Source organism: Triturus cristatus, chromosome 5_2 (genome assembly GCF_964204655.1).
Source record: "Triturus cristatus chromosome 5_2, aTriCri1.1, whole genome shotgun sequence".
Classification (NCBI taxonomy): domain Eukaryota; kingdom Metazoa; phylum Chordata; class Amphibia; order Caudata; family Salamandridae; genus Triturus; species Triturus cristatus.
The window spans coordinates 935,300,342-935,372,430 of record NC_140588.1 but is presented as its reverse complement, the minus strand read 5'-3'; the positions used below and the strand labels follow the sequence as shown (position 1 = coordinate 935,372,430).

The window sequence follows — 72,089 nt, the reverse complement described above, 5'->3', positions numbered from 1 at the left end:
TTAGCTCAGTGGCCCGGTGGATGACTGATAACTGCCTACAATTGAATGCCAAAAAAACTGAGGTTCTCATTGTTGGCAGGCAGAGTCATCTTTGGGGCGATCATTGGTGGCCGTCTGAGCTTGGCCCAACTCCTCTTCCTGTCACCGAGGTAAAAAATCTAGGGGTTTGGCTGGATTCAAAACTTAGTTTTGTCTCCCACACGAAGAAAACCCTTGCCATGTGTTTTGGGACTCTTCGTAGACTTAGACCCATTCTCAAATTTTTTGATGCTCCAACCAGACAGCTTATTGTACAAGCCACAATCTTGTCTAGGTTGGATTATGCGAGTTCTCTTTTGCTGGGAGCCAATGTGGCCGAACTTTCCAGACTCCAACGTGTTCAAAACGCTCTGGTTGGTTTGCCGAGATTTTGTTCGGCCAAAAAAACTATCCATAAACTTCATTAGCTCCCCGTTGTTCAGAGGATTCAGTTCAAATCTCTTTGTCTTTCGTTTAAAATCTTGAAGCATTCTTCTCCCCAGATATTGGATCATTTTATTTTACCGTATGTACCTCCACGGTCTCTAAGATCTTCAGGGCTTCACCTGGTCACAGTTCCGCGTTTTAAGAGGGCCAGAGCCGGTGGCCGCTCTTTTAGAGTACTTGCTGCTAGGCTATGGAACTCTCTTCCTGTTCATATCCGTGCCATTGATGAACTGATAGTCTTCAGGAAGGCCATCAAAACCTTCCTCTTTCCTTTGGACTTGTAAGAGCTGTTATGGCCGTGTTCCCTGATACTGCTTGTTGTCCGGTTTCTTTTGTCCATTATAGCGCTGGGACGCCCCTTTGCTGGGGCAGCTGTGCGCTCTACAAATCCGGATAACATAACAAAAGCCTGCAGGGAAATGTGTTTCAATTAGCTGTTGTTTTACCAGAATAGACCATTGCAATCTTGCACAATGTAAACAGGGTTCAGGGTACATGACAACCAGGGCTACCTTAAGAGGATGCCACCAACATAACAGAATTTGATAGATTACTTTGAGGCCAATTACGTTTTTGCAGTGACCTATCTGTATTTCATAGGTGTCCATGCATTTTGGTACCCACATTTGCATCTCTCTGCAAGGGCAAAGTCATCATTGAAACTGATTATCCAATGCAAAACATGCATTAGTCAGTTTGTTCAAACTCTGCAGCAAATGTTGTTGCAAATTTGCCCCTGCACACTTGCAATCTATATAATTCAGAAATTAAATGCAATCTATACGTTTCTGCTTATTGTCATGAGTTTGCTTGATTTCTATGCACCAAAATCAGAGATAATTACCCTCTGTTTTGTCCAGTCAACTTCTAAACTTCTTTGTTTTGATCTCAATAGTTTCATCAGTTTGTGTGAGATTTGGTGTTTAACGGTTAAGCGTTCTGCAGTACTAAGACATGCTTTTCATGTTCCCTCTGCTCAACTCCGACGCTCCAGTGACTCTTAACTCCCTTATGCACTGAGAAGAAATGATAAAGTAATAACATAAATATTTATCAATAATTTTAGCGCGCTTCTTAATCAAAATAGAAATGCACTTTATTAAGTAGAACGAAGAAGGTGAATTTTTCGATCAATGAAATCAACTGGCCTGCTTTCGGGCTGGAGCGCGCGCGCGCACAAGACTAATGAGAACTGCTTCGGTATGAACAGCATCAGTCCGATGGCATCTCCCCTTTCCTGCTATTGGCATATTTTTTATAAATAGTCCTAGAAGATCACGGAATAGGCATATTTCTGCGAGGCGCATATTGTATCATGTAAACTGCTTCCCATTAGAAAATCCTTTTTACTGTTTCACAATAAAATCTGCTTCACTAGCAAGCAATTAAAGCCGCGCTAGATTGCTGCCTTACAGATTTAGTTAATTGGAAAACTAAGGACTAATTTGATATGATAGGAAATGTTGCATCGTGGTTTGACACAATGGAAAATTACAGATCACAAGCGGCTATTTAGCCTAATGTTGTGTTGGCTTCTCCAGAGCACTTTCATTATTACCCACTAAGCATAAAGTCAATCAGGTTTTTTTTTTTCTGTTTTCGGAAATTAAGGACACGTGCGTGCAATGGTCTCCAACAAAAAGAACATGTCTAGAATACGTGCAAAGTGTTTATATGCAGTATTTATATCAGCTTTTCAATGAATGGTTTTAGAGGCATTTGCTTCGAAGTAAAACATAAAACTTTAATGAAGGTGCGCCTTGCCAAAAACAAATAAAAGTTCTCTATTGTAAGAAAAAATAGGCTTTTTCAAAATCGAAAATAATATTCAACGGAGTATGGGGCATATCAACAACAACCGGCGATAATTATCGCTCAGCGCTCTTAGTGTGAGGATAATTATCGCCGGCTAGCGTGAGTTTTTATCGCTGAGATAGCGTGCTATTAGCAACGCTTATCTCACTAGCGATAAAAATCTACACGCTAACAGGCTAACGTGAGATTATCGCTGGAAACCCAGCGATAATCACACGTTACCTTGTTGATAGGGACAGGTAAACTTAGCCATGATATCCTCCTTCCATAGGATATCATGGCTAAGTCTGAAAATTAGCAGACGTAAAAAAGCAGCGTTAACCGCGGTTAGCGCTGCTTTTTTGTCTCTAACAGGGTTAGCGACATTCTTGATAATAGGAGAAATGTCGCTTAGCGACATTTCTCCTATTATTTTACTCTGGAACGCCCCCTTTGCATCTCATTAGAGATGCAAGGGGAAGCCTAGAGTAAAAGGGTGCTAACATGCAAATTTGCGTGTTAGCACCCTGTTGTTGATAGGGCGCTAGTTTTATCTCTGCTTTTTTGGCTTTTAAAGCCAAAAAAGCAGAGATAAAGCCCTTGTTGATATGCCCCCTAGTGTGAATGCAATGTTCACAAATCTGTCCCTTTGCTTAAATCAGAATTTCTTTTAGTAATAGCGATACAAAAATGAGTTGGGTGGGCGTCCAATGCTTGTGCTTAGCTTGTCCATTGACTTAGAAAGGAGGATAACCATGAGTTCTGTAAATCGATGGGTATGTTATGAGAGATGTGATTGGTTGTTTAAGAGCTCGAATACATATGTTTTCCATCATCTTGAATTCGCAAGTTTGTTGAGAGTGACGAAATTCGGCATCAAGAAAATACATTTCAGCAACTGAACCGATGGCACCCTGAGACAATCTCTGCTAGAGATTAGTTTGGAACAGTAGTCAGGGGCATGGAAAAAGTGTTTTGCACAAAGCAGAAAAAGAATTTAAAGCACTGTGAAATGGTGGCTATTTCAAAACGGTTATCTCCTTGCACCATATAACATTTTGAATCAACAACACCCCTTTTGAACTCAAGTAACTGGCAGGTTTATCGAAGCCTGCAGACAAATGGAGTACAGCATCTGAGAAACTACAAGAAAACCCTTTTAAAGACACGTGGGTATATATAGTTAACTTTGCCGCAGCGTCACTTTTTTGAGGCTGCAGCTGTTTTTTTTAGCACCATATTTACAAAGTGAGGCTACTAGTTACTTTTCCAATGCAAGTGCCTGTTTTTTTAATGGCAGTTTCGCTAGCGGCATTTTTCTGTAATGATATGCAAGGTAGGAGTTGCCTTGGAAAAACCATTGTAAAATGGACGCTGCCATCTGCACAAGGATTTTCGGAAAATGCTCTACTTTTGAAAAAACAGGTGCAGAGTCTCATTAGCATTAGGTTTTTACCGCTAAGGAAAAGCTGGTCTTAAAAACGAAGCAAAACAGACCCAAATCAATTAGGTAAGCTCGATTGAGCCATGGATCTACTGCTATTGCAGCTCAGAGCACCAAAGAGACCGCCACCAGCAGCACAACAGAGGCAGCGCAGGAGAAGGGAGCACACATACCACCAGAACATAACCTTCATTGACCTCAAGGAGGAAGAGGTCATTGCCCATTACAGGCTCAGGAGGGAGTACATTGTCCGCCTCCTGCACCAGATTGCGACAAGGTTGCAGCCAACATCGCAGCACTGCACCAACATCCCACCGCAGGCCAACCTACTGGCTGTCCTGCACATTCTGGGGCCTGAAACATTCCTATTCACAATAGCAAGAGAGGCAGGAGTATCCCAGGCATCCTTCTCCAGGTTTCTCCCCACTGTCCTGAACATGATCATAAGCCTCATGCTCCAATACTTCTACTTCCCCAACAAATCGCAACAACAACAGGAGAAAAAGAAAGGCTTTTATGCCATTGTAGGATTCCCACATGTGTTGGGGGCAATGGACTGCACACATATGTAACTTGTGCCTCCAGCGGCAACATCATACATCTACTGCAACATGAAGCACACCAATTCTATGAACATGCAGGCAATCATGGACCAGATGGGCCTCTTCATCACCGTAATTGCAAAGTGGCCTGGCAGTGGTCATGACTCATTCATCTTCAAGAATTCCGCCATCAATGAGCACTTCCTGAATGGGACCTATGGGAATGGCCAACTGGTTGGTAAGTACACCTCAAGCACATAACAGACCACATTCTAGTCAATTATGTAGGAATGCGTTGCCATATCAGTATTGGTATGAATGAGACAGTGCATTCGTAATTGGTGTGGGCCTATATACTTGTGCTTTACTACATGGCATATGCGCAACACATTTCCCACAAGTCGCAAATGTCAAGACTGCTACACCACTCTGGGCCACATCTATATAATCACATGTTTCTTTGTCATGTTCAATTACTATGTGTCCTGCATTCCGCATGACACCTAAAAGGAGGGAATTGAACAGATTGTATGTTATTGGTGCTGGAATGTGTCCCTTAAAGCATGACATCATGTGAGGACACTAAGCTGACTCACGTGCATCATGGTGCAAGGGGGGGTGGTGTTGGCACTAGTCACTATCATGTGATGATGCAAATGTGGATGAACCGTGGATGCCTCCCATAATAGCCAATGGTCAACTTGGTCCTGACTCCTAGAGAGAGACAACAGAAAGGTAGTTATAAGTGCATTTATTTTCATGGGCATATGTTGAAGGGGACCACAGGTAAAGTTCATTGGACATCAACCTCAAAGGATGTTAAGGGCCAGCGATGTCCAGAGAGAGTGCATGTGGGGAGCATGTCATGGGACATGTTGAGGAGAGAAGTGCTTTAGTCAGGAAGATAACCACAATGCCATTAGGGAGGATAGGCCACATCGACAGTCCACAAATGATCAAGGTTAACAGTGCAATGTCAAAATGAGGAAAGTGACAGCAGATGTTCCCTGGCATATTAATCAGCACAGGGCTAAGGAAAAACTATGTATATGGCACAAATGCATGCTACCGCAGACTTCTTCATTGGAAAGAGGTACCGTCCACATCTTCCTCCTCTGATGTGTGGGGTGTCTCCTGTGAGAGTGGTGTTGTAGATGGGGCAGCAGAGGGAGGCACACACACATCAGGGGCAGAAGATGTGGATCCTGTGCTGGTAGCAGCATTCCTCTGTGCCAACACATGAAGCAGCACAGCAGCTAGAAGGATCTGCTCGTTTTGCAACACAGCACCAACATCACGTAGGGAGGCAGCCATGGCAGCAAAGTGAGAGTCCTGCTTCTGCTCCATGTACTCTAACATGGTTTGGATTGCCCCAGCTGCTTAGTCACCTTGCTGGTGCCACTTTGGCAGAGCAGTTCTTGATGCCTCTGCCTCATGATACCAGCGATGTCAGCCAGGGACTGTTGTAGGCCACGGTGCGGAGAGTAGGTGCCTCTGATGAGAACTGTAGGACTTGGCCCTTTTTGGCCAAAGTCCCTAAACGTTTTGCTTTCCCCCTAGACTTTTTCTGACATAGTGTTGCCAACTTAGATGCTTTGGACATTTTGCCACTGCTAAACAGTGTCAACGTGTAAGTGTTCCCTGTATAAAGTAATGGTAATTGGTTGTCCATGATTGGAATGTTTGCCTTACTAAGTAAAGTCCCTAGTAAAGCACACTATGGTGCCAATTACGATCCTGTAAAAACCGGGTACGAATCGTCGGACGGAGCATATTCTCCGTCCGACGCGTACCCGGTCGTACAAATATACAAAAATGGAATTACAATTCGCACGGAAACCCCATTTCCGTACGAATCGTACAAAACCCCGACCGACGAAAATAAACACACAAATGTGATCCGGGAAAGCGCCGACGTGACGTCGGGACACACGCAGCCTGCCATACACGAACCAGGAATCACGATTCGCACCGACGTCATCCCACACGGTGAATATTTTCTGGCAGCCAAAAACTGCCGGGAAATCAGGACGACGCGAACAAGGAGTACCTGTACGTGACGGACAGACATGGACCCGAACCTACGTGTCATCCCGGCCCTCACAGCAGTCGACCTCCTCTACAGGTTCGGACGCAGACGCCGCAGAAGGTCAGAACAACAAAGGGAGGGGGGAAAGGGGGGGGCAGGACCAGGGGCAGGCCACAAAACCCCCACCAAAGTCACACAGCACACATGCCCTGGACATACCTGACTCCCAGGCCCTGGTCACTACGAGGGGGTGGGGGCATGTCCAGCAAAGCCAGCGTCCGCCACAACGGAAGTGCTTGACGACGCGAACCGGCAACACAACAATACAGGTACGTCCCGTACCCACGCCTTAAGAGCGTGGGTACGAGTCGTACCCCACCCACACCTACGTCATCCCAACAATGGAGGGACAGCTGTACCCACGTGGCAAAGGCCTGGGTACGGCCAGCACAAGCATCACATAGTGTGGGGACGCATATGTACGGACCGTACCTCCACCCCCGTATGCATGGAGCGTACCCCCAACCGCAACAGTGTAAGTACGACCCGTACCCTCACCCACGTACGTATGGAGCGTACCCCCACCCCAACAGTGTAAGTACAACCCCTACCCTCACCCGCGTACGTACGGAGCGTACCCCCACCCCAACAGTGTAAGTATGACCCGTACCCTCACCCGCGGACGTATGGAGCGTACCCCCACCCCAACCGTGTATGTACGACACGTACCCCCACCCGCGGACGTATGGACCGTACCCCCACCCCAACAGTGTAAGTACGACCCGTACCCTCACCCGCGTATCTATGGAGTGTACCCCCACCCCAACAGTGTAAGTACGACCCGTACCCTCACCCGCAGACGTATGGAGCGTACCCCCACCCCAACAGTGTAAGTACGACCCGTACCCTCACCCGAACCATGTATGTACGACCCGTACCGTTGGCGGCAGCATTGGAGACAGGGGCAGGAGGTGCGGTGCCTGGCAGGAAGGAGACATGTGGTGACCGGGCACATTGGGAGCGGACACAAGCAAGTGGGAGGCGGCTGATGGCAATGGAGGGGGCGGGGTGCGATGTTGTGCCGCTGTCAGCTGGTGGTGCAGCCTCCGCCCACTCGGAGAGATCATCCTCGGACCCGTCAGCTTCATATTCTGTCGTCCCAGTGGACAGGTCCTCGGCCTCACTCTCCTCCGCCTCTGTACCACTCAATGTGCCAGCCACAATGTCAACGCTGGCACTGGTGCTCGGTCCCTCCACTCCGTCTGTGCTCATGTCTCCCTCCGTGTCCCCCGACGATGCTGTGGGCAAGGTGAAGAGACAGCAATTAATCACACACCTGTATACATATGTCACATGAGTCCAATCTACATAGGTTACAGTGCATAGCCTGAAAAGAAAGATCAGTAACATCTACAAAACAAGGTACAGATGTAGGGCATGCAACGCACAGTTGGTTGACCCACCATGCCACTGAAAATCCATGGAGAGCATGACACAATAGCAAATGACATGAAATGGAGTTTGACATAGGAGCCAGGCCCTGGGGACAATCCAGCACTGCATCTGCACCACACAGCGGTGCCGAAAATAGGGATGAGGAGGGGCCATATCCATGAACTTGAGGCACATGCTGCATAGGTAATACTGAAAACATGCCCACCATGACTGGCTTACTGTACCTTGAGTGTATGTCCAGACAAACATCACACACTGGCCAGACCTAGCAAGGAGAATACTGGTTTTGACATGTAGGCTTGGCCCGCACCAACCACCCCCTACATGAGACAATTTGTTGAGACACAGGTGGCACTTACATCTCTTAGTCTGGGTGAAATACACAGGGGCTGCATCAATGCAAGATTGGACGCCAAATACCCAAGGTGCGCCTGTCCAAATAATCATGTACAAATGCCCATCATCAGGTGATTGTAACAAGACACACAGGCACTGGCCACTGTGAGTATGAACAAGGAAAATCAGGTCAGGCTGTACAGTGGACACTTGAACTACGTTTCACGTCAATATACATGGTGCCAGGGGACAATGGCACAGAGCACAACCTATGCTGTGGACACTGAGAGTATCCACGTTTTGTGATGACACACATGACACCTAGGACTAACTCCCATGTCTGGACTCAGCATCAGTGCCAACTGACATGGAACCCACATGTACTGAACTGGACAGGGCACAGGCAAGGTCCCAAAACCTGTTAGACACCACCCCCACACATGATGCTACAGGCATAGTTCACGTGGAGAAAGCGCCAGCCTACATTACCTTGTGAAGGAGTGACTACACACAGACCAGGGAACACATTGCAAGGAGAGGAAGGGAGGCAGGAGAGCACAGCTATACTGTGGGTAACTGGATCTGCACAGCACCTTTAAACCCTGGCAGTGTATCCATGCAACTGTGCACTTACAAATGCTGGTGACACACAACAAACACACATGTACCTACCCCCTTCCTGCTGCTGCTTCTCCTGTAAGCGCCTCTCCAAGTCTGGAAATACCACCGGCAGCACACGCTTGTGGATGTGGGTTAGTCGGCGGCGCCCGCGGTTCTTATGGGTCTCAGGTGAGTCCCCCAGCAGGACCCGTGCGATCCTCCGCGTCCAGCACCGCATATCCTGCCAGCGTTTCCTCACCTGGGACTGGCGCCGCTTGCAACCATCCGCACTCCTCACGGCACTGACGGCGGTCAGCCATATCAGGCGCCTACCTGTGAGGATGAACAAGTGACACTACATCAATACACCAGGCACATGTCACAGAGAGACATGTTAGAACAAATGTGCTGTTTACAACAAGGCATAGTATGCATCCAACGCATTGCACCTTTGTCATAGGGACATGATCCTCTGGGGAAGGGCAAAAGCAGTACGTGCCATTGAAAGTACACAGGTGGAATGAGGGCAACGACACAATCAATGATCCAGGCTCACACTGTGCATCACAAGCTACACCAGGATAATGTGCAGCACCTCTAAGCAGTCACATGCCACAGGCCACTGACGCTACCGCAGCAGAGTACACAGACACACACAGGCACAGGACATTCACCTGCCATTGCCAAATGCAGCTACAAACCTCACTCTGCACATGTGCCACTAGACGGGGGGAGGCTCACAGGTGTGGGGCTGGCTCTGCACATCAGACACACAGCACTGCTCCCTGCTCACATCACATGGCCAGGGTATATCCATCCCTCATGCAGCCTGGGTGCCACACTCCACATATGCACCCACCCACAGGACAGGGGACTTACACACACACCGATGTCCAGGGTACGAACACATCATGTGGACACTCTCAGCACAGGTACACAGAACTAACACACATCTGTGGGTACAGTCACCTGTCACACTGGGCTGACCACATAATCACATGAGGACTGTAGAGGCTACATTCCCAGGAGGACAAGACAGGCAGAATGTGGCATGCATCATGCAGTGATTGTCACAGTAAACACAATGCAAGTGAGGACGGCAGACATGCACCACAGCATGCTCTGGCTGGGAGACATCAGGCATCCCCCCCGTGGACTCCCCCTACAGTACATTGCATGTGTGTCACACCTGGACACAATGCCAGAAGTCACAGTCACAAAAAAGGGACACAGTCTGTGCTAGTGGACCCTGCACTCACCTGATACCCTGGTTGCCCATACAGCAGGGGGTACTGTGGGAGGATCACATCCAGCAATGCCAGGTTCTCCTCCAGGGTGAAAGGCTGTGACCACTCCACAGACCTTGACATGGTTCCAGGGAATCAGTAGCAGCAGCTGGGTCGTCGAATACAAAGATGTGCAGGCAAGTGCTCCCTCATGGGGCCTGGCTGCCTTATATCTGCCTTGCTGGCCTGTTTCATGCACAGGAGTACAGAGTGATTGGTCACTCACATTTGCATCCTATGTTTCCTCCAATCCCTTCAAACCTAGCACAGTCAGTGGGTTCTTATTGTGTATTTTTCCTCAGCATGATGTCAACTCCAGAACCACATTGCAACAAAGTAGATTCTTTCAAACTGACTACTGCTGTGCACCTGCTTAAAAAAATTCAAACTTTAAACTTGGTCTCCATGACAACCAGCATGCATGTAGGCCTTTATACTTGTCCCTCATGTGTCCCCTATGTAATTTGGAGCTTCACACACAGGTACGGTGCGTCCCGGGGCCCTAGGGCACCCCAAATTCATATCAACGGCCCGTACAGGCGTGTGTACGGTCCGTACCACTATGAGTACGCATACGCGACAACACCCATAGTGACAGTGAGCGCACATGCGTGTGTACGGTCCGTACCACTATGGGTGTTGTCGCGTATGCATACTCATAGTGATAGTGAGCGTACAGGCGTGTGTACGGTCCGTCTCACTATGGGTGTTGTCGCGTATGCGTACTCATAGTGGTACGGACCGTACACACGCCTGTATGCTCACTATCACTATGAGTACGCATACGCGACAACACCCATAGTGAGACGGACCGTACACACGCCTGTACGCTCACTATCACTATGGGTGTGCTCGCGTATGCGTACCCATTGTGATACGGACCGTACACACGCCTGTACGCTCACTATCACTATGGGTGTGCTCGCGTATGCATACCCATAGTGATACGGACCGTCCATACGCGTGTACGCTCACTATCACTATGGGTGTGCTCGCGTATGCGTACCCATAGTGATACGGACCGTACACACACGTGTATGCTCACTATCACTATGGGTGTGCTCGCGTATGCGTACCCATAGTGATACGGACCGTACATACGCGTGTACGCTCACTATCACTATGGGTGTGCTCGCGTATGCGTACTCATAGTGATACGGACCATACACACGCGTGTACGCTCACTATCACTATGGGTAGGCCTATGGCAGCACTCCCATAGTGATAGGGAACGTACACACGCCCTCTGAGCGAATGTACGGTGCCTTTCACACATAACAGTGGTGACAGGCAGCACACAGGAATAGAGCTGACATACTTGTCCATGGATGGACATCAAGGCATTGTCTGTGCAGTACTACATGTGTGGGGAACAGGTGTGAAAGGCTGTGATGTGGCACATTACTCCTGAGTTGTGAAGGCAATAGATGTATGATGAGATGTGTACAGATGTTATGTGTGACGGTGCACTATGTGCCAGACATGCCCTTCACTCCTTTGACATGTGTGCATGTCGTACAGCACACTTGAGATGAGCATCACTGGCATGGCACAGTCAACAACACACGCAAGTGTCCCCTGATGCCCGCTACAGGGGTTACCACACCAGACATGTCACTACCCACTGTGCACAATGTGACTATGTCATGTATGTGTGGGGGGTTCTCATTAGCTTGATGTTGGAGCTCCCTCAAAAGCCTCAGCTGTTGCAGCAACCAACGTGTGTCTGTGTGTAGATGGACATGGCACACTGTTCCGCACACCAGGCCACATGTGGTATCGGATGTGAGGTGGGTATGTATGCATGGGACATGGAGTAGCGGAACGAGGACATGTCTGCATCCTCTCTATAAATGTGTGGTGAGTCATTACATGTACACCTTCATGGCAAGGTGTGTGGGCTGTCCTAGTGTAATGTCATGTGACCTGTGGCTCAAGTGTTCCGCTACCTGTCTCTGCAATCGACATCCTACTACTGCTGATGTGTGGATGTATGTCACTCCTGTGTTGGGTCTGGCTGTTCACTTACACTGGGACACAGCTTATCCCATGCCATGGCATGTGGAGGTTCCCAATCTCCGTGTGTAGCTGGGTCTTGGTAGGAGTGTCACCTGGCAGCCATACGTGTCCAGGGCATGTGGCACATACCTGACTCCGTATGTTGCATATGTGTATTGACTGATTAACATGTGCTCAGTACAAATCAATTGTTGTTGCAGTGCACTCACTCTTCCTTGTCACTTCCAAATTACTGCAGAGCGCCGCCTCTTCCCCGACCAATTCCGGACTTGGCTGACATGCGGGAGAATGACTGTATACGGTGCTACCGCTTCCCCCAACCGTTGATTCTGGAGTTGACGGCGAGGCTGGCACCACACCTCCAACCGCTGCACAGGTATCCTACGGCACTGACACCCAAGCTGAAGGTAATGGCAGCCCTACATTTTCGTGCCACGGGTACCTTTCAAAACACCATAGCTCATGTTGGTGGCATGTCCCAGAGCATGTTCTGCCGTGTGCTGCATGATTTCTTAGAGGCCATGTTGCTTCACCTGGATGAGTTCATCCATTTCCCAACCCCTGAAATGTTGACTGGTGTCAAGCGTGGATTCTATGCCCTGGGAGGGATGCCCCATGTCATTGGGTCCATAGATGGGACACATGTGGCTTTGGTACCACCACAGGCACAGGAGGTAGCGTACAGGAATCACAAGCACTACCACTCCATCAATGCCCTTGTGGTGTGTCTGTCCAACATGGTGATTTCACATGTCTGTGCTCGTTTTCCAGGACCAGCACACAATGCCTACATCATGAGGCGTAGCAGGGTGCCTGAAATGATGACGCAGCTGCACAACGAACGAGCATGTGTTGTTGGTGGGTACACTCTGTCTGTCCTGTATTTTGCGTAGACTTCCAGCACGACCGCTTCTCCTGTCCTACTTATGTCCATGTGGTTTCCATGTAGGGGACGCTGGCTATCCCAACATGCCATGGCTGATCACACCTCTCCGCAACCTCATCACGCCGGCCCAGCTCTGCTACAACACCGCCCATGGCCGGACAAGGCGAGTGATCGAGAGGACATTTGGCCTCCTGAAGAGCCGATTCCGGTGCCTCCACAAGACCGGCGGCGCCCTCCCATATGCTCCGGCGAAGGTCTGCAAAATCTTCATGGTCTGCTGCATGCTGCACAACATGGCAGTTGAGAAAGCTGTGCCACTCATCCTGGATCAAGATGATCAGGACCATCCACCCGTGGAGGACGAAGGTTTTGGCAATGGGGCTAGTGATGTGGAGGATGTTGTTCCGCAAGAGGACATCCGGACTCGGCTCATACGCGACTTCTTTCCTTAGTGGTGAGTACCAGTGTCTGTGTGTGCACGCATTGGTCCCCGTGTGGCATGTGTTGTGATGTGTGTGTCCATCTGCATGTATGGCACGTGAGTCAGAGGTGTGTGTGGATGTGTCACTGGAGTGATGGTGCCAGTTATGTGTATTTCCCCAGTCATAATTGTGACCTAGCATGTTGTCATCCTTACATGTGTCTAGTACATGCACATGCAAGTGGCTGTGCTTTTTGTGGCTGACTTCTTGTGTGTCTTACTTCCCCAGGTACTTGCGCATGCCGTCTGCTGCTTGCATTGTTGTGGCACTGCTATTCCTCATGGACACGTCATCGTGTGCTGACTCAGCGTAACACGCACGGACAAGTTTGGAAGTCTCCTTAGGGTAAGGGATGCATCAGGGGTGTATTGGGTGTGGCATTTGTTTACGATGTATGCACACTGCCCCTGTGGATGTTTGGTTCCTCTGCAAACATGTCGCATCACCATGGTACACATGACATGCAGCTGGGTACACCTGAATAGATGGTCAGACTTGTTGACAGTCATCTGTGATGGGATTGTGGAATGTGATGATGGCATCAATGTGTGTTACACTGCCCTCGGACACATACGGTTTGCATTGGCTTGACATGGTGTGGGACTTCCACATCAGCAGATCAATGGTGTATGACAGTCTCTCCGTGAGCAGCAGGGGGTGTTTAGCTGTTAGCCGACACTTGTGTGCCAGTTCCATGGCTATCACGCATTTGTGCTGCAGAAGGGGGGTTCCAGTGTTGGACCCACATGTTACTCCACATGACCCGTTCATGTGTACTCCGAGTTGCCTCTGCAATCCAGAATACATGACTAATAAAGGTGTCCCTATGCCTCCAAGGTGCCTCTTCTCAGTCAATGCTGGTGTGTTGACACGGTGCATCCGGCATGTCTGGCATGGTTTTCCGTGATAGTGGCTATGTGTCTATGTGTCGAGTAGCAAGATGCAAGCTGTTTGTGTGGGATTAGACTGTGTATTGTGCATGATGTCCATGACTGTGTGGGTATTGTGACATGTGCCATCCCCATGCATCCAACGTTGGCCAGGCCACCATTCTCTGCATCCACCTGACTCAAGCTTGCAGGACATGGTTCTGCCACCTGTCCACACATACCTGGGTGCCCCACAGGACACTCCACATGATCCCTGACCTCTGCACATGGCTGTCGCTGTACTCAAAATGTCTGTCGGCACGGTTGTGCGGCCACCCCCTCAGCTGGTTGGGCCCATCACGGGTGTGTATGGTGCTCCATGTCTGTCTTGCCTAATACAATGTGACCCATGTGTGTCCTGTGCCAGACTCAGGCCCCAGGGTGTGGATGGTTGAAGTCAAATGAGAACTCAGGCATGGTTAGACTTTACAAGACACATGTAAGGTAATAATGCAATGAGTAGGCATCTTCTGTTTATGGTGTGACGTTTTATTTTGGTTGTGGTGGGGGGGGTTGACATGAGGGGCTTTCTGGGTGTGTGGAATCCAAAGTTCACTAGGGGAGTTGGTGTCCTTGCCATTTGAAATCCTCAGAGTCCATGCCACAGTCTTTGTCAACATTGGTCAGACAGTGACCAGCAAGTCCATGTGGCAGAGAATGTCTTTTGCTGCTGTGCTGCTGTAGCTCCAGTGGGCCAGGTGCCAGGCCAGGTGTCCTGGGAGATGGTGCTGTTGCGCCGACCCTCACGGTCTTTTCCGTGGACGACCCGCCCTCCTGCGGGGACCCTCGGAAGCAGGCCGTGACGATGTTTGGGAAGCTCCATCGGATGTCTCCTCCTCCTCCTCCTGATCCCTCCCTGTGGGTGGTGATGTTCTACGCCTGATGGCACAGGGAGGGTTGCCCATGTTGTCGGCCATCCGACGGAGTGTACTGTGAATTCCCATGAACACCGTCACAAGCTCAGCCTGTCTGTCCTCCATCCGCCGTTGGTGTCGCAGTAGACAGGCATGTTGCTCCGCATGTTGCTAGGCCTGCTGGGTCTTGATCTCCTCAAGGATGGACACAACCTGGGCCATGCCCGTGGTGTCCTGCCGGTATGTGTCCAGGATGTTTCGGACATGGGAATATACCGGTTCCCCAGCCAACAGGTCAGGCTCGCGCCTCCGCCGTCCTCCACTCCCACCACCCCGGCCCACTTGCACTTGGCCTGCCCTTGTGGGCACATCGGGTCTCCGGGACCCCTGAGGGGTGGCATTGGCATTGTCGCCTGCCTCCTCCTGGGTGCCCGGGACACCGTGTCCCTCCTGGCACAGCCTGGCTGCATTGTGGTGGTGGGGCAGGGATCCTGGGTGTCTCCTGGGATATGGCAGGAGTGGCGATGGTGGTTGGCCCAGTTGTACCTGACGCAGGTGCTGCAGGTCGTTGGACACCAGAGGGGCCAGGTTGGTCGGGGTCGGGTTCGTCCACAGAGTGGTGAGAGTCGTCACTGCCGGTGGCTCCGTCATCCCGCCGAGCCGGGTCCTGTGAGTCTTCCCCCCCAGTGTGGGGGGGTGATCCACGACGTTGACCTGTGTGTGAGAGAGACAATGTTAATTTTGTTCCATGCAACATCCATGTTTCATTCGTTTCTAAGTTGGCACATTTCCTCTGGCAATTTGGATATGTCTTGCATTCCACTCACAGTGCACTTGTACATGGGTATGTCCCTTGGCCACAGCTTTTGTGACTTTACCTATGTGTGGCACAGTCTTACTTGCTGCGTCAATTGTGACTGCAGTCAGCAGTGGAGTGGGCAGGTGTGGCGAGCCATGCATTGGCGCCTTCCGTGTTGCACTATACGTGGGCACATGGAGTGGTTCCACACACTTGTATAATGCAGGTAGCTGTCGTTGTGCTCGTGTACAGGTTGTGACATGGCCCTGTGTTTTGCCATGGAGAAGAGGGGGGGTTCTGGCACTGGCCACCCTTGTCTACATGCACGCAGTCCACCTGCTGACGAGCACACATTCCCACACCCCCCAAGGCTGAATTGGTCTCCCTGTGTGTCCCTTTCTCACTCCCTCTCTGTCCCCCTCTCCCTCCCTCTGTGTGTCAGCCTCCTCCCTCTGTCCGTCTCCCTGTGTCTCCCTCCCTCTCTCTCCCCCTCTCCTTCCCTCTGTGTGTCAGCCTCCTCCCTCTGTCCATCTCCCTGTGTCTCCCTCCCTCTCTCTCCCCCTCTCCCTCCCTCTGTGTGTCACCCTCTGTCACCTCAGCCCAGCTTCCTAGGCACACACTTTTAGCAGATCTTTGAATGGCCCTTGGCTTGTTGATGTGAGTTTGTTTCTGATTTCCAGGCACCCATTGGGTGTAGTGTGTGTGTCTGCGCTGCTGCTGTGGTGGTGTGTGCTGCCACTCTTTCACACCGTTGGCTGTTCATTAGCTGCTGTCATGTGCAAAAAGTGCCTTCACCCCATGTCTTAATGCAAGGCGTGCGCCATTTGCTGGCAAGTCTTTCCTGTGTGGGGACACACTGTTTGTCTGGCTGTGACCTGGGCCATATGGGCAGAGGGCATTGTTGTCTGCTTCTGAGTTGCACTATGTGATTTTTGGGGCCCACACTCCCGCCATCCGGGTTACCGTGTCTTGTGTTGGTTTTTTCTGTGGCCTGTGACTTGGCATTGTCCAGCTGGGTGCATGGGGCATGGTGGCGCCAGTGGCATGTGCGTGTTCATGGAGTGTGGTTGAGTCATGCGATAGCTTGGGGTGGTTGCGTGCCTGTTTGTGAGTTTGGTTGTGGATGACGTTCCCCCCATGTGAGGTGAGTTGTTTGTGTACTCACCCGGGTCTCGGAGTCCTTCTAATCCGTCAACTGCCACCACCGGCAGTATCGCCATCACCCTCTCCTCCCAGGGATGGTATTCTACGCGTCTGCGGGGCGGCCCTCCTCCAGTGACGTTGGCCTGGTTGTGTTCATCGTTCATTTTGGCTCGGACCCTCCTCCGCAGATCGTACCACCTGGCTTGGCATTCATGCGTGGTCCTTCTGGTGGCCGCAACAGCATTGACAGCATTGACAATCCTCTGCCACATGGCTGTTTTATCGGAAATGCTGGTCTGTCTGACCAATGTTCCAAAGAGGTGTGGCTCGACTCTGAGGATTTCGTCGACAAGGACCTCCAACTCTCGGCTAGTGAACTTTGGATTCTTGTTAGTGGGCATGGTGAGGGGTGTGGGTGTGGATGGTTGGGGGGGGGTGTGGGTGTGGATGGTTGTGGGTGTGTGGGTGTGGTTGTGCAGGTGTGTGTGTGAATGTGATGAGGGGGTGTTTGTGAAGGTGTGTGTGTGAAGGTGTGCAAGTGTAAGGTGTAGTAAAGGTTCAAGTATGGTGCTGTAGGTTGTCTGTGGGGTCTGGCAGCAGTGAGTCTGTTGCAAAGGCTCATGGTTTGTGTCTGTGGGCCCTTTTAATTGGTCCATTGGTGGGTGTGGCTGTGTTTGAACTTTGGGTGGGTGTGTTATAAGGAGTGGTTGTGTTTTGGGCCTCTGTTTAGGATTTTGGCAGTTGCAGGTCAGTGATTGTGTTGTTTTTGTGCTTGTTGGACATGTTTAGTGGCTTTGTGCCATTCGAATGGTGTAGTCTTGTGTTGTTTTGCTTTGTCCTGGTTGTGTACGTGCGTTTTTAACGTGTGTATGGTGTGTACTTCGGGCATTTTGTTGTACAGTGCTGTCCTTGTGTCTGGCTTGGTACGACTCGTACATGCGCGATGTTGTGTGAAGGTGCTGGTGTTGGGGCCTGGGGTGCGCTCCATGCATACGCGGGTGAGGGTACAGGTCGTACATACACTGTTGGGGTGGGGGTACGGTCCGTACATACGCGGTTGGGGTGGGGGTACGGTCCGTACATGCACGGTTGGGGTGGGGGTACGCTCCATACGTACGCGGGTCAGGGTATGGGTCGTACATACACGGTTGGGGTGGGGGTACGCTCCATACATAGGCGGGTGAGAGTACGGGTCGTACATACACGGTTGGGGTGGGGGTACGCTCCATGAATACGCGGGTGAGGGTACGGGTCATACATACATGGTTCGGGTGAGGGTACGGGTCGTACATACACGGTTGGGGTGGGGGTACGCTCCATACATATGCAGGTGAGGGTACGTGTCATACATACACGGTTGGGGTGAGGGTACGGGTCGTGCATACACAGTTGGGGTGAGGGTACGGGTCGTACATACACGGTTGGGGTGGGGGTATGCTCCATGCATACGCGGGTGAGGGTACGGGTCGTACATCCACGGTTGGGGTGGGGGTACGCTCCATACATACGCGGGTGAGGGTACGTGTCGTACATACACGGTTGGGGTGAGGGTACGGGTCGTACATACATGGTTGGGGTGGGGGTACGCTCCATGCATACGCGGGTGAGGGTACGCGTCATACATCCACGGTTGGGGTGGGGGTACGGTCCGTACATATGCGGTTGGGGTGGGGGTACTGTCCGTACATCCACGGTTGGGGTGGGGGTACGCTCCATACGTACGCGGGTGAGGGTATGGGTCGTACATTCATGGTTGGGGTGGGGGTACGCTCCATACATAGGCGGGTGAGGGTATGGGTCGTACATACATGGTTGGGGTGGGGGTACGCTCCATACATAGGCGGGTGAGGGTACGCGTCGTACATACACGGTTGGGGTGAGGGTACGGGTCGTACATACACGGTTGGGGTGGGGGTACGCTCCATGCATACGCGGGTGAGTGTACGGGTCGTACATACACGGTTGGGGTGGGGGTACACTCCATACGTACGGGGGTGAGGGTACGGGTCGTACATCCACGGTTGGGGTGGGGGTACGGTCCGTACATACACGGTTGGGGTGGGGGTACGCTCCATACGTACGCGGGTGAGGGTATGGGTCGTACATACATGGTTGGGGTGAGGGTACAGGTCGTACATACACGGTTGGGGTGGGGGTACGCTCCATACATACGCGGGTGAGGGTACGCGTCGTACATACACGGTTGGGGTGAGGGTACGGGTCGTACATACACGGTTGGGGTGGGGGTACGCTCCATGCATACGCGGGTGAGGGTACAGTTGTACATACACGGTTGGGGTGAGGGTACGGGTCGTACATACACGGTTGGGGTGGGGGTACGCTCCATACATACGCGGTTGAGGGTACGCGTCGTACATACACGGTTGGGGTGAGGGTACGGGTCATGCATACGCGGTTGGGGTGGGGGTACGGTCCGTACATACACGGTTGGGGTGGGGGTACGCTCCATATGTACGCGGGTGAGGGTATGGGTCGTACATACATGGTTGGGGTGGGGGTACACTCCATACATAGGCGGGTGAGGGTACGCGTCGTACATGCACGGTTGGGGTGAGGGTACGGGTCGTACATACACAGTTGGGGTGGGGGTACGCTCCATACATACGCGGGTGAGGGTACGGGTCGTACATCCACGGTTGGGGTGGGGGTACGGACCGTACATACACGGTTGGGGTGGGGGTACGCTCCATACATACGCGGGTGAGGGTATGGGTCGTACATACATGGTTGGGGTGAGGGTACCGGTCATACATACACGGTTGGGGTGGGGGTACGCTCCATACATACGCGGGTGAGGGTACGTGTCGTACATACACGGTTGGGGTGAGGGTACGGGTCGTACATACACGGTTGGGGTGGGGGTACGCTCCATGCATACGCGGGTGAGGGTACGGGTCGTACATACACGGTTGGGGTGAGGGTACGGGTCGTACATACATGGTTGGGGTGGGGGTACGCTCCATACATACGCGGGTGAGGGTACGCGTCATACATACACAGTTGGGGTGAGGGTACGGGTCGTGCATACGCGGTTGGGGTGAGGGTACGGGTCGTACATACACGGTTGGGGTGGGGGTACGCTCCATGCATACACGGGTGAGGGTACGGGTCGTACATACACGGTTGGGGTGAGGGTACGGGTCGTACATACACGGTTGGGGTGGGGGTACGCTCCATACATACGCGGGTGAGGGTACGCGTCGTACATACACGGTTGGGTTGAGAGTACGGGTCGTGCATACGCGGTTGGGGTGGGGGTACGGTCCGTACATACACGGTTGGGGTGGGGGTACGCTCCATACGTATGCGGGTGAGGGTATGGGTTGTACATACACGGTTGGGGTGGGGGTACGCTCCATACATAGGTGGGTGAGGGCACGCGTCGTACATACACGGTTGGGGTGAGGGTACGGGTCGTACATACACGGTTGGGGTGGGGGTACGCTCCATACATACGCGGGTGAGGGTACGGGTCGTACATCCATGGTTGGGGTGGGGGTACGGTCCGTACATACACGGTTGGGGTGGGGGTACGCTCCATACGTATGCGGGTGAGGGTATGGGTCGTACATACACGGTTGGGGTGAGGATACGGGTCGTACATACACGGTTGGGGTGGGGGTACACTCCATACATACGCGGGTGAGGGTACGCGTCGTACATACACGGTTGGGGTGAGGGTACGGGTCGTACATACACGGTTTGGGTGAGGGTACGGGTCATACATACACAGGTGGGGATTCGACTCGTACATAGGAGGGCTGGGGGGGTGTTGGGCGCGTATGCGGGCACATGTCTCCATGGTTGTTATGGGAGTTCGGTGCGGACGGTGTTTTTTCCATACGGTTGTAACATCGGACGCACGGGATGGATCGTGATTCCGCGGTCGGACTTCACTTTTCACATTTGTACGGTAAATCGTCCGAGGACGTGTCGGACACATTTTCCGATCCAAGGACGTGTGGGGAATAATTCCCGATGCAGTTCGTATGGACTTTTTACCATGCGAATCGTGATTGCCAGTTTGTACGGCACTTGTACGATTCGTACGGTAAAAAGACCGGATACGAGTCGGACGGGCAATTTTTTTACCGGATCGTGATCGGCACCTTAGTGTGCCAGGACTGGTAATGCAACTGCTACTAGTGGGCCTGCAGCACTATTTGTGCCACCTACACAAGTAGCCTTAAAAAGGGGACTCAGGCCTGCCATTGCAGGGCCTGCGCGCAATTTGTTAAACTGCCATGTTGTTTTGTCAAATGCATTCACCTGCCAGACCTTACCCTTCCCTTTCTGTGTACATCAGACACCCCTATGGTAGCTCTAGGGTATCCCCTGGACAGGGTGCAGTGCATGTGAAAGGTAGGACATGTACTAAGGTGTGTGTCATGTCCTGACAGTGAAATAATCTCCATTTCGTTTTCACTGTAGAAAGGTCATCTTGCCCATAGGATAGAATGAGAAGGCTGTGTATTATGTTTCCAGCCTATCTTCCTAAAACCTTAAAATGGAAAGGTGAAGTCTAGTATGCCTGAACTCACAATGTTATAACACATCTTTTTATGTAGGTGGTTTTTGCATTGTGTGTTCAGAAGCCGCTGTTTTAGAAGTGGTTGAGTTTTGTGCTCTAACATTTCTGTGTGTCGCCTGGCTGTGGATTGACTGTCTGGGGACAACTGTGAGAGGCTGACTGAAGGTCAGAAAAGGAGGCGGAGAGACCGCCTAAGGCCCGTTGATCGAGGCCTGAGTGTACTACGTAGTATTTCATTTCTGAAAGCGGAGTACTTGACTGACGTATTACACATTGCAACATTTCTGTATAACGAACTACTTGATTGCCGTATGATGCATTGCCTTGTTCCTGCATAATGAACTACCTGATTAGCGTATTGCGCATTGCATTATTCCTGCATAACGAAATACCTGATTAGTATATACGCATTGCCTCATTATTGCAGAACAACATATCTGGTGGTTGGATTACGCATGCATTGTTTTACCTTGCAAAGTGCCTGATTGTTGAGTTACACATTGCATTCTTTTCATTACAGAGTGTCTAATTGCTGCGTTACGCATTTCTGTATTTTTACATTGCAAAAGTACCTGATTTTAGCATTATGAACTGTATGACATGTGATTAGGAGTACAGGAGAATGTTTAGAAGTGCTCATTGACATCGCCAGAACTTACAAGGGCTGGCTGGCCTAACATCCTCATATGTTAGTTTTATATCATGTGGTCTTATCATATATCTTTTTACAAAAGTGTATACTCGTTTTATAAAACTCGTGTGGAGTCTATTTGTGGTGTCATCCTTGGATTATTGTGAGCATGGTTGCGAATACTTTACTCATTTGCCTTGAAGATAAGCCTGGCTGCTCGTGCCAAGCTACCGAGGGGGTGAGCGGGGCTATCTAAGATGGTGACCTTCCTTTCCCTGAGGTTGGCACATGGGTCCCTACTTGGCCTAAGGTACCTACCTCAGCCAACCAGGGATCCTGGGTCTAACAGGAACAGTGTTGTCTCTATTGGGAATGAGGCGCCCACGGACAGTCTCCATCCCGACCCACACCTACTCTGCGAACTCCAGCAGGACTCCTACTGCAGTATGTTGGAAGGTAATCTGTGGGTCCTCGGAGTCCAAGGGTCTGGGTGGAGTGGCAGGTGGTGCCTGTTGGTTGTTAGATGGGGTATGTGGAGATGTCATGATGTTGATGACCCTCCCTGTGTCCGGAGATTGTGTCTCAATGGAGTCCAGGTGTTCTTGGAGGGTGTCCCGGTTGATGGTTGGCAGGATTTCATCATCCCCATCATCACTGATGTCCAGTACAGGCTGCTGGCCAGGAGGTGAGAGATCATCCTCTGCAATGAGAAGGGGAAATGCTATTGGTGATGTCTTCTACATGTTGACATGGGTAAAGCAGTTGACAAAGTGCAATTCATTACACTTTCAGTCCTTCTTTGATGTGTAGGACAGCTGTTACGCAAGGGTATGAATTGTAAATAGTACTGTATTTCTCTTTCTGATGACTAAATCTTAGCATTGTTGTCACTACCACTGTGTGCCTACACTGAGTGGATGGGCCCTATCATAGTAGTCAGATTCCAATCACTGATATTTACACCATTTCATCATGACCATAGTTGGTTATCTGCAGGGTGTCACACATCGTTTTTTGTCAGACCCATGCACTTGTATGTGTACATTCCTCCTCAGGCTGTTCCAAATTTGGTCTTTGAAATTGCCTTACTGCCACACAGTGATGGCACCGTGATCACACTTTGACTCTCATGTGCCTATGACACCTACATTATTCATGACCATTTTCAATACACTGACATGGCACACCAATTGTGTGCTAGGAATTTTGAAGCAAGGTTAATGTGCATGGGCCCAGATGAGACAGAGGGACATCTTTCGTGGACATGTGGTGCAGCGCAGTGCAAGAAACCAAACATCTTGCTGCGCCAAGCTGTGTGTGAATAAGAAAGTGCAGGCTTGCGCTGTGTTTATGACAATACAACACGCCCCTGTGCTTTCCTTTATGCTGGTGCACATTCAGCTGGCTAGCACTAATGCTGGTACCCTTGAACCATGGTGCAGGGGTGCCTGCTTTGGTGAACGTCTGCTGTTTGTGCACTTGCGCAGGCAGTTAAGACAGGAATGTACCATATCTTGTAGAAAAGGCACATTGCTGCCCTTTCATTTTGACGTAGGATAGTACAGCCAGAAGGATGTGCGATGCTGCCTTACCCCAACATATGAATTTTGGGAAGGGGAATAAATCAACCTCAGTTATGGGGGGCATGTATGAGAAAGGCTTTTTTCAGGGGAACATTTTTTTCTCTGCAGAGAAAAAAGTGTGTTTTCACAGGGCATCCTATTTCCCCTGTGCTGAGTTCTCTGCTATGCAGAACATCTCACAGCAAGAATAGCATCCCTCTGTGAATGGCCTTCCAAGAAGTACATGAACATACCTGTGCTTGGTACACAGCTTTCAATGTATACTTCTGTGAAGGTTTATGAATTCCAGAAAATAGGTGAAAAAGGGGCAGGTTGAAGTGAACATCTCTGCCAGAACTTTCCCTACTGTCTTTGTGAAACCGGCCCAATATATTGATTGCAGTCATAACACTGAACATACACAAATCAATATATTCCTCATTATAAAACAATTACAGTTCAAGATATAGCAAACAGGAAACTGATAAAATAAAAACACTCACATCATTTGTTTAAAAGTTTGTTTCACCAGGGATCAGAGAAAATGGTACAAGTTGGAAAACCTGGAAAGTATGCACCACCAAAGGAGATGGAGAGCTGGTGCCTCAAATCAAGAACATATAAGTTCAAAGGCTACAAAATGACTAGAAATGGGGCAAAGTAATAATTACAGGACAAATGTCCCGGAAAAATTAGCAAATTGATGAAGGTTTTAAAATGATTAAAATAACCTTATTTGGCTTTTTTTTTTTTTTTTAATTAAAAAAGAAGATTATGGGCTGTACTTACTATCTAAGTGAAGGAAAACACTGCATAAAAATATATGGTCCATCCATTTTTCGCAAACTCAGAGTCCAAGATGGCTGCTGTAGTGAATGTGACGTGCCATTGTTATACTTTCTGCAAGAACAAAACACATATTGAATTCACAAACATGCACATTTGTAAAGCACAATTAAAAAGAGATGAAGGTGGGCGATGAAAAGAACAGTAAAGTTAACTCTTTGAACAGCAAATTTATTGCATGAGTTTTACTACTGTACACGTACTGTTTATGCATGTAGAGATACTGTTGCAGATGTAGGAGGGAAGCTTGCCACAAAAGCATCCACTTTATGCAGTAAACCTCTGAGAATGACTTGCTAAGTAGAAAGACTTGGATACATTTAGTTATAGACCATGACTTAAAAAGAAAGATCGTGTATGAAACAGGAAATCCAGTTACAAACCTCAAATTGAAGCCTGGATTATGGAAACTTCTATCTGGTGCAAATAGAGAACATCTCTGGCAAACCCATAAGTCAAATCAGCGTGTTAAACAAGATATGAGAAACCGTTCTGGATGCATATGGTATTTCATAATTTGGCCAGTTATGAGAGCTAAGGCATATTATTTTTATCCCTCAGGTACATGGTCTATTTTTATTTCATGTGAGTAGTTTCTATATAAAATAGTACAGCAGTAGTATTACTTACTCACTACAAAGTGCAATACACAAACCTACAGGTGGCGTTCTCCAGCTTTGCCTCCTCCATCTTTTCTATGCCGAGATTTCCTCACATTTAAGTTTACTGCTCAGTAGAAATGTAGGCGGGACCCGGGGAGTGGTGGAAAATGGTGAATATCTACTACTAAATGGTAGAGAGTTAGGGACATTCAAGGAAACGTTCTGTGAGGGACATGCTAATGTTAGCACACTCAAAAAAGAGTGAGTCATGCTATACCTACTATACTTCAAAAGTTACTACAGGCTTAATTTATGAAAATATGTAAAGAATCATTTAGAAGTACAAACAAAGTTGAAAACACAACACAATGAAAATCCTACACCAGTTTATAAAAGTAAAGACTATTTCAATGAACAGAATGATACCAAAATGACAGAAATCCAATCAGGGGAACCAGAGAAAAGATTTTTTTCAATCTTTAATTTTAGATAAACATGGCACAAAAAGGCACTAAACGCCAACCACTGGATGCTGGCAGTGCTAGTGCGAGATAAGGGTAAGGCTTAAGGGAAACATGATGAAACACAGGTCAGATACAGAGACCTAGTTTGTCCCAGTTGGAAGTGTTAACTTCTGACTAGTGGCCTGATTACAAATTTGGCTGTCTTGGAACGAGCCGTCACACCAGCGTCTCGAACCAAGGCCATCAAACAACTTGTAATCTGGCCACCTGCCCTATTCAGATTGGAATGCAGGTCGGCTGGTCCTGAGGCAGCTGGCCCACAGCTATGCCTTTCAGCGGCTCGTATGTGAGCCTTAGAAAGGCAGTGACATGGGACCACCACAGCGTGTTCCAGTTCGGCATGGACTATGAGTCCATTCCATGCTGGAACTGGGGGCGCATACAGACAGCGTGGCACACCGTGTGCCCCCCTACATGCATTCCTGGCCCAGTGGTAACAGGGAGCCATACAGGGCCCCTTGGTTTCCTCACCACCACACTTTTCATGGCAGGCTCACCCAAGCGGCGAGGAAACTTGTAATATGCTTTGCGGTGCCACAGCGGCACTGCTGCATTATTGCAGGCCTCAGGCCCCTGCAAGACCTCCAGGGATCATGGATCCCTGGTGGTAGTAGTGGTCTTATGGCAGACTGACCATCGAATTAGCAATACACGGTCAGACTGCAGGTCCCACAGTATCCGCCGTGCCACCACAGGTTTGGCAGTCCACCTGATTGCCAAACTCATAATCAGCTCCCTTAGTCTCTGAAAAAGAAATTAAACATCCTCTTTCAGGCAAGACAGCAGGCTGTGGCTAAGTCCACTAGGCCGATAGCTGATAACTGTCAGACAATGTACCAGTGAAGCAGTTGAGTTTTGGAGGGGGGAGGAGAGTGCTCTGAGCAAGAGAAATTCAACATTTGCTCCCAAGGAAGAATCCTCGCAGGCTGGATGCTTTTGGTGCCATAACCCGGTGCACATTCCTACCTTTGGACTAAGTTACTTTTTGGAGCTTGGATTCCTCCAGCAAGGCAAAGAGGCATTCCAGTGGAGGTCAAACAAGGAGACTTTTCTGCCCAAAGTAACCAAGGGTAAAAACAAGTCACTGAGTTGGTCTTTAAGCCTCACAGGGATAACAACTATAATCTGTACCTTAGCTAAAACAAGCCGCCAGCTGATATGGTGAAAAGAAGTTTTTAATTATGAAGGTGGAGAGAGAATAATGGAGCAGGTGGTTGTAATGCCTTCTGTAGAACACAATAAGGGATACAACCCTGTTTTCGCTCACCATTATTTGACTTGTGTAGGATTTAGTTCTGTTGTGTCATAAAAGTACTTATTTTGTAATAATGTCTTTTGGTTGATTTTTGACTTTAGAGTTCTTGACCCCTGTAATAAATGTGATCATTAGTTGGAGTGGATAAGAGTCCTGCAAAAGTAATATTAGCAATATGTTGTTAGGCCTACTAAAAGATTTTTGTGATTCAAACCCGAGTTCAACCCCTGGTAGTTATAACACTGAGCAGACAGGCTTAATTTATGAAAATGTATAAATCATATAGAAGTACCAAAACAGTTAATATGTTTATAACATAACACAATAAAAATCTCACTCCAATTTATCAAAATAGTGAATAATCTAATGAACAAAATGACATCACAGGTCCGAAGTGTTCTGAGGAGAGAACTAAAGGTTCAAAATGTCTGCCCAAAGACAGCCTGTGGCTGTGGAGAACCTCTGGCCACTCCCTAACCAATGGGGTAAAAGTTTCCAAGGGTGACCCTACTCATTATTGCAGCACTTCCTGTGGGTTTTAGTGTAAACTATTCCATAGTGCCCTTCTCTACCTAAAACCACGATAGTAGAAACACATTTCCCCTTTGCAGAGCTTCCTGTGCCTACACAGAGGTGTGGCTATAATGGCAAATATTCCCTTGTGGTCATTCAAACCCTGTTCTAGGGGCAACTCAGCTCCTTTCCCACTGAGATTGGTGTCTAGTTGACAGCAGGTCAATAGAGAGTGCTACATCTGCATGTGACAGGGTAGGTGTCCTTTGAATTTAGTAAAGTGCCTGAGCACCAACCCGATAGCCATCCTGCCAGGGGACAGTCAACCAATCTCCCTTTGTTTCACCTCTGGGAGACACTTCACATCTAATCAAGGAGACATTCAACTTTTATGTGACAGTTAACACATGTAGAAAGGCACATTGGGCTCAGGCAGGAACATTACTTTCTAAAAGTTTCATTTTTAAAATAGTAATATCAAATCCATCTTGACAAATAAATTACTTTTAAAATGAATGAGTGAATCATTTTTCTTGCTAATCCCAAACTGAATTTAAGTATTATAAGCTGTTATAATGTACTACAGTGGTTTACTATGGGAAGGACAGTCTTGCTACAGTGAAAAATGAATTTAGGAGTTTTTACAGCTTTGACATGTAAAAAATAAAATATACATATCCTACTTTTTAAATACCATCCACCCTGCCCCATGAGCATTTAGGGCCTACTTTAGGGGTGAACTTTAAGTATTTAAACGGAAGCATTAGGTCTTCTAGAAGGCTTATTTTTACTGGTAGAATGACCAGTATTAAAACTGCTTACCCATTCTGATGGGTCCAGCCTGGAGAATTGTTTTTCATTGTCATTTTAGTGGTGACACAACTTGTGCTGCAGATGACATTTAACATACAGGCCCTGTGCACACTTCTGAACCATATACTAAGGACTTATAGGAAAGTTAAATATGCTAATCAGGAGTATAACCAATTTCAACAGGTTTGAGGGGTTAGAGCACATGCCCCTGGACCTGGTTAGCTGTGCCCTAGTGCACAGAGTAAAAACAAAAAGAGCATTAGTGAAACAATTGTGGGTCACCAAGTAAATAACTCCAGCTCAGAGCTGAAGCAATTCCAGCACCACACTTGGCCAACCACTGATACCGTAACAGACTCCAATAGAAAATAATCGAGGCAGTGTCTTAAAATAAATAAACTATGGAAAATAATTGTGAATTAAATTAAATTATTTAAAATTGTTACATGTATAAATATAGTTTATTTTAAAACAATATAAAAATTGGGAAAGTTGATTGAACTTGGAAAAAATAAAATTGTTTTTATAGTAAATATTATTTTCAATTAACTTTTTATATTTATTTTAAATGTAGAACAAAAGAAAACACATCTACAGTAATATTAACTTACTTTTAAATAAATCTTTTAAAACTAAAATATATTAAATTAAACTTATTTTAGGGAAGTATTATTCTTTTAATATATTAATAGATTTTTTGTGGAGTTGCAAATCTGTTGAGAGTAATTTGGGGATTTTGAGGTGGGTAGGGGTATAGTGTGATATGGATATGGGTATAAGGTGGCAAGGGCATTTTTAGGGTTTAGACATGGATAAAGGTGATGCTTGCTAAGGTAAATTAAAAAAAGTGGTTTGGGGGTGTTTCCCAATCAAAGGAAAAAATGAAATTGAGGGCAGTAAGGCTATTTTAGTGTTTAATGATGGGTAGTGGTAAAGAGTGGTAGGGGTCATTTTAGTGTGATAATTTTAGGGTTAAGTGGTGGGCAAGGATATAGGGTGTTATGGATAACTTTGGGTTTTACAGGTGGGCTGGGGTATAGGTTAGTATGAGTATTTTTTTGTGTTTAGCATTGGGTGGTGGTAAAGGGTGGTAAGACTTATTTTAGGGTTTAAGGATGGGAAGGGGTGAAGGGTGGTATGGGTAAAATTAGGGTTCAGGGGTGGGACGGGGTATAGGGTGGTAAGGGTAACTTTAGGGTTTAGGGTGGGTAAGGGTATAGAGTTCTAAGGGTAATTTTGGGGTTTAGGGATATAGGGTTATTTTTTTGTTTATAGGTGGATGTTGGGAATGTGTGGTAAGAATAATTTTAGGGTTTGGGGTGGGCAGGGGTGAAGGGTGGTAAGCATAATATTAGGGTTTTGGGATGGATAGGGGTATAGTGTGGCATGGATAACTTTACAGTTTAAGGGTGGGTATGGGTATAGGGTGGCAAGGGCATTTTTAGGGTTTAGGTTTGGGTAAAGGTAATGCTTGCTTAAGGTAAATAAAAAAAGTGGGTTGGGGTGATTCCTGATCAAAGGAAAAAATTAAATTACAATTTGTTTTAAAAAAGGGGCGTTGCTGAAAACTGTGCTCTTGCAGGAAGCAACATGTCTACCTTATCAGAGAAGATTGATATCTCAACATGACAGCTGATAAATGGGGAGAAACATTTTTAGTGTTTTAAAGCTTGTGGAAATGCCTAATTAGGATACAAAAAAGATATCACCTGTACTGCATGGTTGCGTATTGATGTCTAATGCATCTATGTTATAAGTCCGTTCAAGGTCTAAACAGTGTCCTTTTATGTGCATGGACCTGTAATGTATTGTTATTATGCAAATGAAGTCATTAATCCTATGAATTACTGACCTTTAGTCTCTATGCCTGGAGATTCTACCCAGTGGTTAAAAACTCCTCTAATATGCATTAATGCATAATCAGTAATTAAGGAGCAAATCAGTTGAAACATTTGTTAGGAAAACCTCCGCATATATTAAAGGGGGATAGGACATTAATTAAGGCATACTGGAGAGCTAAATTTGAAAAAGCAGTGTGTCCACATTATCAATAAGAGTAATTTGAAGTTGTATGTTTTGTATTCACTAGTGTATGATTGCTGCAACTCCTCCACCTTTCTTTGTCTTATCTCTGTTCTTATTTAATGGAAAGAAATCATCAGTTATAGTTTGGTGTAACTCTGGTATAGAGTCTTCGGTTAGCCATGTTTCAGTTAACAAGAGTATATCTGATTTGGTTGGATCTCCCTCTTTCTCGCATGTGCTTGAAATGCTAGGATGCCATAGACTCTGCTGAGAATAGGCAAATTTTCCTCCCAGTTGGGCATGGATGGGTACAGATGGGCTTGCCTCTGGCATCAAACTCATTGGCTGCTTGAGCACTAGACCTCTAACCGACATAGTCTCAAAGTACCTTTTCTATTGTCGCTCATGATTCAAAGCCAAATACTGGTGCCAGTGCAAACGATTGAGATCTACAAATGAAAGCAATAATTATTTAAAAGGCAATTTTAATCAATACTTACCTCTAACGGGTCGCACCTTCTTCTCTAGTTATAAAGTGCTGGTGCAATTCAGAACTAATGGTAGGTGCTATGATAGCAATAAGAACAATAAAAAAACAATTTTATAAAAGTTTTCAGAGCCAATATCCCCTTTTCTGCTTCAATTCAACATCTAAGTGTGCTGACATGCAGTCCTTTTGACTAAATAGACCAACAGTGGAAAACTCATTGGCTACTTAACCGCTAGACCCCTAACTGTTGTAGTCTCAAAATGGTGGCTACCAGAAAGTGAGTATAACTTTTCTGTTGTCACTGGCAATTCAAAGTCAAGTGCTGGTGCTAGTGCAAACAATTGAATTGTACCAATGGGAGAAATAACTAGTTAAAAAGCAATTTTAACCAATATTTTCAAGGCAATTTCGCCATAGCGGTGCTTAGCTTCCGCTCTAGTTAATAAAGTGCAGGTGCAGTTCAAACCTAACAGAAGGTGCAATTAGAGCAATAAGATCAATTAAAACATTTTTAAGTATAAACATTCTCCCCGCCAGCCGCAATTCAACATCTGAATGAATCTTTAAGAATTGGAATATCATAATCTAACGTCCCCATTAGTCCAACAAAAGAAGTTTTATTATGCAAAAAAGTTATATTTATTCTGACTGTTAGATGTAACAAAAATGTGTCTGTTCATAGCAAAGTTATGATTGTGTTGGATTTTAACAGTAGCCAATAGTTAATTCTAATATTGAAAATATGTTGTTACCTGCCTTCTTTGTGCCAGACATAAATCAATATATAATAAAGGACTTTGAATAGTTACAGTTGTACAGTTGTTATCAGAGGCTGCTGAACATTTACAAATGATTTGTATAGTCTTCGTGGATCTTCTGTAGATAGAGGAACACAGAGTAAAGATAGTTTACACTAGACAACTTTTTAAAAAAAGACCCATCAAGTCAAATCAGAACAAGCTTGCTCTTCTGGTTATCTCCAGTTAAAGGTTTTGATCACTGTCTGCAGTACAATGGTAATGCAGTTCATGATAACTGGGCTTCCTTTTAGCACATGGTGGAATTCTTGTGTGACAATGAAACTCCTAATGCTACCACAATTATACTTTGTCCTGTAAGCAAGACACTAATCATGGAGTTTTTCCTTCTTCTTGTTATATTGGTCCCTTTGTTTCTCTGGTTCCTGCAGCTCCTGATTATTTGAATCAGGGGCAGAAACATAGACAACTTGAGACCCTCACGGGTGAGTAGAGCACTTTACAGATCCAAATGAAGATGAAGGAGCCTTCATTGAGTTTGGGATGGTGATATATTGGTGTGCTTCTCTCTTACACACAACTTAACCCTCCTTTTTGGATTTTTTGATGATCAAAGATATCTTAAAGCACTTTATATTTTTAAAAACAGTTCCATGTCAACCACTTTGTTAGCAACAAGAGCAGGAATACTATCTGCTATGGCAGGGTGATATACTGGTCCTTTCAGCTGGTGATGCATATCGGTCCCTGTCAAAACAGTGTGATTTGCTTGCCTATGAGATAGCCATGATGAACCTACTGATGATCTTCTGTTGAGAGACAGTGGCCTGGAAATGGACTGCCACCAGCCTTTTGATGTGTGCATGGGGATGTGGGAGCGGGATATATTGGCGAAGTGAGCCCCTTCTACAGCCAGTAGTCATGCAACAAATCACATCAGACTGAGATATTAATCTTTGACTGTGAAACCTCCTGCTCTTCCTCAAAAATGGATTCCTCAAAATGAGTCATACGACAATAAAGATATTTACATACATGGTGAAAATAATAGTTCGGTCTGTGGCTGTCTTTCTTGAGTGGCCAGCCAGTGTCATTGGTCGATGTTAATGGATGTGGTGGAGTCCTGACAGTCAGACGTGCAGTAGCAGTTGTGTAGAATGTGAAATAAGCATTGTTCCAAAAAAAGCTCTCCTCAACTTGTAGACAGATTCAGGCCCTCATTATGTTGTCGGTCGGAGCTCAACCAACGGCCTGTCGGTGATTTACAACCAACATCTAGTGCCGCAGTCCAACCGCTGCATTATGATGTGTGGCAGTCGCCGCAGCATGCAGAGGGACCAACAGACGATCCCGACAGGCTTAAGGAGTAATTCCCTATAATGGAGCAGTGCCTGCTCAGGCACTGCCGTAGGGATTACAATGTCCCTTTCTGACAGCCTTTTTATGTCAGTCAGACCACCATAGAAAGGCTATCAGGAAAGGACATTAGGGGCCCCTAGCAGGGTCCCCGTCCCCCACGGCCTTTGCTATGTGGTGCCCGCAAACACTTTTTAAAGCACTGATGTTTAAAAAGTGTATTTTTCCTGTTGTGGCATGTGCTGCTGCCCCAGCGCACGCCTAAATATGAAATATACACTTTCCAACCGCATCCTAATTTGGGAAGCAGGACCACCGACTCCTTGTCGGGCAGTCCTGTTTCTAACACAATGCACATTATACTGAGTCCCTTATTGTTAGGTCAAATCTATTGTTCTAGAAAAAAATATTATGAATACAATTAATAGGCATCATTTTTTTTAAATCATGCAAAGTTCCTTTTGTTGTCCAATATTTCCCAGTATATTGTTAATGTTGTTCCCTTCCTTCATTGATTTCTAAGAGAGTGCCTTGTAGTACCAGTAATTCACCATGAGTGGCGTGTGACCTACTCAAAGGCTTCGCTTTGAGTTGATTTCACCACTTTTGTCAGTAGTACAAATGGTGTAGATCTGGGTCTCACTTTGATGAATAAGACGTCTTCTTTGTTGGTATATTATGGTTTGAATATGCTTCCATAAAATCCTTTTTAATTGTCTCATAACAATCCATTTATTGGAAGAAAATCACTGTTTTCCTACCAATCCCCATTGCCTCTAACACTACACTCTGAAAGTGGAATTATCTGCACTCGTGGAAGATAACGCATTAGAGTAAGTAAGCACAGGAGTAGCGGGAGAGCTCCAGCCGGGTCCAGCTGGAGTTTTGTTAATAGAATTTGTGAGTTTGTAAAATGGACTTCTTCAAGTCCACCAAAATGCTTTACTGAATAGACCCAGATTGGCCCCTAAACTCAGTCCAGGCAATGCTCTTAATATAATATATGTACAATATACTTAGATGGGTCGAACAGATCTCAAGTGTTTTTTTTTAGCATTAGCTTTTTAAATAACTATTTAAACTCCACAGCTTTATTTTATTGGGAAGCTACAAAATCCAGTGAGTCAAGGAATATGGGCGGCTCCTCAACTGAGGCGAAGGAGCATCGCCCCACTGCTCTGTGAGCAGGTCAAAAAGGAAAAAATAAAATGAGAATAACACAGTGTTATTATCATTGTATTTTTTCTTTGTTGCTTAGCTGGATGGGGCCAAACAGTCACGGGCACATTGCACGTTCTCCACCAGGCTATAATGGCACAGCATGGTGAGGAACATGCCCAGCCTCCCAGTCCCCCTGCTTAGACGAATCACAATGCTGCTATCAGCAGTGTTGTGATTGGCTAGGGAAGTCTGGAAGCCTGGGTGCTTCTTGTTCCTGGTTCCTGCCCCTGGAGTCCTGGAAGCGGGCAAAGAGGACCGAGAGGCAGTGGCTGGAATGCAGGTAAGTGAGTTTTGATTTTTTTAAATTCCCTTCCTGTGTCCCGCACCCCACCACGTTAAGTAGCAGCTGCCACTGTCAGGGAAAGCAGATGAATGAGGTACGGGATTTAAATGATATCCCACTTTTTCTAGTTTTAGAAACAGATATTTGCAAGTCTCTGGTGGTCTTGCTTTTTTATTGGTCTCTTCCTTGTCTGCATTTAAAATGGAGATGCATTTGAAGTGTCTTTTTTGCCTTTATCCATTTTTCAATATGAGGATGACATAGAAATTGCTGATTTTTTATAGACTCTCTTGGAGTTTTTGTATGCGTTAGAATTACATTTTATGCTAGTGATACACTGAATGTCCTAGCCACTCTTAACTGCTTACATTTATCTTTTCAACTTCCCCTCCTCCCCTGTTTGTGCAATTTGCATCATCATATTATTTCCTTTGGTGCCAATTGTCCATTTGCTATTTTTGGAACATTACACAACCACGTTTATCTTGTACAGCTAGGAGATTAAGGGTCTAATTACGAGGTTGAAGGTCCATGGGACCATCAAACCCATAGTGACGGTCCCTTGACTACCAAACTGGCTGTTTACCTGCCTTATTATGACTACGCCAGTGGAACCGTCACAAGACTGCTGCTACTACCGGGATCCTTGGGCCCGTGGTGCAATGGTCAGAGGAGATAATATGCGGATGGTGCAGCTACTGCACCGCCAAGTATATTATGAGTTTCCTCACCGCCCTCTTTTTTAGAGTGGTGAGCCTGCCATGAAAAGAAACTAAGGGGGCCCTTTGGGGACCCCTGGTGCCTCTGCATGAGAGTGCATGCAGGGGGCACATGGTGTGCACCCTGTCTGTATGCACCCCCATGTTCCGGCACAGAATGAAATGTGCAACATTATGCATTTTGCCCCTGCAGGAATGTGCTTTGACATTGCCATTGCGGTGCCACTCAAAGGCTCACTGCCTGGAACCACCAATGCACTGTCTGCAAGACCAGGAGACAACTCCTAATCTGGTGAGCGGTCAGCAGATGGCTTTGGTGGTGTCGCAGCGGGGCATTGGCGTGGCAGCCGCTGCCACACAACCAAAGTCATAATAAGGCCTAAGACTTTTATTTTATTCTACCAGAGCCAGTGAAATGAGCCAAAAGAGAGATAGTAAGCATGTTCTATACAAAATGGCCTAGAATATGTAACAAGATGCTAACCTACACAATCTACACCAACAAGTCTACTCCCAAAGGTCAGTTTCAGAAATGTACATGTACTCCGTCAATTGTACATTGAATAAGAGTCCCCATCTATGTGCTTTGAAAACAATACACATTAATTGTTCTAACTGTGCAAAGGGTGAGAAAATGGAGATGAGGAGTTCCATGAATCTTAGCCCTCGATAGGTAGAATATATAAACAGGCCAAAACAGAGAACAATAGGGGCCTTATTAAAAGAATTGACGATTGCTTTTGTCTTACTTTCGTCATCTATGTATCACTCTATCGTCATCCTTGCCCAACATGCCCATAGTACACTTCTTGTTGAAACCCCCGAGGGCAGATTTTGGGTATGTAAGCACTATATTTTTGGTGGGCAGAGGAGAAAGACTTCCATGCTGACACCTGACAGAGAGATGCTGAGGTCCCTGCACACAGACACTACAACACGCAGTGGTCTGTCATCCCTTGCGGGTGTCCATCTCGAGACCAAGACAGGGTCCTTTGCACTCCCACATCAGGTAATGGGGTTGTCTATATCTTGGCTATATATCCACATACATGATCAGTACTAGGGGTGGGCAGAATTTGTGTAGTCGTGCTACGCAAAGCTCCGCGAAACGGTAAAAAATCTCCGCGAGCACGCAGAAATTCCTCGAACATGCAGAATTATCTTGTTCGCAATGCTTTTTTCCCGTTCACGAGCGTTGTTTGCGTGCTCATGGGAAAAATCTCACGAACACGCATTTTCGAGAACGCGAACAAGCAAAAAATTCCGCGAAGCCCCGGAACGCAGAATTTTGGACAATTCCACGTTCTCCGCAGAACGCAAAATTACCCACATTTGGCAAATTCCGTGAGTAGAACGTAATTTACCGCCCAGGTCTAATCGGTACACCTAGCTACATTTAGTTAGGGTTTGCATTGTAGGAGTACATATTATTACTGTTATGTATCTGTATGCCTGCATATATTCATTGTTTTAGCACTATGGTCAAATTCTACCTTTTCTTTACTCCACCAGTATATATCTGTTTATGTCTAATGCTTGTTGCAGCACACATATTTTATACTAGAATGAAACTGGTTCAATAAAAATGCTTATTGAAAACGTACCCACTGTTTATTCTGTATATCTCTCTGAGGCAAAGTAAGCATGAGTGACCGAGCGAAAAGTACTGTACTGCTTCCACGACCCCTGAGGGGTCAGGGTTGTCATGTTCGGTAGTTGCTAGAATCTATTTTCTCCTCAGTAAGAGGGGCTCATAGTGGCACTGTGAGCTAGCTGGTCCACAGACTAACATATCCTTTGTGGGTGTCTGGAATTAGTCTGGACACCAATCCCTTAGTTTATGTTGTCTAAAAGTACAGATCCTATATAGATTTGTAGGAACTACATAACAGCCTAATGGTCTGCCTCTAGAAAAGGACTCAAGCTGTCCGCTGAACATTAATCAGCCGACCCTCAAACCAAAACTGTGAGGAAGGAAAAGGGGAAAAATTAGCCCGGAGGGTAAGTCTCTCTGCGGGGAACAAATCTAGGCAGAAGTGCTCGCAAGGTCACATGTGAATAAAACGATAAACTGCCTATATTCCCTTAAAGGTGATTCATCTAATTCACTAAGAGTAAAGTGAGGAATCAGGTGAAATACTCAAGTTTAAAACCCAAAGTGCAAAGACCGCATGCGGGGGTGCTATGTGTTGCTAAGCTCTACCCTTCACCAGGGGCTGATTCAGAATCATGCATAACAGATCTGATGATTGCTGCACTCGTAAAGTGGAAATTAAACATATTCAACCTTTTACTACTCTTTAATGCTTATGTACATATTATTTAAAAGGTACAAAAATGCAAAAATACATATACAAACATATTTATGTACAGACTGTCAATAACTACTATTCTAGGCAATGTTAAATGAGTATACGTATACACTTACAATATAATGTTAATGTAACAAAAAAACATTACAACTGTCTGGCGTATCAAAAGAACGAGCATAGAACCTGGGAAAATTTCAATGGAACACCTGTGTCTCTTAAACATTCCTTTCACAAATTATTCCTATAGGCAAATGTTAATCCTTCAAAGGGTGGGAGCTCCATTGTGTGACAGTATATGTAAGTATTGGAACTACTGTCTATGGAGCACATTTCACCTTGGGTGACTAAGGTTTTTGCACAGTTGGCATTTATTATTTTCACCTCATCAGAAGTACAGATATAAACAATCCTTTCACAGTGATACGTTCAGTGACATACCCCACTACCAGTCGTGTGTTTCCCTACACTTCTGGGTGGCCAGACCGATCGATTGTAGGAGAATAGAGCGTGAAGTAATGCAAATTAGGTTCTGTCTATGGTGTGAGATTAACCCATTTAGAGTCGAGTGTGAAAACATTACACTGGGTGCACGGTGCTCTTACAATATTTTTGGCATGCATTGTATTATTTCCTTAGGTTCTTTTTCTTCTTCACCTGTCCTGAAGAAGCCCAAAAGGATGGGCCGAAACACGTCGACTCTTTGGATTGGAGGAGTCTGAAAAATCATTACAGTGTGCATATAATTGAGATAACTACTGATGTTGCAGGGTTCTATTGTGTCCCCCATTGTGTATTTGTATTGGACTTCACCCCTTTATGGGCTGCTATGGACTATTGAAAATTGCAGCCATTTATATATATATATATATATATATATATATATATATATATATATATATATATATATATAAATACTGTTGTTGAAGAGAAAATAAGTATATTTATATGATTTCCACTTGTATTTGTAATAATATCTGTTGTTTTGTTTTGTGAATGATTGAACACTTTGTTTGCCCAATAAATAACACCTGATACTTGAATTTGGTGTTTGCTTGTGAGTCAAGAATCATATAGTAAATGTTGGTTTGGATAGTGACATCTAGTAATAGAGATTAATTCATGTTTTTTCTATTAGAGTCATTCTTTTATTCGTTCCCACTCATTACCATGTTTATATATGCTAAACACAGAAGAGAATGGCAGGTGGTGGTGATTTGCAGAACATTGGTTTAAGAAGTATGCAACCGTGAATCACCTTTGAAACTCAAAGTAGGCCGCTGTCATGACATGCCTGGACATGTCAAGAGTGAAGAGGACAACGAAGATGTATTCCCCCCTTGTGTCTCTCCTCTCCTCTGTTCCCAGTCTCTATTGAATTCGACAACTTAGGACCTGGACGGTGCCTTTAAGAAACTGGACTTCCTAGACTCCATAGCGGCTCACATGACGAGATCACATGAGCCAATCAGAGGCCCTGCTGACGCCGCATCCAGCTTGAACAGCAGTTTTTCCAACTGGAAAGTGGGCAATGAGTTAGGAGCGGAGGAGCACTCACAGGCAGAGACCCAGAAAAGCCAGGAGGGTGATGTTGAGACCAGGAGGGATTACTGCCAGCAGACAGAGGTTTCACCGAAGAGTCCTGCAACAGAAGCAAGGAGGGAGCTCGCGTGTGGTGGTGACTGTGCCGCTGCTTACGTAACTCTGTTTAGGGGTACAGATGGCCAGAATGAAAACCCTGCATGTGGCCCGACACTGGTGATGGGAACCGGGTGTTTAGCAAGAGCCTCCCCCACTCCTGATTCCCCATTTACGTTAAGGAAGGACAACGTTACTCATAGACTTCTCTCTTCATTCTCTGAGGGACAGCCTGTTTGAGGATAACCGGAAGGATCAAGCCCTGCCTCCGAAGATAAAGAGCCTTCAGAGAGAAAGACTTACCTGTATACCTTTAGCCTCAATAAAATAACTTAGTACACAATAAAACAACTCTTGGTTGTAGTCTCTCAAGTGCCACAGCCGCATTTGGTGCTAAATTATTTGGCTAAAAGGAAAATGGGGTTGGGAAATATCAATATAAATAAGCTTTATGATTCCACCACAATGTTCCAATATTTCTCATTATTCACCCTTCTGATGTGTTTTGCTGGCACTATTGTGTATGTTTTATAATAGTTTCTTTTCACCTTGCATTAGAATAGGATTGATTTAAAAATGAATCTTGAAATAATATATCTAGTTTCCTACTTTTCAGTATGTCTTTCCATGATGAAAGAGGATTTGGGGCCAGATGTACGACCATTATTTGCGGTCACAAATGGGAAATCGGCCCGTTTGCGACCGTAAAATTGGTCTGCCCCATATACTAACCCTCTTTTGAAAGTGGCTAAGGTATTACAGACTCGCAAAATAGTGTTTGCGACTTGCTATTAGGAAGGGGCGTGCCAAAGGCGTCCTTCGTAATAGTGACTTGCACTTCAATGTATGATTGTTTGGCGACTGCATTTGCAACTGCAAAACACTCGCAGTGTACCCCCTACTTCAAGTAGGTGGTAAACCACTCGCAAACGGAAAGTGGTACCTTCCCCTTTGTGATTGGATGTGAAAATATATTTTAAGAGCAGGCAGTGGTCCCAGGGACCACTGCCTGTCTTTAAAAAATGAAACAGTAATGCTTCATTTTTTTTTTTTAAATACATCCTATTAGGAATTGCAAACAGTGTCAGAGACAGTGTTGTACATTCCAATTTGCGAGTCACAAAACAACGCAATTTGTGACTCGCAACTTGGTAGGGTCTCTGATTCCAATAACCTATCCCTGTGCTATCTCACAGTATTGATAGTTACCTAAATCACATCTCAACGAGTTAATGCTTAGCAGGTTGCAGGGTGAAGCCTATCTGATCTTCTGTCTCAGGTTTACATATTTAGAAAGTTCTTAGTGTTAGGGGTCTAGATAGCCTTTGACCTGGACGTGTTCTGGAAAGAAATCCAGAAAACATGTCAGGAGGCTATACCTAAGGACTTCCCCAGAACTAGGGATTAGGGCTATGTCAAAATATTCAGTTGTGGAGTCTTACAGCTGAGGACTGGCAGGGAGTTAGAGGTCAAGGCTATGAATGTCCAGTAAGAGGGGTCCTAGGACCGAGGGATATGAGGGGGTGAGAACTCATCGCTTTCCTGAATGTTCAGCTTGGTCTCCTAAGGATGAGGACTGGAAGGAGGCAAGAGCTTGATGATTCCCCAGAATGTTCTGTCAGAGGGATACTAGGGTTGAGGTCTAGGGAATGAAGGCTGAGGGATTCTCTGGAATCAGTGGTTTGACCCAGACTCTTAGAGATTTCTGGGTCTGGATTCAGGCACTGGATCTCTGGCATGATGGAGAACAACAATGCAGCAACACTTGCAAAACACAGATCCTTATCAAGCATTTATACTGTTTGTATCCTTAGCAGACCTGCATTCCTTTCACAGGTAGATTTGTCATATTAGATCTATGCATCAGCTTTGCAAGAGCAATTCTGGATCATGGGTACATGCATCCCACTGTAAAGTATTAAAGAAATGGTAAATCGTTTTAAATGTATGACATATGGAATTGAACTGACTATGATTACTTCTTCAGACATATAATTGAAGTTTCAAAGGTAAATATCAAACTCAAATGGTTTTCTCCAGAAAATAGGAATGCGTATTGAAAATAGTCATCATTTTGATAGGAAGAATCATTGATGAAGGCTTGTAATGTAATAGCACTTAGTAAACTGCGCAAGAGCAAACAACATTAATAGCAGGCACCTTGGTTCAATGAGTAACTTAAAATCATGATGTGTAAGAATCAGAAAGAGCAAGGCACAAGTCTTTCCTCGGGACAAAGAGGTGTATAATGAGGTTTTTCACATTTATCACAATCAGCTAAGGGTAGCCCGTACACATTAATTACTCAGATTCAGAGATCTGGTAACTCTACAAAAGACCATTTTTAATCGAGTAGAAACTAATCCTAATGTCTGGCTTCAGCAGATTTATCCAATGCCTTGTTCATTCACTTTCAGGACAAGGTAAAGAAGATCTATGAGGGATACATACAATTATCTGATTTTAGGGTAATCATGTCAGCTATGACTGCCCAACTGCTAACATATCTAGTCATTTGGGTAGTTTTGACCCTATTGATCCAACAGAAGTTCTAGAGCTGTTTTTTTAAGGTTAAATCAGTGTCACCAGACAATCCATTTCCAGCTTGTGGCTTTTCCCCCTTGCTCCTCTTCTGGTACCGCACATCACACATTTATTAAATTTTTCTTTAAAAATGACAAAAGTTCAGGAAGTTTGGAAACATGCAAATCTTTTGCTGGTTCTTAAAGAATCTTCAGCAGCTCCTGACTCATTTCTGTACATATCAGCCAATTTTCCTTCTGCCATTTTCCATAATTATTTTGGAATAGGTGCTAAACAGACACCTCTGCAAATTTCCTGAAGATAATCATGTATTGGAACCCTCCAATAAAGGCATCAGGACCACGCACAGTATGTAGACAACCATCGTACCAGTCACCGATTCCATTAGATCTTCCCTAGATAAGGGCAATGCAGTGCCACTTCTTGACCTCTATGATGCATTTCACACTTTATCATATGCAATAATTCTTGACTGATTCTATGCCTTTGGGGTACATGGCCTGGCCCTGGATTTGTTGATAGATTTCTTGGATGGGCCTCGAAGGAAGGGAAGATGGCGGATTGTTTCCGCCGCTGAGGATGCCTCCTCTCGCTCCCGACTGAGGGCTTACACAAGCTGCTCCTGCTCACCTCCCCTGACGTCCGGTTGAAGATTCAATGAATGTTATGGAGTAAAAAGAAATTTTTAGCTTAAACAGATGGAAAAGGACTGAAAAAGAGTCTAATTAAGGTACGGGCTGCCGCTTCGTTAAACTACCCGCTGTCCCCGTTGGTAGCTCTCCTCGTTGATGTGCCGAGTAACAGAGATCAGCTGCGCGGTGTTTGGAGTTCGCGCAGCGAGCTGGTTCATATTTGGAGCACCGTTTGCAGCTTCGTGGATATCCTCTCCCCGACGCTCCTTCAGAGTGCTTAGTGGATGTGTGCGCGACCGGGAAGAGTGTGGCTGCCAACACAGGAGCCTGTGCGGGTATTGTGGAGGTGTGTGCCCGCATCTGAGAGCAGTGGCGCTCCCAAGGTCGGCCCGCCGAGGACGGGTGGGGGCTCCATTAAAGACAGCAGCGAATGCCTCCAGTCCAGCAGGAAGAGCGAATACGGTCAAGTCAGATGGGCTACTTCCTTGTCTGGGAGCTGACTGTGGGGTTACTCCAGAGGTGGCTTGTGTAAATAATGGTGCACAAAGAGATGCTGTACTTTCTAACCCCCAGGTGGGTGAGCCCATGTTGAAGCTCCTACGCTCCGGTAAAGTAACGGCCTTGCTTCGCTCCTGTGGTTCGGATTCGGTAGCTCCTACCGACCAAATGGCGGATGTCCTAAACGCCGCAGTTAACGAGGGCTGGGGCAAACTAGAAGAGTTGACAACAATATCCATTGTCCCCTCTGAAGAGAACACTAATGATAGCAGCAATAGCAATTCTATTTTAAACCTAGAAATCTCCACAATGGCCGATAAGGGTCTGCAAACTCCACCTCATGAAGCGTACTCTCAAGAACATACAGTAACGTCCCCCCTCAATGTAGCTCGTGGAAACATGTCTATTTCACCCGTACAAAATAGCGCGGAATTCATCCAACTGCAGCTGCAGTCAGGTTCCGAGGGTGAGAGCTCTGTGACACCACTTGATGGAGCCCCGTATGGGGTCGATATGAGTAGCCTGAGTAATAATGCTGCTCGTGGAAAGGGGGAATTCAATGGGAGTTTTACCAAGGAGTTGGAACCTGAACCTGTGCCTCACAGTGTTGCTCAGATCCAAGTCTCTTCGAGCTCTATTCAACATATAGATAACCAGGAGACAATTTATGACACTATTAAAAATACCTCGGAGAGATGGAAGACCCAGAAGGGAAAAACTCATAAACAAGGCAGGACTGGGAAAGGCGGCAGAGGACGAGGGGGCATGGGTGGAGCCAGTACTAAGGCTCACTTATCAGAGGCATTGGAACGGTTGAAGGGGGCAGCAAATACCACAAAATCGAGTTTGGAGCTGAGTCCCCTTCGGAAGTGGGTCTCTACAAAGGGAGAAGTTAGATCAATTGTCTCCAGACTTTCTAACTCAGGAAGATCTGGCCTCTCCGCTCCAGCTGCTACAATCACTCAGATTTCAAATGATCAGTTGGATTCTGCTGTTGCTAGCTTGCTTACCGATTTGTCCAAGTGTTCGCAGGTTACTGATCTAACTAGTGCGTCTATTGATGGTGCGGCTGCACCGGCTTGTCTCCGGAATGAGCCTCAGAATCTACCTCGGGAACCGGGATTAGAGCTCACGCATGAGGCTGGGACTGCTCTAACAGTAGTGTCCGGCCAATTCACGGTCTCTGATTCTCTATGCATATCTAAAGATCTATTATGCATAGGGGCCACAGGCGCTGAGAGCTGTCCCGTACGGCGCACCCAGGATAATGACCAGGAAGACGAGCCATCTATGTCCGAAATTATGCAGGCACTCAAAATTCAGAGATCAGAGGCCCAACAATATTACCATCAAGCTAGGGCCAATAGCATTGAAATTAAAAAATCATTGGCTGAGGTTACCACTAAGGTGTCTCACCTTATTTCAGAGGTTTCTGATCTTCAAAATAGGGTGGCTGCAGTAGAGGAGGATAATTCTCTAACTATGAAACAGGTTAGCACACATGAGTCACAGTTATCCAGCGTCCAACTAAAAATTGAAGATCTTGAAAACCGACAGAGGCGCTCGAACTTGAGAGTTTGTGGTGTTCCGGAAGGCAGCGAAGGAACTGACCCTCGGGCCTTCATTGCTGGCCTTTTTCAAAAGGCATTTCCGGACTTGGACGATTGGGACATGGATACTCAAGTCCAAAGAGCACATAGGCTACCGCCTTTCCTTTCACGGGACACTCAATCTAAAAGAAATTTTGCCAGGCCTATATTGGTTTTTTTGGGCAACTTTTTGCTACGACGGGCCATTTTTTTCAAAGCTCGTCCCACAGCTCCTGTTAAAGTGGGCACATTCTCAATATTTGTGCGCTCTGATCTCTCAAAGCCTACTATTGAAAGGCGGTGGCTTCTTTGGCAACTTATGGACCCTCTTAAAGCTGTGTGCTCTCAGGTTATGCTACAGGAGCCTGCCCGCCTGAAAATTATTAAAGATGGCCATACTTATTTTTTCTTTAATGAGCAGGAAGCAAGAGAAGCTCTTTGTAAATGGCAACCCGCAGCAAAAGATTGATCCATATTTCTTGTTGTTTTCTTGTGATAATATGTTCTGGTTTTGGGGGATCTTTTTCTTTGCTGTTTCCTGTTGATTATTGCATTATTCCATTACGGTAATTGATGGATAGAATTTACTCCTATGGGTTGGTTCGGATGGATAGGGTTTGGCGGGAGCGGTGGGCCCCAGTGGGGAGGTGGGAGAGGTGTTCTCTTTTTGCTGTCATTCTAGGACAGCTAAGTAGGGGGTTCCATAGATACTGTAAGGGGGGGTTGGTCTTGGTAGGGGTGGGAAGAGCTAGGAGGTTTGGTGGGGGGAGGTGGGGGTTAAAGGGTCACGTCACACTTGGAAATACTATGAAACTTTTTTTGCAAATTTTTTATATTAGTTCATTTACAGATGGAATTGGTACTCGTAGACTTAAGATGAATTTATTTTATGTTGAGCATTAAACTTATGAGTTGGAATGTCTGTGGGCTGAACCAAGCTAATAAAAGACGTCTTGTTGCAGAAGAGCTGAAGGTCTTTAAGCCAGACATAGTGGGTCTTGTGGAAACACATGTGGCCTTTAAAGATAGAAGTTACTTGAAACAGTTAGGCTATGAGTTAATTATCTGTACGTCACAGCCGGTGTCCATTCGGGGGGTAGCATTGCTGAAGGCTAAACACTCTGTGGTCAAAATCTTACGTACTTTGGCTGATTCTAAGGGAAGATGGGTGATAGCTCAGCTCTCTGTACGTAGCCATAATATGACAATATGCACGATCTATGGCCCGAATAATGATTTTCCTGATATTTTTTCTTACCGTGGCTCGGAACTGTTAGATTGGTCTGGGGATCTTATAGTGATGGGCGATCTGAATTGTATATTAGATGAGAAAATTGATACTACAAATCTAAAAGCGAGAAGTAGAATGGTCCAGGTGAGGGCAGCAATTCAAGATCTGCTTTATCTTCATCAACTGGAGGATGCTTGGAGAGTGTTACACCCCTCACTGCCAGGATAAACACTACTCTCGTTTAGATATGATCTTTGTTAAATATAATCTGTTGGAGAACTCTAATATGGTGGTATGTCCTAAAATCACCTCGGATCATAATCCAGTTATGCTTACGTTAGCTATTAGCTCCGTGGAAGATATTCAAATTAGGGATTTTTCGTTTCCTAAGCATCTTCTTAATAACTTAGACTATATTAGTTTACACATATGCAAGAAGCCCTTAAGGAATATTTAGCTAATAATCTATATTCTACATCCCTTGCATTGGTTTAGGATTGTTTAAAGGCATATGTAAGGGGGGTTACACTTCAGTATATTGTTAAACAAAACCGGTCCTATTTTAATCAGTTGGATAGCGATCATACGAAATATATGGAGCTAGAGCAGAAACACGCCCAATCTATTGTCTTAAAAGATACTGAGGAACATCGAATATACCTCCAGATTATTGACATTAGAGCGAAGATTGGTAGAAGGCTTATAGGTAAAGTGGCTATCAACTTTCTTAAATATAAAACTCGGCAGTACGAGTATGGCGAGCGGGTTGGACGAGTGTTGGCCCATCAGCTAGCTGATCAAAGAGCTAAGGTTTATATTAAAAAAATTAATGGGGTAAATGGTGATGTTTTCTCAAAGCCGCAAGAAATTGTGGAGCAGTTTAGGTTATTTTATATGGATTTGTACAACGAAGCGAGTAGCTTTAATACACAATTAGCTATTACGTATATACAAGTGAGTGGGCTGCCTTTATTGGATTGGCTTCAGACTTTGAGTTTGGAGAGAAATGCTGATCTAGCAGAGCTTAATTTTGCAATTGGGGCTTTACCCACGGGTAAGGCAGTGGGGGAAGATATTATACCACTTGAATTTTATAAAACATTTAGGGATCTTTTAACTCCAATTCTTCATGAACTGGATAATGAGATACTTATGGGAGGTGATTCTCCTCCCTCTTGGAACAAAACAAATATTATTGTCTTCCCCAAAAAAGATAAGCCACCTGAAAATCTTGGCTCATACAGACCGATTTCTTTAATTAATTCAGATGCCAAACTTTTTTTCTAAACTTTTGGCATCTCGTTTAGCCCCTCTGATGCACCTATTAGTTTCTGAGGAACAACATGGTTTTATTCCTGGTAGGGACACCCTGAAAGTCACTGCGTATGCAGATGATATTGCTGTTTTTTCCACAAAGCCAGTGGAAGCCTTTGCAGTGATAACTCAAGAGGCGCAGCGGTTTGGGTCTTTTTCCGGATACACACTTAATTTGAATAAGACCCAGTCTATTCTTAATTTTACACCGACTGCAGCTCCATCTTCATTAGGTATTACGGCTTCAGCTATGTATCTGGGGGTGTGTCTTAGCGCTCGTATTGATGATATATTTGATTTAAACTATACACCGCTGTTGAAAAAGGTTACTAATGATTTTCGTAGGTGGCATAGGCTTCCACTGACTATTATCGGGAGAAGTAATATAGTTAAGATGAGTATACTACCAAAATTTCTATATTTTTTTCGCGCCATCTCTTTAAGAATTCCAGTGACCTTTTTTAAATGTTTGGATAGTGTTGTTGGAAGTTTTATTTGGAATTTTCGGAGAGGGAGAAGGGCGCTTAGATACATTAAGCTGTCCTTTAGTCAAGGTGGTTTTAAACTTCCGGATTTCAGAACCTATTTTTGGGCCGCCTTTATTAGTCGAATTCAGTCTTTAATCAGTTGGCATATGGTTTAAATACCGGATTCTTATTATATCACATGTCAGACCCAAATTATTACAAAAGAGTCCGATTTAAGTCTATTCGGCATATTTTTCATATTTGGTAAGATATATGTAAAAAGTTTAAACTTTCAGATTGGCACGAATTTACTTATCTTTGGGGTAACCCGAGGCTTCCCGATATTTTTTCAGATTCAGTTGTGCGAGCTTGGCAACAACAGGGAATTACATTGTCGGGGCATCTTTATGACAAACACGGCTTTAAGTCCTTTCAATCATTGTCAGCTGAATATGGGGTTACACATAATTCATTCTTTAAATATTTACAAATTAGGAACTTTTTATGCAGGGGGAAGGTTTGTTGGCTCTTTGCCCTACAACAGAGGTTCTTCGGTGAATCTTTAAGAATGGTAATCGAGGTCTCATAGGGAGGGCTTATCGTTGTTTTATTGAGGCATTTGATGATGATGTTATACAGGCTACAGCTAAATTGAATATTATGTTTGGTACAGGGGTGACTCCCGATGAGGTTTCAGAAGCATTGGCCACCATATTTTATTTATGTTGTATTATACCCCAAAAGTTATCTCTTAATGGGCCGTGTCATATAACTCTATTAAGTCCTACTGCCCCAAGTGTAATGAATTTGCCGCAGATTAGCGACATATGTTTGTTATATGCCCCAAGCTTGCTGATTTTTGGCATAAGGTTGCCCAGGAGCTGAGTAAGTTAATTGGTAAAACTACGGTACTATCAGAGAAAGAAATTTTATTAGGGTCAGTATTTGACACAGGTAACGTTTCAAACTTGTTAGTGTCAATTTTTATGGCATGTGCCCGTTTGACTATCACCAGGGTATGGATAGAAAAATCTAGTCCTACTATTTTTGAATTTTGGTTGTTATTAAGGGGATTTATGAAATGGAACTGGCACTGGCAAAAGCAAGGGGATTGAGATCTTTGGTTAAATTTGGAAGACTTTGGTCTAGCCTCCAGTGGGGCTAATAATATTTCTGTGGAAACTCTGTATTATTTGTTATGATATTTGTTTTTGTGTTTAGTGCTTATATCCATCTGTATTTACTGCAATTGTCTTTAGTGTAATTGAAAACAAAATGACATGTACTTTTTCTATTTGTGTCTGTGACCAATAAAGTAAAATATGAATTTAAAAAAAAAAAAAAAAGATTTCTTGGATGGGCATTCTGAGGTGTCTACATACCTCCTTTGAAGTCCAGGCTGGCTGATAACATCTGCAGAGTACCTCATGGATCTTCCCTGAATCCTATGCTTTTTAACATCTATATGGCCCCCTTGGCAAAGGTTTGAGATCATTTGGAATGGCGATTCTATCAAATGCTGATGATTCCCAGTTGTTGTTATTTGGCCAGGAGTCAGAGCTCTCAAAAGTAATATTTTGGGTCTGCCTGTGTGCCGTGGGTACATGAATAAGACAGAGCTTTTGCCATCTGAATGGAGCAAGACTGAAGTTGTGCTCTTTGGAAAAGCCATTCAGGCCTGGTCAGAAGACAAGTGGTCTCAAGAATTGGGAGTTCCACCCTGCCCCAAAAAGACAGTTAGAAATCTTGACTGTATAGTGGAAGACAAGCTCTCAATAGAAAGTCACGTGAAGGCCACATGCGGTAATTGTATTGGCATACCACGCCGTCTTAGGATGGTGTTTTCATGGATGCTTTTAGATTGCAGGAAAGGGGTTACTCACGCACGTATAACCAATCACCTGGATTACCGCAACAACTTGCGGGTGGACATGAAGTCTTCTCTGATGACTCTCCGTCAGCTGGTCCAAAACTTGGCGGCCCAACTAATATGCTATCTGCCTATAGGCACTATACTTAGACCAGTGCTTTGCTCCTTACATTAATTTCCAATTTAGAAAAGGTGTATTTTCAAGCTTCTTTGCGTCTCTCACAAGATCCAATATGGGGCTGGCCAACAGTATCTTCATTCCCATATTAGCTTTAATTATCCAGTCAGGGCGCTGAGTTCCTGTGACACTGCTATTGGAATAACTTGCCTCTTCACATATGCTCCTGTAGCATCTTTGCACGTTTTAAAAAGTTAATTAAAACCTGTTTACTTTCAAGCATAAGTCCTTGTGAGAGCCAGGATGAGTTTTGCCCCCTCTCACAAGCTCTTAACAGAGGGATACTCTGTTTGGCGTGAGCCGTGTCTGCACTATACAAAATACTCATAACATAACGTAACATAACGTAATATATCATAACATAACGTAACATCACATAACATTACATAACATAGCAATCAGCAAGTTGAATCAGCTGATCTAGCAGCATTACCTGAAGGTGTATAAAATGCTGTCATAGTAAAGTCTGATGTAAATAGCACATTACATTTACACTTAGTAAAACGTGGATGTTGTCAAATGGGAAAGAAAAGGGGCAACTTTTCATTAAATGCCGCTATATGGCTCCTATATATCAACAGATGTTCTCATTGACTGGCTAAAACCCTCAGATAAACAAGCCCCCATGTTCATTAAACACAGGGGCTTGTTTATAAGAGCCTGCATCACATTTGCACCAATGAAAGTGGTACATGTGTGATGCACAGCACTCATAAAGATTTATGAAGTCACACAAAGCCATCCTGTGTGGCTATGAGTGGCCTTGTATATCTTTAGTGAGGTGATGCAGCACAAATCAATGCGCTGCCTTACTGTGTGCCCGTGAGGCGTTACAAGGGCATTATGGTGGGTTTTCCATGCAAAACCCATGGAATATGATGCTGCCCCAGATTTACAAAAACATATAAGCCTTAAGAAGTGCCAATTCTTTATGCCTCCCTAGGTGAAGCATAACGAGGGGAAATAAATTAATTTCTTTTCGTTTCTTCCTCTTTCCATGAGTGCTGCATGGTGCAGCACACATGGAAAGAGGAAAATGCCTCTTAGGATTCTTTTTGTGAAGAAAGTTGCCCCTTCCTGCACAAAAACAATCCTGTCTGCACAGGAGGCTCCCTTGCACTATGGTTCAGTGGTGCCTATGTTGGCACTAGGCTGCGGAAACGGACAGTAATGCACCTGGGCCAGATGTATGACCCTTTTTAGTGGTTGCAAATGGGTAATCGGCCCGCTCGCAAAGGCTAAATAGTTCCGTAGCACGTACAAACCCTATTTTGCGAGTCGGTAACCTATAACCGACTCGCTTTTAGGAAAGGGCGTGCCAAGGGGTGTCGCTTTCTAGTAGCAACTCGCAGTGCCATGTACGAATGTTTTGCAACCGAATTACGGTCACAAAACATTTGTCACAAAACATTCATATTTTACCGCCAATGGAAAGTTTGTGGTAGATCAGTTGCAAATGGGAAAGGGTCCTCAAGGGACTCCTTCCCTTTGCGAATTTGGGTGCAAATATTTTATAAGAGCAGACAGTGGTCCCAAGGGCCACTGTCTGCCCTTAAAAAATGCAACTGAAACGTTTAAATTTTCTTTTTGAAACACATCCCGTTTTCATTTAATGAAAATGGGCTGCATTTTAAAAAAAGCTGCATTTATTAAGAAAGCAGTCACAGACATGGTGGTCTTCTGACCCCAGCAGGCCACCATCCCTGTGAGTGCCAGCCATTCCCAATAGGTAGCAAATTGCGACCTGCTTCATGAATATTAATGAGGCAGGTCCCTTGTTACCCACTTGAGAATTGCAAACAGTGTCTTAGACACTATTGTACATTCCATTTTGTGAGTCGTAAATTGCGAGTTGCAAAACGTCACAATTTGTGACTCACTAAATGGAAGGGTCTTAAATCTGGCCCCATATTGCTTAAATACAGTGCATTCTAGACCTTTCACTTTGGCGTAGGGCAGTGCAGCAAGGTAGCTTGCTGCACTGCCCTATGCCAAAATGCCATAAAGGAGGAATACCGTTCTTATTTTCAGATGCTGAAGTTTAGCTGCCGACCACGTTGCACATATTGTCCTACAGTAGCCAATGTTCATATATAGTTACCTTATTTCTTCGGCCAACAAATAGTTCACTATGATGTGCTACAAAAGCTCATCGGACACAGTCATCTCTCAACTCAGGGGCATCTGGCCACTTGTAGCAAAATCAAATTCACCCCTGGTAAATCAGATTGCTGGAAATAATTCTCAAACTGCTGCTGGCTGTTCTGCTTCTAATGTGTTTACATTCGCTTTTGGCCTCACACAAAACACAACTTTTTAATCCTCTGCGTTGTCAAACACCCCATCCTGTATTATTCCACTCCTAAGGATCACAATTGAATCGACTTGGAGCCCTGGGAGCAAAACACTTGCAGTGTCCATGCTTGGCGTCATCCCTATTCTTAGTAACACGAGATAGTAATGTAATTGTGAAGGGTTCATAACCGAGAACTGTGCTCCCTGAACGACCAGTGTTCGGTTCAATAATTGTTTTGTGAAAGCCAGAATGTAGAGTGATAAATTGTTTGGCAATAATGACACAGACAAGGCACAAAATAATATAGACAACAAGACGTACATTTTCTTGCAGGGCACCTAACATTTATGAGGGAGAACAGGATGCCAGTGACTTTTGAAAGATGTGCTGCTAGAGCTCTGAAATTGTTTTATAGCCTAGTTTATTAGTATTGGCCTGTTGTAACATATAAACGAAGTAAAGAAATCATTTTACATAAGCTTTACACCCAGACAGTATTTGTTATTTTTCGATGTACTACTTGTAGGTGATAGACAAGTATGAATCTTGGCAGTATGCCTGATTTATAAAAAATATTCTACTGAGTGTGATGCCATGCATTGCCATGCCAACAGAATAAAAGCCTGTTGCAAATGTTGAAAAAAGCTGAAGTTACTAGCAAAAGAGCTTACTTATTAATGCCGTGGATATGGCATTGGTGTGACCAATGGTTTGTTAACTTTAAACATCATGATTCTTTTTTGTGCCATGTTGTGCTATTTACAAAATGAATAATAATTTATTTTTGCAATAAACACTGCATTTCATCTAATATTTTGGGACAATAATCCAAGGAATTAACTGGCACAGTAAATATTGAGCTTAGTGTACAGTCTATAGCCTAGATTAGATGTACAAATGAAAGTTACAACGTGCACCATATAATAAGGCCAACATACTTATGACATGGTCTACATGGGGTCATAGGACACATTTAGGGCAGATTTATGAAGAATCCATGCACTGTGACAAGTCGGCAGGAATGCACTGTATTCAACATCATATGGCTCATTCCTGTCCTTTCCTTGTGCTGACTAGTGCCATCGCAGGCACCCTTGCACCAGGGTGCAAGGGTACCTGTGTTGCAGGCAGGATTGTTTCTGTGCAGGAAGATGCACCTTCCTACACAAAAATAATCCTCTGAGGTATTTTTCTCTTTCCATGTGTGCTGCAGAATGAAGCACAATTGGAAAGAGGAAAAAAGGAGAAATAAAGATATTTCTCCTCGTTATGCCTCACTTGGGGAGGTGCAGCATTTTTATGCATTCCCAGGTCTACCAGTAATGGTAAATCAGGAAATGCACCCGAAATCCATGGGTAGATGCTCGGGAAGACCCATCCTCCACCCCTCCACCAGGCACTTGTCAAGAGCCAGAATGTGGTTGGATGCACTTTTGGTGTACTGAAGACCAGGTTTGGATGCCTGGAGATGTCAGGGGGAAATTTCTATACTCACCCCCTGTGGTGTGCTTGATAATACTGGTATGTGCCATCCTTCACAACATCGGAGTGCATACTAAGGTCCAGTGGTACTCGGAGCATGAACAGCATGAACCAATGGAGGAGGATGGAGTAGAGATCTAACACACAATGGCTGGTCGGCGGCTACGCAACCACATTGTGCATAGTTTCTTTAATTCATTTTGTGGTTACATGATGCGCAATATGTCTGCAATTCACTGAAATGTTCAATATGAAAGTAAATGTTTGAACTCATTCATTGTGTTGGGTGTTATGTCGCAGTCACTGTAAACATCAAGTCACTCATATCTTTCAAATAGGAGTCAACATGTAAAAATTATGTTGACAGATCCATTGAGCAACATAGGGCCATGGCACGAAAAAATAAACTACCAATGCAGAAATGCAATGTGAAATATTGTACTGCTTTTAAGGGACAGGACAGGCCTACCACTTGTATACATCCTAAATTACCACTACTGTCCATACGCTCTTGAGCAATGCAGTGCTGCACAGCTAGCAGTCTTCCTGTGTTCTGCAGCAGCAAAGGGTGTTTCAGGTGGTACTCTGTGAATGCTCGCATACAACCCACCCAATATGTCCACACATGAGTCATACCCCTCATTTTAGAGTATTTCTCAATGCAGTAGCATGCAGAATGACAGCGCCGTGCTGGAATAAATGGTGTTGCACATGCCATCACAGATCATGAGTGACAGTTGTCATGCACCAAGGTCTACTAACATGGGAATATGTGATAATGTCCTTTGTTAAGAAGGCAGACATGCATGTGTGGCCATCCTCAAAAACCGGCACATGTGGCTCTATTGCTGACCAGACTCTCATATATGCCACAGTTGACAAATCCCACATTTACTATGCATTGCACAGCAATGTGATGAGGCTTAAAGGCCAGTAACACAACACTATCAACAGATGACCTTGCAATGTGTGGCATTACCCAGAGAAGTAATGCAATGTCGATGCTCTTGCAACCATCACATCACTTACAGTATACAGGGATTGGAAAAGTGTGAAGTGTCCACAAATGTTCATAAACTATCTCATTCAACATGGTGCAATGGTGGATTCTGGATATGAACTTACTTGTGAATTGTTAGAGTAGTTAACCCCTGCCCTGAGTGTACAAGTGCATAGTTGAGGATATCACACCTCATGTTACATACAAATGGGTAACTGATATTTGAGTGTGTCCCATCACATAGGCCTGTGTCATGTAGTGCAGTTTTCTTGGACCATACAAAGACCTGCCCTCAGAGTAAATATAATGCTAATGCCTTTGACACGACTACGACAGTGCAAAAATGGGTTTGGAAGCATGATGTTTATTGAACTGTAGTGGAGAACATGACCTGTGGCCCTGGTTCACTGCAATGAGGACTACTGGCTCACTCACCACTTCTACTGGGCTGTTGTAGTGTGTTATACTCAACCCTTTTCAACATCATGTTGTTGGAATTATGTGTGCATTATAAATTCAAGTGCATAAGGCATGTGGCTGTGCAAGACATACACAACACATGGTTTCCAATGTGGAACAGTGTGGCAAATGTGAGTGTTCTGGTAGTGTGTGTCCACCCTCCCACACTCAAGTACAGCCAATAGGGAGTGTAGCACCTCTCAGTGTGTGTTGACTAAGTGTGTGTGCTGCATGGCATAATGCAGGTGTTAGACATAAACATGTCTGCCATAGTATTGCTCCAAGATTGTCTTTTGCCAGTAAACAGAGGGGTATAATATGAGCATAGCCACACAGTGCATGGCAGGACATCACCCCACTGAACTTCCATGGGTGAAGGCAAAAGGGCAGGGGTGTGCATGATCTAAATGTAAACAATGCATTCATGCCTTTTCCCCTTCATCTGGCTAGGCCTAACACAGGCACCCTTGCACCATGGTGCAAGAGTGCTTCTTTTTCATTCAGATATGTATTGGTGTATGAAGGTGTGCCTTCCTGCTAAGTAAAGTTTCCTGTGAGGCATATTTCAACATGTATGTGTACTCTAGAATGCAGCACACAGTGAAAGATGAAGTAACAAGGAGATTCAAAGGTATGACACCTTTGGAAGGTTGGACATACTGGTGCATTCCTATGTTTCCCTGCTGAACTACGTCTGGGAATGTGTCTCAAACCAGGGAAGATGCATAGGTACACTCATGCAATGGCCCTGGAACCTCTCTCTGTTGTTGAGTCAGGCAAAGCTATCTTTCCTTTTGCATTGCCTCACACAAGAAGAATGATCGTTCACAGGGCTATGCAAGGTAGAGATGTGCATTGCAGATGTACTATGTTGCATAGTGGAAGTAGCACAAGTATGACACAACTTAGGTCATACAATTACCCCTGAGAGGTGATGTGCTTGTGCCACTACATTAAATGGAGGACCTTGTCTAGTTTTCTGTGTAAGATATGGTTGACTTTCATGAACATGTTGCAAATTGGATATACACCTGATGTTGTTACAAAAATAGAGAAATGTGCAAAGTGGGTTGGAACTTACACTGTACTATGGCTGAACTAGCCTGTATTTGTGCTAGGCCTGGGCGAAGCACTACGCTACGCTCGCGTAGTTTGCGAAGTTCGCGCTACGCGAACTGCACGTAGCACAGTGTGAACACGCGTAGCGTAGTGTTGCGTAGTGCTGCGGTCATTTTTTGCTTGCTCGCGGTCATCAACGTCAAGTTGGCGACCGCGAGCAAGCAAAATGACATCCTGGCGAGACTTTTTCCTTGTTCGCGATCGCGAGCATGGAAAATAAACCTCCCGGCGAGATTCCCAACGCGAGAAGGTCAGGTTTCTCATTGCGAGGGGTCGCGTATGCTCGCGACCGCTCGCGATGAGAAACTACCAGTTCGCGTTGAGAAAGCTGCAGCTCGAGTAAAAATCTACTCGAGCAGCAGAAAACTACAGCTCGCACTGTGCAAGATGCCATTTTCAATGATTGCACAGTGCCGGTTGCTTGTCCGCACTGTGCAATCATTGAAAACAACATCTTGCACAGTGCGAACATGTTACTTCGCAGTTCGCGAAGTGCTACGCGTAGCTCGCGTAGTGCGAACTTCACTTTGCGTAGCTTCGCGAAGTGCTACTTCGCGAACTATGCCCACCCTTAATTTGTGCACCTTTAAGTGTGTGTTGCATCTGTGAAACACCACAATGATGGATTCCCCACACATTGCTTGAATAGATAGTCTAGCCAGATTGTAGAATACATTAGGGTGCCACGTAGGCCACAGGAGCCATATTTACATGCACACATGACTGTGGGAGATATCCAGATGTGTCCCCCGGTAATGGCTGTGTTATATTATGTTATGTTTAAGTATTTATAAAGCACACGGCTGCCCCCGCAATGGAGCATTCCAGCGCTGAGGTCTGTGGGGTAGAGAGGGTGAGCGGGGCAACTAATGATCAGAGAATAGCCAGGTCTTCATGGCCCTTCTAAAGGCCCAGTGGTCAGAAATGCACCAGTTGGAAAGAGGCAGGAAGTTCCAGAGGGCGGGAGCAATTGCTTTCAAAGCGTGCCTGCTGGCTCTGGTCCTGTGTACGTGGAGCACACACGGACAAGGTGGAGATCAGCCAATCGCACGGCATGGGCAGGCACATAAGGAAGACACAGATCACTCAGAATCACAGGGCCGAAGCCTATGAAGATTTTGTGAGTGATACAGAGAACCTTAAAGTGAATTCTTTGTTCTATTGACAGCCAGTGTAGCTGGCAAAGGGGGCCAGAGACAGGTCAGTACTTAGGAAGCGTGAACAGAGTACGGGCCACGGCATTCCAGGCTTGTTGGAGCCTTTTAATCACAGACTTCTTACAACCGAGGAGAAACGCGTTGCAGTAGTCCAACCTAGCCAGAACGGTAGATTGGACTGACGAGTGTGGGAATCAAAAAGTCCTAAAATGGGCTTTAGGCTCCATACATCTCCAAAACAGGTGCCTGCTACTGATTTAGCCTGGGCGTCAAAGGAAATAGTGGAGTCCACCCAAACACCCGGGTTCTTAACAGCTGGTTTAAGTAGGGGGTCTGGGCCTAGCATTGGAGGCCACCAATAGTTCCCCAATAGATGGATATCCCTACCTAAAGGAGGGATTTCTGATTTAGCAGTGTTCAATTGAAGACAGTTGGCCACCATGCTTTCGGAGTTGGCGATCAGGTCCTTCTGAAATTTCATGGAGTCCTGACTAGGATCATTAGAAAAGGAAGGCACCAGCTGCGTGTCATCAGCATATGACACCAGGGAGATGTTACAAGCTCTTGCTACCAAAGCCAATGGCCAGATATAAATATTGGACAAGCTGAGCCCTGGGGGACACCACATCACAGAGGTTGGGTGTGGGAATGGATGGGTGGAGAGATTATTTGAAAAGACCTATCAGCCAAAAAAGACATAAACCAGGAGAGGGCTTTGCCACCGATGCCGATCTCACATAGCCGATGCAGCAGGTTCTTGTGTGAGACCGTGTCAAATACTGTACTCAGATCGAGTAGAATCAGCGCCGAGGTTCTGTCCTCATCCCGAGAGGCCTGCAGCTGCTCAGTGACCACAAGCAGTGTGGACTCCATGCTATGGTGAGGTCTGAAACTATTTTGAGAGGGGTCCAAAATCGATTTAAGTTCCAAGCACTGATTTAGAATAGTCAACCAAATTACACCAAGGCACACCAAATGATTGTAACTATTATACAATTTTCCACGATGTGTGGTTTAACCCGTCAAAAAATGAATGTTCTTTTGCAGAAATCCACAAAAGATGTTGAATCAGGTCATTTTACTTGTTTTATTTAATTTCATTGTACATGGAAAACAGCAGCAGCCCTGGGCTTTCTCAAGGCTTTGGTTTAAAATACGGATTTCATTTCCATGTTTTAAAATCGTAAACTTGCAATTAAACTGTTTACAGACCTTAGTGCTAATAAATATCGTTATGGTTACCATGCCGTGAGGAGTGAAAAAGATGGTGCCCGCAAGTTGAACGCACACTGCCGGTGACGAAATGCTGGGATCACCATGAAAACAAGAGAGGACGTATCAAGGTCCCGTTTTTACAAAAGAGACAAATCGTCCATCACATTCCGTGACGAAATGAACGCATTTGAAAACAGAAGTTGACAGCACTGCCAGTCGGATCGATATTATATATTGTTTGTTGGATTGATTATGACTGAGTGTATTTAATTACAAGTTTACGATTTGAAAACATGGAAATTAAATCAGTATTTTAAACCAAAGCCTTGAGAAAGCCCAGGGGGCGAAATGTACTTCGGCTGCTGCTGTTTTCCATGTACAATGAAATTAAATAAAACAAGTAAAAGGACCTGATTCAACATCTTTTGTGGATTTCTACAAAAAGGACATTCATTTTTTGACGGGTTGAACCACACATCGTGGAAAATTGGATAATAGTTACAATCATTTGGTGTGCCTTAGTGTATTTTGGTTGAATATTGTTCTAGGCTGATCTCAGTCCTAGTGGATTCATACCCTGGTGGGTGGGTAGTGTGACACCACAAGAGTACCCTAAAATATTGTCATTTCAAGGACATGTCTGAGATAAATTGAACATTGGTATCAATAGATGTACAGGCATACCCACAATCTTTGGAAATAGTATGATTTAGAATAGTGTTGACATATAATTCTGTTGTTGTAGCAAGGAACGGGAGCAGAGAAATTAGACAAAACATTTCAGGCCTAGAAGCATCCAGTGTAAGTTTTTTCAACAGAGGGATAACTTTGGCATGTTTACATGATTCCGGAACCGCCGCAAGAGCTAGAGACAAATTGGTCAGTTCCAGACACCCTGGTAGGAGACACTCCAGGAATTTTATGAAGAGGTCGGGCTTGAGAGGATCATCCAGAGACCCCGACTTTACCTTGATGAACAAAGCTAGGAGGGCTTCAGAGGGAATAGAGGGAAAGGAAAGATGAGAATGGGACGCAGAGCCAGAGGGAGACCCCAAATGGGGGTCCGGGTCTCTACTCTCAGGACAGAAACGTAGATGCGCTCGACCTTGCCGATTAAGAATTTGGCCAGTACCTCACACTGAGAGTTAGTGGATATGGGGCTGTCCGGGACTGGACGGGGGTTTCACCATGTCTTTTATGAGGGAGAAAATAGTTTTGGTGGGATTATAAAAATGTTTATTTTATTTGCAAAATAAGCAACCCTGGCCTTTCAAACCAATTTATAAGCCTTAATCGAGTCTCAGTACTGTGGTTTAGCTGTGGGATCGTAAGACCACCTCCAGGCTTGTTCTAGGACGTTACAATTCTTCCTAGCTAAAGTCAGAGACTTGTTGAACCAGACGTTGGCCCGAGATCTTTTAGGAAAGGTCAATTTGGCCAGAATACACCTGTCCAGTGCCTGAGTTACCCAGCGCAGAAAAAAGTTGCCTCTATGTTAGTGGGCAGTACAGGTCTCTGAATGCTTAGTGCAACCCGGAATGTGTCAGGATCAATTTTGTGTCAAGGGCGTTTATTCAGAGGGTTGTGATGGTGGTGGGATTTAAAGCCTGCTAAGCTTATAGATAAAGAAATAAAGGAGTGGTCTGTCCACGTCATCGGGAGGGGGGCTGAGACTCTAAAGACAGAATGTTATAAAAAAACAGGGTCGAGGAGATGGCCAGCCAGGTGCGTAGGCTCCAATACCAGTTGAGACAGTTGACAAGCTGCCTTGTCACCTAAGAAATTGTTAATATCAGGATCACAGTGTGATTCCAAATGAAGATTAAGGTGACCTACAATGTTAAAACTGGCTGTTTTAAGTGCCAATGTGGTTACTGCACCATACAGGCCATAGCTTCTCTGAATGCTTTGGACGGGCTGGGCGGGCAGTAGATTAGCAGCCCTGAAAGTGTAAAATTTACAGTCAGTGCAATTTAAAAAAGTGAATTTTCACAGTCAGAGACGTTTTCCGGGATGAGACTACAGGAGTAGGCATCTTTAGATATGATTGCAATGCCCCCACCTCTCCCTATTGTTCTGTTCAGATGGTTCATAGCATATCGAGGGGGCAGGGCAGGGCCGGAACAGCAACAGAATCCTGAAAAAGCCAAGTCTCCGTAAGAAATAAAATAGCGAGAGACTGTTCGTGTAGGAGGTCAAACACCTCCACATGGTGCTCAACCAGGGAGCAGCAATTTAGGCTTCAGATTTTATAATCCCGCTTGTGGGAGGGGGGAGCTGGTGTTAGCAGGCTAGTGCTGGCCTTGAACTGACACAAATTTCAGTGGGAGAGGCAGGCAGTTGAAGACCACCTATTGCTCCCACAGGGGGGACATCATGGTGAAAGGCAGAAAGGGCCTCATGCAAGTAGACCAACCTGTGGGAGGGCAAAGGGGCAGAATACCTGGCTCCTGGTGACGTCCAGGCATAGACAGGGCAGACGGCTTGCATTTGGCGTGCCAGCGGCGGGTCCGTGCTGCAGTGTGCATCAAGTTCCTGGGGGGAGGGGCAAAACTGGCTCCACCCAGGCTCGTCACAGATTGACTGAAACTGACCATCCAGGATGGAACACAGCCGAAGTAAATGAAAGTTAAATTACATACAATAGTTATAAACAAATAAATAGCAGGGTACAAAGTCAACTTTTTTTTAGCAAAGTGAAATACAGCCGATCAAGCAGTTCCCCACTCTAAAAAACACTTGTACCAAACAGAGCATCCATGCTGCGGCATGCATCAAGTACCTGGGGGGGCACAACTGGCTCCACCCAGGTTCATCACAGATTGGCTGAAACTGACCAATCAGGACAAAGCACAGCCGAAGGAAATGAAAGTTAAAAGATGTAAAACAATAGTTCTCAGAAAAGAAATAGCTGCATGCAAAGCAACTTTTTTAGTAAAGTGAAATACAGCCAATCAAACAGTTCCCCACTCTAAAAACCATATGTACCAAACAGCACGTCGGTGCTGCAGTGTACCTCAAGTACCTGGGGGGCACACCTGGCTCCACATAGGCTCGTCACAGATTACTTCAAACTGACCAATCAAGACGTAGCACAGCGGAAGGAAATGAAAGTTAAAAGACGAAAACAATCATTATCAGCAAAGAAATAGCAGCGTGCAAAGTCAACTTTTTTAGCAAAGTGAAATACAGCCAATGAAGCAGTTCCGCACTCAAAAACCACTCGAACCAAACAGTGCATCCACGCTGCGGTGTACATCAATTACATGGGAGGCACATCTGGCTCCACCCAGGTTTGTCACGGATTGGCGGAAACCGACCAATCAGGACGAAGCACAGCTGAAGGAAATGAAAGTTAAAAGATGTAAAACAATTGTTATCAGCAAAGAAATAGCAGCATACAAAGTCAACTTTTTTTGCAAAGTTAAATACAGTCGATCAAGCAGTTACCCTCTCTAAAAAACAAGTGTACCAAACAGTGCGTCCACGCTGCGACATGCATCAAGTACCTGGGGGGCACAACTGGCTTCACCCACGCTCATCATGGATTGGCTGAAACTGAGCAATCAGGACGGAGCACAGCTGAAGGAAATAAAAGTTTTTTAAAAATTTTAATATTTCTTTATTGGCATTTTAGGAAATGACACTGTTCATTGTACATATACCATACATCTGCATAAATTCATATCAACATCTTATACCGTCTGCTTAAATTTTTAAACATTTAAACATCAAGGTCATAATCGCTCTGATAGGCCAACATATTTCCTAAATCAGAGGATAAATATACAATTCCCCCAACTCCACATATCCCTCCCCCACCCTTCCTCTTAATAACATCAATTCTTCAGCGTCACTTCTCGTTTTATGTCCCATATCCATTTAATTCTTGGTGTTCTCTACTATGACTCTTTGATGTCTGCTTAGTTACAGTGCGTCAATATCTGTCTTGTGGGGGATTGTGTATCGATTATGTTATCGCCAGTGTTCGTAGGTCCTTTATATCCACTAGCATGGCCGCCCATGCCCGCCAATCATCCTCTAGTTTCTCATCTCGTCTCACTCTCTTCATTCTTACCGCCTTTGCCGCTGCCCATTTGCCCATATCTTTCAACCATGACTCAATCTTCGGGAGAGTAGTACCCATACATGAAACAGCAATGCGTCTTTTGGCTAATGCCAGCCCCAGCATTACAAATTTCCTACTCAATTTCTTTTTCTTTGGAGTGGCAAGGAGACCCAACAACACCTCCCGTATATCTTTGGGCACCGAGCATCCCGTTGCTTCCTTTATTTTTTCTAATATTGTAGTCCAAAAGTGAGACAGCATTGGGAATGTCCATACCATATGTATAAAATCCAAGTCAGCAGTTCTGCACCTGGGACATCTGTATGAAGTTTCAATTTCAAGAAACTTTATTACTGTGAAAGACCCAAAAGGCTGTGTTAGAAAGTTAGCATTCACATCCCACTATGTATATATATATGTAACGTTGTTCTCCAATAGAATTCCTTGAAGATGGGATACCGGAACCAGATACGGGTCTGTTCCTAGATGTGGCTGATGGCGTCACATCTCTAGCTTGTTGATGAATTACCTCACCAAGCTGCAGTTCCTCATTTTGAAATATTCGGATCTCTTATACATAGTGGGATGCGAATGCTAACTTTCTAACACAGCCTTTTGGACCTTTCAAAGTAATAAAGTTTCTTGAAATTGAAACTTCATACCGAGGAGTTTTTACTTTTTGGATGCCCTGAAGAAGCCCAGAAACTGGTGAAATGCGTTGGCTGTATTGGCTGTATTGCAAAATCCAACAAATGACATGAAATAAAAGAAACATTCTTCAAAGTCAACCTCTCGACTTATCTGATCTGCTTGGCAATAGTGCCTCCACTACCTGTTCTCCTGTTCTCTTTGCCTCTTAAATTTTTTGTGAGGAACTCTTTATTCTCCCCAATGGAGGAGAGACCCTGGAGGCATATACCTTTTCCATATGTGCAGTTAGCACCTCTAATATTGCTGCTTGAAATATATATATACCGTGCTCCCTTATGAATCCATCATTTGTACAATGGGGGGTGATGGTTTCTCGTTTTTCATCAGTTTCGCAAGCAGCGCTCCTGATCTGTCCCCCTCCATGTGGAGCCACTGCCTATATGCCACGTGGTTATATTTACCTAGGCACTGAAGGGTTCCCTTCAGGACCCTGCGGGCCTCACTCCACTCCACTATATGTGGGGATGTGTATGAAGCAGGAACTCTAGCCTCTGTAATTCTCTTCCCTGCAGTTTCACATCTCTCTCCAATTGCTGTCTCACGCCATAGGAAGTTTTTATACATCGACCTCTCATCACTATCTTCATCACTTCCCATTCCGTAGCCTTTCTGGCCACCGTCCCCCAGTTCTCCCAATAATAATTAGCAAGTCCCTCCTCGATTGTCTTAGCAAATGGTGGGTCCAATAATGCCTCCACCTGCAGTCTCCATGTCGGTATCACCGGTTGTGGTGGTCTTAAACCCAGCGTAAGTAGCCCTGGGTATTAATCCAAAATATATCTGGGTAAGCAGTATATGTCTTAAACTTCCGGGACCATCTCATCAGTTAAAAAACACTGGTCTATCCAACTAGGAGTGTTGGATGCGGGCGTATAACAGGAAAAAGCCCTCCCCATCGGATTCCTACTTCTCCAAACATCTCTCTTAGCCCCAATCCCAGCAATGTGTCTCTCAGTGTTCCTGTGAGTCTTGGTTTGGTGTTCTGTCTGGCGGAAATAAAAGTTAAAAGACATAAAATAATTGTTATCAGCAAAAAAACAGAAGTGTGAAAAGTCAACTTTTTTAGCAAAGTGAAATACAGCCGAACAAACAGTTCCCTACTCTAAAAAATACTCGTACCGAAAATGACAACTCATGTGTAAACCTACAGCCCATATTGTCTACCATGCTGTGCTGCAATGCTGCCTAATGATTCACCTGGCGTGGTGATCAGGACTGGACATGCATTCCTTGGACACAGGCTGCCTCCGTGGGCAATCTAATGGCGCACCTGTATATGCTGCACCACCTGTGAGGAAGTTACAGGCACATGACAGACTTAAACCACCCAGATTAACCACCTGGATGCTGCCCTCTGTCAAACTGAGCTGCCAAGTGGTGCCACCCCAGTTCAGGCCCAATGACAGGGTGTTCAAGGTGTTGATACAGCATCACACAGAGCTCTACAGTTGAACCCACACATTGGACCAGTTGCATCGAAAACAATCTGAGCATTGTCCCTGTTGCCTGGCGCATTGCTGCACTTGCATTGATCAGAAGTCGTGCATCCAAGCCAATGCGTGGAAATGACTGTAGAAGTGCTACTGCGCAGTGTAAGAACGACACATTGGCCCTTTAACTTCCAATTCCTAATAACAATTGACACAAGTTTAAAACAGGCGGGATACACACAGGAAATGATGCAATGGGTGTTGCAGGCTGCAAACTAAGAAGTGTGAAAAATAGTTTCACTTTCACTTACAGTCTGTTAGTCTGTGCTGAGTGTTTGGAGGTATTTTGTAGAGTGGATTGTGGATTGTGGAGTATTTTGGTTTTTTCGGTGTCTGCTCTGTCCCTGTCTTATGCCTATCAAGTTTATTGTATTTGTGAATCGCATTGTTTTTGTTCTTGTATTGATGAGTTTTTTTCCATTTGGAGGTTTAGTATTTTAGGGTCAGGGGTAAGATGTTTGTGTTGGATTTAAGGGCTTTAGAGAGGGTTTGTTGCCTGTGGGGGAAGGGTAGGGCAAAGAACGTTTCTGAGGGAGAGTTTGTAGGCCTGCTTTGGCTGCTGGCCCATGGTGTGCCAAACATGATTGCTTCTGGGGTATGGTCAGACAGGGCTACACCACCAAGGAGCCCAAAGAGCACTGGGAGAGGGTGCAGTGGCACATGATAGCGATGTTTGGTGTCAACCACATCCTACACCAGCTTAAGCACTGGTTGGTGGATGTGGTGAGCAGCGAGACTGATCTCCTGCACCACCTTGGCTTGGAAGTTTGTGGTCCTGTATGTGAGTACCTATTTACCATCTGCATTTAATTTTTTCATTATCAAAATAATGTAAACATCTTTTTCTTACAAGTGAGGGGCAGATAAATTGAGGGGTATGATACAAAAATCCAGGATATATCTGCCCACTTGTAATACCCTGCCCCAGTGGGCTGTTCAAGGTGTTGTGGTCTTATCAAATTCTTTCAAATTAATATATTTGTATACATGACCTAATTTCACAGATGTGTTTGTTGAGATCATGAACTGGTTATTTGTTTTTAAAAACCATGCACGTAGGACGTGTAAGGAGGAAAGTAATGATCATTCTCCTAGAATGTTAACCTTGTGATGTGTGCTGCATTGTTCAGCACACGCAGTGAGTTTAACATGCCGGATGGAATGACCAACTGGATAGAGTGCGTTCCCTCACCTCCAAGTGTCACAAGGAGGCCAAGAGTACTGGTGGTGAGTTTCCCACTCCCCCTTAAAACATTTTCACTGGGAGGAAAAGGTCTTGTAGATCCTACATCCTGAAGGCTTGACAGGAATTCCTGGTGGAGTGGAAACTGGTAAGTTAGACGTTTGAATGTGTAACTAAACATAAATGTCCTTTTTGCTTTTAATTTAGCTGTTTCTAATGTGTTTCGTACCTTTTTTAAACATAATAACTCATTCATAAATGTATTTATTTTAATTTTGTTTAGGAATTTTGTAGCAATATTATTTTTTCTCTTCTTTTACTAATTGTTAATATGTGCTGTCATTATGTGTGTTTTTCTTCTTGTTACATTTTTTGTTTTTGCCTTGTTTCTCTATTTGTTAGAATCTATTTTGTTGTACTGAAGATTACAGGTCTCAATCTCCAATAAATTTCACATGACGTTATGGTGCATATAAGTGTTTTTACACCTAATACCATATTTCATATATGTGTTTCATATTGTAATGTCTGTTCATTTACACTGCATATATTTCACTAGATAAGTTCAACTCACAAGTGTTGTTAATGTGTAATTGAAATGGGTACAACTACCATGATGCTTTGGTTTTCTTTTGTGAAAATAATTTTATAATGTTATTATGCCCATCTTTTCTTTTATATTTTTACTTATGTTAAAGTGTTATATTTTCATCAAACTCTATTTTATGCTATGTTTTAAAATGTCAGTTTTTGTTTAATATTGTATGGTGTCCATTTTATTGAATTGATGTGATTTGCTTAACAAATCAAAGTAGGAAGTCTAAAAAATATAAATGTATGTCATAGTGCCTGCTGTATCTAAGTTCTTTTGATGATAAATGTACTTTGCAATGCTTCTATGATGACCAACACTATTTATCCTTCTAATTTGTGTTTTAATCAGATTTTTACCCTGCTTGGCCTTGGAATAGTTTCTTTGGCATTTCACCTCTCTACTGTGTTGTGTTGAATGTTTGCTAAATTTTGGTTATACTTCCTAATTTTGTTTCTATTTCAAGATATTTATTTTCCTGCTTTTTAGAAGTAGTTTTATTTTTAATGAATTTTTTTGTAATTTATTACAATACTACTGAAAGGTATACTTATTGAATTCTCTTTTTCTATTTAGGTAGCTTCATTTTTAGCTTTGAATACATTTCATCTATTAGTACAGATTTTTTTTGCTTCTTTGTTATTGTATTTTATGATAGGTCAACACCCAGAGTACTTGGACAACCATCTGCCACTGTGCCACTGTTACCGAGGATACCTCCACTCCAAACCAGGAACAAGCCTTCAGTAAGGAACCCACTCCTGCAAGTCTGTATGATGAGGAGCAGGCTTTTCCATCTGGTCTCCCTGGGCAAAAATCTACAGTGAGTTATACTCAGCCAACACATACACCTCCCACCCTAGCTGTTACCACAACTCAGTTTCTGGAATCCTCCACTTCCTGTGTCCAAAGGAACATCAACCCCATTCTTGTGCCTCCAGTCCTGCCTGCTGGTGATAAAACACCACCACCACCACCACCTTCAGTTCAGCCTGGAACCAGTAGGACGGGCCACACTGGGTCAAGAGCACAAGGTATTGGGTTTAGGAGTTCTGGGAGGGAATCTGTGAGCCAGCAAAGTAAGGCCACTGGGTTCATTGTCACCCAGGCCACCATCAACCAAGTCTTGGGATCCCTTAATCAGTTGCAAGAGATGATGTACCAGGTCCCTATAGAGCTCTGGGAAATAAAGCAATTGCAGTCCATCTGGTCTCCCTGGACCGACAGCTCCAGTGAGTTACACTCGGCCAACACCTACACCTCCCACCATAGCTGTTACCACAACTCAGTCTCTGGATACCTCCACTTCCTGTGTCCAAAGGAACATCACCCCAATCTTGTGCCCCCCATTCCTGGCTGCTGGTGATCAAAACACCACCACCACCACCACCTTCAGTTCAGCCTGGAACCAGTGGGATGGGCCACACTGGGTCAAGGGCACAGGGTATTGGGGTAGGAGTTCTGAGAGGGAATCTGTGGGCCAGCAAAGTAAGGCCACTGGGTTCATTGTCACCCAGGCCACCATCAACCAAGTCTTGGGATCCCTTAACCAGTCCCAAGAGATGATGGACCAGGTCCCTATAGAGCTTCAGGAGATGACGAAATTGCAGAGGGAACACAATGGTCAGTTGGAAGATCTAAACTCAGATTTGGACTCCCAGACTTGGGTGCCTCATGTTTAGTTTACCCATATTTGCAGTGCTTATCAAGCAACATCTTCCCCTTTATGTGGTCCTGCAACACCTGAGCCTACTACATCTGCCTCTGACACAGAAATTAAGTCCCTGCCACAAGAGGAAACACTTCCACCCACCTCGGTCCTTGCAACTGTTGATATCCAGCAGTCCCCCACAGGAGGGGATGTTCAACTGGACCACCAGGAGAGGACAGCAATACCTCCACCACCACCAGCAAGAGATGCAGAACCTAATTTTCTCTAGTGTGTGGCTACCATTCACTCTGTGGACTATTTTGTGGACACATATACCTTTTTGATTCCAGTTATATTTTGGACATTGGATTTCAAACAAATTTGTTTCTTCAAAATCAGTTTCAATCACCATGATTGTAATATCATGTTTTTTATTTAGTTTGTTGTTTACTTCATGTTTTAGTTTATTTGGCTTTTTTGAGTGAAATCTACTGGTGGTGTATGTCTTTTCTCAGTTTGTTCACTTTTTATTGTTTCATTATACATCTTAAAAAGTTAAATTAAAAAGATTGTTTATTTCTAAATAAATTCTGTGTAGGTAATCATTTCCACATTTCTTTAAATATAACAAAAAAGAACAAAACCACAAATCATAAACTAGTAAATGAAAAATGTTCCTAATACATTCTAACCCAGGCATATTCCAAAAAAATCGTGCAATATTTGCATTTACAGTTCCAGACCTTGCCACCATAGAAGAATGGGAGATAATCAATAAAATCAGATTAAATACTCAAACTCTCATTGATTGATGTCATTAACTGGAGCCATATCTTCTGCCTCACTATAGGAAAACCACATCAATAAACATCAAAAGTGGAAAAAAGTGTAGTGCTCTCTTTTGTGGCCACAGGCTCATTCCAATACACTGTTGTAGTATCTGGTGGAATGTCACAAGCAACTTTAAGTGGAGTGTTCAAGACATTCTTCCCTCAATAATGAGACACATCAACAGCTACATATAGTTAACACGTGAATTTTGCCCATGGGAAGGGAGATTTGTATGGTTTGGGTGACTTACCACTTGTGGTTAGACCAATTTAAGCAGCAAGTATTGCCTTGGTGGCAACAATCAACAGAAAATAAATCTAATGCAATCTTAACAATTACAATTTAAGCACTGTGCAAGTTGACTATGTACAAGATCTTTACATCCAAAGTGTGTGTGTCTTTCACAGGATCACCCCATGTTCCCTTTGTACTTCGCAACGGCAGCCTATAACTGCAAATGTCACAATGTTGAAATGTCTAAATAAAGATGGCATGGTGAAGGATCCTAACACAAATTAAAACAAAAACATTTTTGGCTGACAGTACAAAATAGACTCATTAAAAATGACATATTTTGAAGACACATTCACAAGATAAACAATGCAAATAAACATAGTAGTCAATGTTTCAAAACTTAGATCACAAATATCTTTGCCCTGGATTTACCTTAACTTGTCCTTTCACAAAAAATTGTCTAGCACAGAATTGTATTCTTATTAGATTAAAAGTTAGCTTTAAATGTAATGCTATAATATGTGAATGAATATATACTTACAATCATATGAAGAAGTTGATAACATCTTGACATAATTTAATTCCTTCCTCTTCACCACAATGATCTTCATTTGTCATTTCAACATCCTCACTGGTGGCTCATTACGGACTTCTTCCTCTGCAATGCACAGAATGTTCCATCACAGGGCTATGTTGTGTAATATGCAGCATGCCATGGTGATTTTTCACAACATATGGGGCGAGTAGTAGAGGAGGGCTTGGCTAGTCTTATTCAGACATAACAATCTTTCCTTTAGGAGCTCAAAAGCCCACTCCATGGCACTCCGTGTTCTTCCATGGGCCTCATTGAAGTGGGCTTCACCAGGCAATGTTGGATTCCTCATCGATTTTAACAAACTATGCTCAGTTCGGATGAGCTGAGTCTCCTAAAAGAAATGGAGAAAAAAAATGTTACCCACTTTTTTTGATTATTAAATATAATTTAAAAAAACAATGTTGAGGCAGATTGTATTGCCAACAAGCCAGGCCATCTCTGGTCCAAGTTGTTACATTTGCAGGGGTATGGTGCTGCTCCGTAGTACTAAGGAATCATGCGTAGATCCTGGCAAATGCACATTCATGCTTGTGATGTACAAATCCGGTAAGCAAACAGCTTGTACATTGATTGAATGGAAGTTTTTCAAATGGTGGTAGACGCTGTCTGTGGTGGCACCAAGGCAATATGTGTGCCATCAAATGTTCTAACTACATGTGGTAGGTGACCCAAAGTATAAAAATCTCCCTTTACACTGGCAAAATACTCATTTTGTGGAAACTGTAGGAAGCTGTTAATGTGTCTCACCATTGAAGAAAGAACTTCTTGTAACATAGCACTGAGAGTTGGTTGTGACATTGCACCAGATACTGCAACGTTGAATTTGAATTATTCTGTGGTCATAAAATGGAGTATAAACATTATTTTCACTATTATTGTTACTGCTGTGGGATTCCTATTGCAAGGCAGAAGATCTGGCTCCTGCTCATGGCATGAATCAAGAATAATTTGCTTATTTAATCAGAACGTTTTGATAATATCCCATCCGGCCATTGTGGCAAGGTCTGGGAATTGTCTCAGAACTTGAGGCTGTCATCTTCTCACTCTCCCTGGGTTCATAGATTTAAAGCATAAACAGTGTTTAAAAATGTTGCTAACATATTTTTGAAATAAAACACACATTTCATTCGGTTTTCAAAAGAATATTTTTTTACATAATTTAACATAAAATAATGTATTAACATTTTTTTACATGTCTATTTTTAGATGAAAACAAATGTATAAATAATACATTTTAAAGGTATCCTTTACTTTTTTTTTAAACCGTCATCATAAGTGTATACAAATCCGCCCAACTATTGCATTTACCCACAGCAATGCAATACATTATACTTTTTTTGTCAAAATAAATTAATAACATTAGCTTTTCATAAATGCAAACAAACTAGCTACCATTTTGAGTGCTGGGAATGCATTTAACATTTACAAACACACTATCTCAGAATCTAAAATGATGGACACCTGACATTGCCCCAAGGACATTTCCAGTGAGATGGAAGTTGGTGGAAATTGACCACATAATGGGTGTGAAACTCCACAATGGACACAGCCATAGGCAAACTGTATGAAAGCAAGGTACGTAACAAATGCATTTGCCGTGTCCATTGGCAATCTCGCACGTTATGTACACGACGTTTAAATAAAGCGCACTTGCCTTCTAATAGTGCAACCAACAACACCTCCTCAACTTTTGCTGCACTTTCCGAGCTCTGGGAGCCACAATGCCAAGAAAAGCAGGAAACAAGACCCCAAACGTCTCGCGGGAGGAGCTGGAGTTGCTGGCTACTGAGGTCCTGCCCTGTACAGCTGAAACCCCGCGCATCCACAGGGCCAGAGCAGGAGGAAGATCCTTCTCTCACATTGCAGCCAAGACCTGGAACGAGCTACCGGCACACATCAGAGTCGCCCCCTCCCTGAACACCTTCAGGAAGACCCTCAAAACATGACTCTTCAGCTAAACCGTTCTGCGGACCCCCTCAGGGCCTTGAGACCCTCACGGGTGAGTAGCGCGCTTACAATTCCCTGATTGATTGATTGATTGATTGTACAACCAGCTGTATTGCTCACCAAAGGAACTGATAAACGTTTAAAATGAAAATGTAATTCTGACAAATTTTTATTTTATTTAAACACAGGCTATAATGTCCCTTTTAGTTCCTGGGTGAACTGTACTGATTAAAGTGAAGTTTCTGTTCTTTTTAAATTACATAGAAATATTATGTTGATTAGTTTTAAACACATTATAAGTATACAACACCACAACATTCGTATGTGCTGTGCTTTTGACGCCCTATATTTACATACCAAATAAAATGGTTTTTGCTATTTATATTATCCCACAAATGACTCAGCCTAGGTGTTGTCACTGACCTGGATTAGTGAAATAAGGGATAAGGGTACTCAATAGTTTGCTACATGTTTTTTTTATATATAAAAATAAAAAAATAAACTATGCCTTTGTAACTTTTTAAAATACTTGTGATTGATTTCTAAAAATAGTGTTCCATCAATACAAACAAACT

At 44.7% G+C, this 72,089-nt stretch overlaps 1 long non-coding RNA gene across 1 annotated transcript; it reads right to left on the bottom strand.

The window, feature by feature from the left end:
- Positions 1–22,432: 22,432 nt before the first annotated feature.
- On the bottom strand, positions 22,433–61,319 carry LOC146829450 (uncharacterized). Its single transcript, XR_014961984.1, has 3 exons — positions 61,228–61,319; positions 24,598–24,708; positions 22,433–22,946 (listed from the first exon to the last, which is right to left on the bottom strand). It is a non-coding gene; the product is annotated as an uncharacterized LOC146829450 (long non-coding RNA).
- Between the last annotated feature and the right edge of the window lie 10,770 nt (positions 61,320–72,089).